Source organism: Lepidochelys olivacea (genome assembly GCF_965140295.1).
Source record: "Lepidochelys olivacea isolate rLepOli2 genome assembly, chromosome: 13".
Classification (NCBI taxonomy): Eukaryota; Metazoa; Chordata; order Testudines; family Cheloniidae; genus Lepidochelys; species Lepidochelys olivacea.
The window spans coordinates 16,000,085-16,063,421 of NC_140423.1; the positions used below are offsets into that span (position 1 = coordinate 16,000,085).

At 40.6% G+C, this 63,337-nt stretch overlaps 2 protein-coding genes across 10 annotated transcripts in view; both read left to right on the top strand.

The window, feature by feature from the left end:
* The window catches only part of DPM1 (dolichyl-phosphate mannosyltransferase subunit 1, catalytic), a 17,752-nt gene extending 15,624 nt beyond the window's left edge, over window positions 1-2,128 (top strand). The window contains exon 9 of one of the 3 annotated variants that reach the window (XM_084646455.1): window positions 480-2,128. In XM_084646455.1, the coding sequence (XP_084502581.1) occupies window positions 480-584 (105 nt within the window). In that variant the 3' untranslated portion in view covers window positions 585-2,128. Of the gene's footprint in view, window positions 433-479 lie in introns of those variants that run through there. The other 2 variants (XM_084646454.1, XM_084646457.1) reach the window with 2 other exon arrangements.
* A 13,375-nt stretch (window positions 2,129-15,503) lies between these two features.
* On the top strand, window positions 15,504-60,335 carry ADNP (activity dependent neuroprotector homeobox). Of its 7 annotated transcripts, none has more exons than XM_084646459.1 (5): window positions 15,504-15,853; window positions 29,671-29,829; window positions 51,975-52,087; window positions 53,592-53,684; window positions 56,187-60,335. In XM_084646459.1, the coding sequence occupies exons 2-5, from the start codon at window positions 29,793-29,795 to the stop codon at window positions 59,325-59,327; spliced, it is 3,384 nt and encodes a 1,127-aa protein (XP_084502585.1). In that variant the 5' UTR covers window positions 15,504-15,853; window positions 29,671-29,792; the 3' UTR covers window positions 59,328-60,335. The 7 variants fall into 7 exon arrangements, with proteins under 7 accessions (XP_084502585.1, XP_084502584.1, XP_084502588.1 ...); XM_084646458.1 differs by having other exon boundaries at window positions 15,504-15,849; XM_084646460.1 differs by lacking the exon at window positions 15,504-15,853 and adding an exon at window positions 28,720-29,192.
* The last annotated feature ends 3,002 nt before the right edge of the window (window positions 60,336-63,337 follow it).

A 63,337-nucleotide genomic window follows, 5' to 3' on the forward strand; every position in this document is an offset into this window, starting at 1 on the left:
AACAAACGACAAATCCACACTAAAGGGGGGAAAAATGGAAGACAAAAAAACAGCACAGTGAGACCAGACAACTATACCTGGCACAGCATTCAGGGACATCAGAAGATGGCATTCATCCACAAATCAATTGCTAGGAGAGGCTTCAACAACAAAAGTTAGGAACCACCAATGCAGATTCTACCCATCTTTGGAGACTTCAGGTGTTGTTGCTAAGTCTCTTGTCAACCTGAGTCTTCTATTCTGGTCTCCGTGTGGAAAAGCACAGTGGCTTTGCTAACACAACCAGCACACTACATATTTAAATCTGTAATAGTTTCACTTTTTAAATGATGATGTGCTGTGTTCTGAACATACTGATTGTGCTAAATGTAATATAAAATGCATAATAGATTTCAAGCTGTGTTTTCTTTATATTAATGAAGTTAAATTCCTAAAATAATTAGAATAAATTGTTCTTGTGGTTTTTGTTTTTTAAACAGGTTCCTATATCATTTGTGGACCGTGTCTATGGTGAATCTAAACTGGGAGGCAATGAAATAGTGTCTTTCTTAAAAGGACTGTTAACTTTGTTTGCAACTACATGATAAGAGCTTACCCTAAGTTAATTCTTATTTAAAATGCAACATTCTCATGAGTTAAATTTAATTTTTAAAATATATTCAATTGTGCAAGCTTGCTGCTTTGCCTAGTGACCAGGAAACCCATCACCTATTTGTGATTAAGTGAACCAACCATAATAAAGCAAATAAACTGTATCACAGAATATTATTTTCAAATTAGATGAACTAGTGTATTTATGAACAATGTATAATAATGAAAACCCACGCAGTACTGTTTTTCGTACGAATAATGAAGTGTTAATAAATTAGACCACACTTCAGTTCTGTGCTGTACATTTTTGTTGAAAAGTGTCATGATACCTCTTCCTATTACGTGCATGAAAATTATAAAGTGTGCAAATTAGCAAGAGCCTGCTGTATACAGAAAGATGCAGTTTTTCTAAATTGTATTCTGACAAAATATTTTTTCTTTATTCCAGACTAATACTGAAAATTTCAGTCAGACATACTGTGTTAAGAATAATACACAAATAAATCCAAATGATCTTTTGCATAAAGCTTGGTTGCATGCTTACATTATTAATTTATCATCTTATTCATGTTGAAGTTAAAGATGGCTTTAAAAGAAGAGGAAAGTAACAACAGAAAAAACAGGATTTATCTTATCTTTGCCTTGTGGTTTGTAGATAATTGGGGTTTTATACATACTTGTACCAATAGCTGTCCCTCTTTTTCCCAACAAAAGTCTACATAGAATGTCAGAAAGACCATTTCTACAAAACTTACAGGGGAGCTGGAGAAAAGTAAGACTATGTAAAATGACACGATATTGAGTTGCTTAGGAATTTCCTAATACAAATGCTTACAGGGACTTGTTTTTTGTAAACATGCTATTAGACAGGAGTGATAGAAAAAGAAGCCTCTTTAAAACAGAAATATGAAGATATACAAATGTGGACTACTCTAGTTTTTTGTGATTATAGATAATTTTTTCTTTAACGATCTGATACTCTTTGAACTTTTATTTTTTAAAAAGAGAGACCCATCCCACCTGAACCCATGGTGACACAGGCCCCAATTCACTTATCTCTGAAATCAATAAAGACCCCTCCTGTTGACTTCATGTGGGAAGGCTCTAGCCAATAGTTCTCCATGCAGAAGTTGTATTTGTTCTAGAAGCTGTTTAATGAATTTGTTGAACCTGTTGAATGAGAGCATAGTTCTATATTTTTTCGATGTTTCACTGATGACTTTTAGGTGGTGGAAACTTCAAAATCCTATTTTGTGGAGTGCAATCAAACATTCATGGGGGAGGAGGAAAGCAGAGGATACTGCTGTTCTAAGAATGTTAAATATAATTAAGACAAGTATGTCTCAGCCTCTGAAAAGAATTGGCTGTAAAGTACAAATACCAAATTATATGTAAAATAGAGTACTATCTAGTTGTGAATTGTAATAGAGTGTATAATTGGTACCAATAAAAAATACATTCATTAGAAAAATTAGAGTGGGGGGAGACAAAGCAGCCAAAGAATGAAATAAAACTTCATTAAATATAATTATTTTTATTTAATTGTTTGCATTTTATCTTGGTAGATATAAACATCTGATCTATGGTTCTAGTTAACAAAATGGAACACCAGAAGGAATGTTAGATTAATTCACACTTGGGATATTTACAATATAAATAATTTCTAAGCAGCATTTTATCACTGGGAAGTCTACCATATATTGGTGTCATAGCCTCCTTAAAGTTGTATATATTCCAAAATTTTACTTAGTTTAAAAGTTTTGTAAGAGTTCAGAGGAAATAATATTAATAATCAGTTATTTAAAAAAAAACCAAACCATTTGTGGTCACAACTTTTTTAATTTAATTGCAGTTGGATTTGACTTAGCCATCCACCTTATAATATCTTGTCTGTTTGTATATCACACTTCTAACAAATTATATCCATATTTATATATTTTCATTTGGTGCACTCTAAGGCCCTGATCCTGCAAAGGTGGGTAAGCCCAATGAAGTCTGAAATGAATAGGGTCCACCTATGGACATTTTATTTGCAGGATCAGGGCCCAAAACATAAAATGTTTGTAACTACTTTTATATTAAATTATAGGTCTTTTTACCTTACACTCCAAAATATTACAGTTGTTTCCATGTCACCGTAAAGCTTTAAAATGAGCTAAAACGTATAATGGGGGTACAGTGAGATCACATTTTTTCTCTAGGTAGTTTTATAGCCCACTGGTGATGAAGGTATGCAATAGGTCCTGAAGGTCACTATTGTCAGTTATTTGTAATACAACTGCAACACAGTGTGGCCTAGATTCTAAATTTGTGTTTAATTGGATTTTTTAAAAATGTGTGCACCTGACTTGTGCATACAGTTACTGCAGTTTGCTTGTGAAAGGTAGGTGTCTAACGTGTCTTTGTCCAGTTTACTTGATTATCAATGCAAGTGTGGTAATTGTGTGTGCAAATTAGGCTCACAGGTGCCTACACGTTTTTGTTTGCAGAGATGTGAAAATTTGGAACAAAATCTCTAATACTGGTGCATAAAAGCAACATTCATCTATATAGAGAACTTTTCTTACTTTGCATATTAAGTGTAAATTAACTTTTCTTAGTCTTTTTACAAAGAGTGGTATTGAATAGCATGAACCAGTAGAAAACCTCAAATGAAAAACTATAATACTTGCCCCATGCTATCAGTGGGTGGGTGGGCAGATAATGACCTTTTTGAAATGACAATAGAACTTCACCAGTGTGAAATTCACCTCTTGGTGAAGGGATGTGCACCAGGGTCCTACACCCCTGAAGTTCCATGCTGTCCCTCAGTGAGGGTCTGGGGGCCCTCTGCACCATCCCTGTGCTAGAGAGGTTGCTTCTTTGCTGAATGTGAACAGGCCCCTCTAAAATGGAGTGTTGGGAGGGACAAGTAGATCCATATTTACATGGATCTAGTGGCCAGGAACCCTGGATCAAGGGGTAGTGGTCCCCATTTAAGTCATGGGCTGAAATAGTGGCTGCAACTATGCACCCTGTTTTCAAATTGGGAAATGAATTCCTTCCACTCCCAACCACAATGGAGTACCCTGTATGAAGCCTGTTTACTCATTCTTTGTGTATTGAGTGAATGTCACCCACTGTTGACCAGAAGACCCAATGCAGATTAGTGAGATTTGTGAACAGACAACTTTTTATTTAAGTAATAAAATCCTTTCAATGCCCTGCTACTAAATTTTTGAGAAGTGAGGAAAGAATACCAGTTTGTGTGAGAGAGCCCCCTTCTGCTATCTCTTAGAGGCAACATGCAAAGCAACGAAAAAATTTCTTCATGTCTTATAACACAGGCCTGAACACTGTTAAAAATAAATATTTTACACTGCTTTTACATTAGCAATATTGATTTTTGTCTAGTATAAAAGTCACTCTGTTAACTCAAAACTTGTCAAATTACAGAATCAAGAGAGTGAAAGTGGAGCAATTGAGGGGGAAAAGTCACTATTCAAAACAATGGTGTGGTGGTTGTGTGTGTTAACACATTTATATAAAACTTCTGTGAATAACAATTTGGAAAGAGAGAATTTTTGTTAATGTTTGGACACCACTGCTCCTCTAAAAGAGCGACAGCTCAGAGTTGTTGTAGCTATCCAGTATGTTCTCCATAAAAAACAGGAATGACCATTGTTGATATTTCTAAGATTCTAAAAAAAACAAGTGGGGGTGGGTGGGAGGGGAATTAGGCAGCAAAAGCTCATTTTGTTGGAAAAAAAAAAAATTAGGTCCCTTTTAACCTGGTCTTAAAAGCCTGCACCTCTGAAGAAGCAGCTCATGTTTGTTCTTGGAGTCTCTCTGGAAGTGGATACATGTGCTAGAGTTGCCAGGCATCTAGTTTTTGACCGGAACACCTGGTCGAAAAGGGACCATGACAGCGGTGCCGACCAGGCCGTTAAAAGTCCAATCAGCAGTACAGCAGGGGGTTGAGGCTAAAGCAGACTCCCTGCCTGCCCTAGCTCCACGCAGTTCCCTGCAGCCCCTAGGTGCATGGACGGCTAGGGAGGCTCTGCATGCTGCTCTGACCCTGAGGGATGGCTCTGCAACTCCCATTGGCTAGGAACTGTGACGTGTGGGGGCAACACCTCCCTGACTGCCCATGCATCTAGGGCAGTGGTTCTCAAACTTTTGTACTGATGACCCCTTTCACACAGCAAGCCTCTGACTGCGACTCCACCCCCATAAATTAAAAACACATTTAAAAATATTTAACACTATTATAAATGCTAGAGGTAAAGCAGCGTTTGGGGGTGGAGGCTGACAGGCTGTGGACCCCCCCCCCGACACATAATAACCTTGTGACCCTCTGAGGGGTCATGATCCCCAGTTTGAGAACCCCTGATCTAGGGGCTGCAGGGACCTGGTGGCCACTTCCCAGGAGCCGCGGTAAGCACCACCAGGACCCTGAACCCTTTTCTGCACCCCAACCTCCTGCCCCAGCCCGGAGTCCCCTCCGGCACCCAAACTCCCTCACGGAGCCCACATGACCCCAACCCCCTGCCAAGGCCTGGAGCCCCCTCCTCCACTCCAAACCCCTCATCCCCAGCCCCACCCCAGAGTCCACACCCCCAGGTGGAGACCACACTCCAAACCCCTTGGCCCCAGCACAAAGCCCCTCCTGCACCCAAAATCCTTGGCCACACCCAAGAGCCTGTACCCCCAGTTGGAGTCCTCACCCCTCCACGCCCCAGCCCAGAGCCCTCTCCTGCACCCTGAACCCCGCATTTCTGGTCCCACCCAGAGCCTACACCCCCAGCCCGGAGCCCATACTCTCCCCACATCCCAACTTCCTGCCCCAGCCTGGAGCCCTCTCCCCCACCCCAGACACCTAATCCCTAGCCCCGCCCCAGAGCCTGCACCCCCAGCCAGAGCCCTCATCCCTCTCCCACACCTCAACCCGTTGCCCCAGCCTGGTGAAAGTAAGTGAGGGTGGGGGAGAGCGAGTGATGGAGGAAGAGGGGATGGAGTGAGTGAGGGCAGGCCTCTGAGAAGGGGCGGAGCCTCAGAGAAGGGGTGGGGCAAGGGTGTTTGACCCTAACACATGGGCTCAACAGAATTGTCTACTGTGAATGTATGCCCAAATCCACGTCCTAGAACTGGCCTAAGAGAGTCTTTGGGAGAACAGCTGCTCACCTTCTCTCTTCCTCTTGGACTGTGGAGCATTTTTTCTCCAATCAGGCTTCTCCAGCTTAGGGGCTAGAGTAGCCTTCACAATTTTAGTATACCCCCTGTTCATGGGACTGAGAGACTTGTACAACAATAGATCCTCTGCTCCTGACCCTCCTTAGCTCACAAACACTGTATTGTGCAGCATAGGAAGCCCCCATGAATACAAGATCTGCAACCAACCCCAAATTCACCATTTTGTGCAGTGAAATACTGGTTGCACTGCTGGGGGATAGGACTAGAAGTGCCACTGATGTGCATGCTAAAGCCAATATGTCAATAATAAATAGCGCAGTGTTGTCATCAGCTGGTCAGAACTTTAATGGACATGCTTTTTAAAAAAAGGCTAATATTTTTCAACTTTAGTGCCATTAATAGTCTTCATTAAGGGCCACTAACAATGTTACAAATTTATTCTGTTTTTGAGGTAGACAGACCAAAATGATAAAGATGTAATTTCTTCTATAATGGGGGAAATGCTCCCCCCACCCCTCCCAAACTTTACATAAGTCATACACTTGAATGGTTTGTCTTTTAACTTTTTAAAAATAAATAATTCTCTTTTGGGTAGAAACCAGTCATTGAAAATTGCAGACAAAAAGGAGATTTTTTAAAAAAAAACTGCATACGTATAAGGGGCTTATAATGTGAACTGCTTTACAGTCATGCATTGACTCCTGCAAAGGCTATTATTTTCAGCGGGGTTTATGTTGAAAATCCTGAGGGAAGATGGGTAAAATTTACTAAAACCTACTGGAAGTGTTGATATCAATGCCTGTTTTATCATAATTTCATACATTTTAGCTTTTCTGGGGAGGGTTATTACATTGCCTATATTTATATACCACAAAGTCATGAACATTATGTTAGAGTAGACGCACTGTGCTGCTCTCAGAAATCCATGTGCCCTGTGAGGATAGCAGGCCATGTTAACTCCTGGTGTAAATTCATTGAAGTCAGGGATGTTACAGTAGGAATGAATTTGGCTCAGCATGCTTAATGGGTAAGAAGGAAAGGAAGTGCCTTGTACTTTGTATCAGTGACGCTCCCCTTCCCCAAACAGCTGATTGGCTAGCTCCAGAAGCAGGCAGGAGGCAGTCAGTCCTTGTGGACTGGGAGCTCATAGGTATAATGCAGGGCCTCTAGATCTGTGCAACTGCAGAATGGAGACGTGTTGACTGTGGGTAGGGGAAATAAATGGATTCTCCTTAGGGCTTTCACAGAAGGCTGTCCTGCAAATCCACTGAACCACTTAAGCATGTGCTTAACTTCAAGCATATGAGTAGTTCTAATGAAATTACAGAAATACTTGTGCCTGAAGTTAACCCACATGCTTAAGTATGTTGCTGGATTGGGGCTGGGTGCTCAGCACCTTGCTGCATTGAGCCCAGTACAACCCTAGCACTGGGGTATTTAGCTCAAATAAGCAAAGTTACATATTTGTGGTAGAATATTTAGCGGTTTGGGGGCTGTCCACTTCCTGAAATTCAAATTCCCTAAATTTTGGTATGAAAATTAGATCTGTTCTTTGAGCAGTTCTTCCACGAGGCCTCATGCCTCTTCCACTGTCCTAAAACAAATCACTTCGCTCCATTACACAACTCCATGATTTGTTTTTTAATCAATGTAACTAAGCTGATGCTTCCTCAAATTTCTAATTCTTTATGTACTGGAAAGTTGTTTGTACATGATTCCAAACAATAATAGCTTACCAATTATGGTTAAATATATAAATAAAGCTTATTGAATTATATAAAATCACAGTACCAAAATTATGGAATAACTATCCAGAACAATTTTTTTCTTGGAATATTTATTGGAATATTTTCTTGGAATAGCATTTGAAAGGAACATAGAAGCAGGTAAAAGTTTGGACCTAAAAATATTAGTTGTATTCATTTTATAGATGTGGAAAATCCTGTGGATTACAAGGTCCTTGTTTTTTGTTTTTTTTTAATAGGTAGGGCACATAATTACACACACAAATTGGCTAAGGTCATTTGCACATACAGCTACCTGATTTGCATGCCTGACTGCATGGGAAATTAGACATACAATTATGTCTTAAAATCAGACCCTAAATCTAAATTATTTTTAAGAAAGTACTATACAAATCTTACTACTTCTAGGTTTTGCAAAAATAAAATGGTCTTTGCTCCCTCTGCTGTCCCTCCAAGTCCTTAAGCTGTGCTGACATTGCTGATGCCATTTTAACAATAAAGGTTTTTTTTTAAAAGTCTTGTTAACTTTACTCCAATTCAAAACACAAAAGGTAACAATCTGTTTAACAAAAAATAAAATTTCTTATTTCAATTCTTCAAATTCCTATGAAAATTAGAATTATTTAATGCCTTACTGCAGCAAAAAGATTCCATGGGAGCATCCCTTTCAGTGGACAGTGTACACAGGTGTGATTAATTCCCTTTCTATTTTGGTTTCCTTTGCATAAGTCTCAAATGCCAAATGTTGACCTTTGTGCATTATACTCTTGCACCTATAATATAACCACATATTAGTAAAAATAGGTGTTTCAGAATAGCTTTAATCTGTGTCTAAAACACACAGACTTCAGACCATATCTAGTTGCCAACATACAGACATTGGCTCGTCCAATGAAGTACCTAGAAAATTCAATGCAAGATTGTACAAATTTTTAAATAACAATACAAAATTAGTCATGCCTGGTCAATAATAGAGTGAAATACTGGTCTGATTGAACTCAATGGCAAAACTCCACCTCCATTTTGTGAATAGCACCTAGTTCCCCTTGTGACTCCAGGTTGAAAAATTGAAGCATGTTGTTTTGGTTAATTTCAATGTTTCCAAAAATCTTTTGTGCTTTTTTTTTCCTGATCAAAGCAATTTGCAAGAAAGGATCCAGATGATAGGTGAAAGAGAAAATCCATTTATGAAAAAAATGATAAATTATGAAATCACTGAAGTTAGGATTTAAATTATACTTTTTAAATTCAAGTTTCTCACTAAGTAAATGTTGTGTTTATGAAAGGTGCTGGATTGACAACAGAGGAAACTTCAGCAGCATATACAGAAGTGATTTATCTCAATTAATGGCTGTACAAGCTTCCCTACTGGTACGCTTTATCTCCAGGTCAGAGATACCTATCTCTAGGAGGACACTTAGATTTCTATGCCCATTTAATCCATGGTCCCTGTTTTGAGACTATGAGTTGTGATGTCCACAAGGAAATGGATGAAGACTGAGGCCACCAAACAGCCATTAGGGGATTTTACTACCATCTTAAGATGAAGTGATCTAGAAATGACTCATTATTCCATTACCAGTCCCATTATTCATCCAATCCCCCAATGACAAAAGGTAAAATTATCAAAAGCACCTAATCAGAGGCTCATTCACCTGCACATCTACCAATGTGATATATGCCATCATGTGCCAGCAATGCCCCTCTGCCATGTACATTGGCCAAACCAGACAGTTTGTACGCAAAAGAATAAATGGACACAAATCAGAAGTCAAGAATTATAACATTCAAAAACCAGTCGGAGAACACTTCAACGTCCCTGGACACTCAGTTACAGACCTAAAAGTTGCAATTATTCAACAACAAAACTTCAAAAACAGACTCCAACGAGAAACTGCAGAACTGGAATTAATTTGCAAACTGGACAGCATTAAATTAGGCTTGAATAAAGACTGGGAGTGGATGAGTCATTACACAAACTAAAAACTATTTCCCCATGCTAATTTTCCCCCTACTGTTACTCACACCTTCTTGTCAACTGTTTGAAATGGGCCAGCCTGATTATCACTACAAAAGTTTTTTTTCTCCTGCTGATAATAGCCCTCCTTAAATCGATAGGCTCTTTAGCGTTGGTATGGCAACCCCCATTTTTTCATGTTCTCTTTATATATATATCTTCCTATAGTATTTTCCACTGCATGCATCTGATGAAGTGGGCTTTAGCCCACGAAAGCTTATGGTCAGATAAATTTGTTAGTCTCTAAGGTGCCACAAGTGCTCCTTGTTCTTTTTGCAAAAGCACCTAAGTGATTTATGTCCCATTTTCAAAAGTGATATAGGCATGTAGGAGCACAAGTCTTCCTGAATTTTACCCCAAGTTCTATAGTGTCAAGCTTGTTTGACCTGGTACATGATGTATTAGTTCCTCACCTAGGAATAATTATTTTCCATTGGTTTAAACGCCATAAAAGTACTGAAGTTTGCCATTTTGGACTTTCAGGTATATCTTTTATGAGGGCTGAGACCTGACCTCTCTTTTTGTCAGTCTACATGAGGCTACACCTAAAAACCACTGAGAGATGAAAACTGGTGCAGAATGCAGCAGCTCACTTACTGAGTGGAGCAACATATTGGAAGTATATGACATTTGTGGTCACTGGTCTGCACTGAATGCTCCTTGGTCTGTGGGTGGAGTTTAAGGTGTTGATTATGACCTGTAAAAGCCCTGAATGGCCTGGGACCAACCCACCTAAGGAATTACCTTTCTTCCTAGGCCATACTGCCACAATTGTGGTCAGCAGAGGCACTTGAGCTGGATCCACCTCGTTATAAAAGAGAGGGGGCTGTTGGCAGGGCATTCTCTTTGTGGGTGCTGAGACTCTGGAATTTGCTTCCCTTGGTCTAAAATAGCCCAAATTTGATGACTTGCTGGGCACACTGGAAAGCCAACTACTTGTTTAGGTTTTTGGAGATGTCTGAATATGCTTCCTAGATGATGAAGGAGGGTCGGTGGCTGGCTGGCTGAGTTCCTGTGGAACTGATGATTAATGCTGCAAAGATTTAATGTAATTGTATGTATTGTGTAATTAATTATTTTGGGGTGCCTAGAACCTTAGATATGCATCCTTATTATTTTAAATCTAAATAAATAAGCATAAATATATGGCACCGATGTTGTTAAAGTGGTGCAACTTTGTATAAGGACACTTATATTGGTTTAACTTGCCCCAGACCAACGTTTGACTAAATCAGTACAACAACATACCTTCAGTTAAACCTATGTATCTTTTGTGTGTAGGCAAGCCATGACTAAACATCCCTTTCCCTCTCAGTTGCTCAACTTTAAGTCTCTTATTTCTTGTGATGCCATAATTTCACTAATTCTCCATGTGCCACAGACTTTCATAGTAGAAAAAAATCTGTATTTCGGATGTAAAGAGCAGACAGGATTTTTTTTTTAAATAAATTTTCCTGCAGTTTTATACACATCACAAAGAAGCAAAATATAGGCACAACATTTCCCCCCAACTTTGCAGGTAACTTTTAACACCAGTATACACCCTGACACCAAGGCATGCAACCTTAGTGTCCTCATTGACTCCTCTTTCCTTGTGCTCTTATGTCTTGCAACTGTTTGACCCAGTGTTATACTATTGAAGCCTATAGTCAAAACCCTCATTGAATTAATAGGAGCAAGAGCAGGCCCTGGATATTGCTGTTGCTTTCTAGACAGCATTGCATAAAATCCATCTATTCCTACTGCCAAAACTTTAGCCCAAGAACTGGTCATAGCCCATGAACTCCCATTCATCCCTGCATTATTCTATGCAAAATGCAGCTGCTAAATTTATCTTCTTCTCCTGTTGTTTAGACTCTGTGTTCCCTGCCTTCACAAATCTCTGCATGGGTTTCCCATCTGGTGCATGGACTGTGAGCTTCCTCTTGCTTTGCTGCTCTGTTCTGCCCATATCTAACTAAGTTTCCTCTCATACCTAATCCCCTTTCCTAAACTCTTCCCAAGTTTTTCTCTACACTGATCCCTTTGGCCCCAGTTCTGGTTTGTGAGCCAGCCGCACAAAGGGACTGGAAAGCAGTCTCCAACCAAGAATTCCGTAGCACAGGTGTTGTGGGCAGGAAGGATGTGCTCAGAGCATTCTGCACTCCAGCTATTCGGGGCTGGCAGAGAGGCCTCTAGATGCCTGTGGGAAGCCACCAAAACTTAGAGCAGGCTCAGAGGCTGCTCTGATGCTGCTAGCTGAGCACAGAACCCGGTGACGCAAACGTGGCTTGAATCCCCCATCACTCCCTCTCCTAAGTGAACGGCTCAGAACTGAGACACCTGCTTCCTTCACATGCCCACATTTTCATGTCACCTTCTATGTGCAGGTTTGTCAAATCTTACCTCTCCTTCAAACTGCTCATCTCTTGTTCTATAATGCCTGGCTTCTCTAAGGATTGCATCTCTCTCCCTGTGTGCTTTTCTACAACAAATATTAATGCCTTCAGACTGAAAAATGACCAAGGAATTTCTTTTTCTTTTTTATTATATATTTTATTTGCTGTAAAAGCTGTGTCCATTGACAGTGCTACATAAATAATAATACTGATTTCTAAGAGACTTTCTGAATATTAGAATTTACAGTACTATCCTCCTTTTGTGCAGTCAATATTTTTACAGTCTGTTTTTTCAAGTGGGAGGAATACTACTCAAAATTCCTGGAAAAATACATTTTAGTATTTGGACTTGACCACTGACTTAAACTGACAAATATAAAAACAGAAATTTCTATGCTACACATCATAAACTCATTCCATAGCTCCTCAGTATAGTGGTAAATAGTTAAGCAATCACTTTACTGATATACTCCTCCTTGCCTTCCACAGCTTCTAAGTACATACAAATACACTTTAGGACTATTTTGCCACCACAAATCTAAATTAATTCTTGGTGACTTCTATTTTACTTATCTGTAACTACTATTCATTTTTCTCAGTTAAGTCTGCACAATGTAAAGCATCTCAGTTATATATGTGTTTCAGCTCAAAACAATTAGCTGCAATAGTGCGGAGGGTACTTTTTTCTTCCATTGGTGTGCTTCCCTCCTTGACGCTAACCTATCAGTGTTCTTCCCTCTCTAGATCATCTTAGTTTGTCCTGTTTTTAATTTCAGCAAAAAGGTTGTGACTAGCAATTCTCTATTAAATGTGTTGCAAATGGCAAGCCACTACTCAGATCATAATTGACTGTAAAAAGAAAAACCAAAATTCTGACCAGATAGAGCCAAGTTTAGGAAATAATAGCATCTGTTATACTGCAATATTAATAAGCAATAGCTAAAAAGAGATAGAGTGGGAAAAAATCAAATCTAGCAAATTTAAAGGTCATAAGGCTTGTTTGGGGGTGTTTTTGTTTTCACATAGAGCCATCAAATTGATTTAATTGGATGTGGAGTACATATTACTATATTTCACTCTGTGGTATAGTCAATTTAGCAGTATCTCAGGAAAGGGTGTCTTTCTCCATGGGCTCTGTAGGGATGCAAACGTTGTAGAATGTTTCTTTTAACTGCTTAGCTTAAGAATATGGTTCCCATTTATCTATGCTTTGCAAATGCTTTCCAGCATTTTTTCCTATATTGCACTATAAAATGAAAATATCTACCCTCGTAAAGCAAATGAAAGTTATATAAGAACTTAAAATAGTTTTTTGCTTTGCTTAAAGTTGCACAATTATTGTCAGGTTTTCTAGAAGGCACATAAAGAACAATTAGATATCACCTTTCTAGAAGTTCCTCTTACAGTAAATAGCACTGGCTAATTTGTTTTTGTTTTTTGTAGGGTTCAATAAGTTTTGTGTATTTCAGTGACATTGTAAATGAAGGATTGTTTTCGTGGCTTACTGTTTCTTATGCCACTAAAGTGAATTTACTGTGAAAATGCATATAGTCATTTGGAATCAAAGAATAAATTCTAAAATCTGAGGAACAAGTAAAAGTCTTAAGCGAGAAAAAAATTGAAAATTCTACAAAATATCACAAAATTCTACCAAAAAAAGGGTGGGTGTGTTTCAGATTAGAGCCATTTGAAAATATGGGATTTAACTTTTGTGAAGTTTAAGTAATGTATTACAAGTTTTCCTTGCTCTTAAACTGCAGGCCATGGTTTGAAAAACTTGTTAGACTTTTGTTTGTTCAGTACTAGTGACCTAACTGTTATACACCTCATCCTTAATCAACAAGTTTTGAAATACTGAGAACTGAATGAATTGAGCTACATTGTATCCATAAAATATCCCAGTATTTTGGTGTAATAAAAGTTCCCAGCCCATCTCATTTAAAGATACTTTGTGCACTGTTATTGAATTAGACCTCGATCCTGCAAAGGGACCTTGCATATCCTTAGTTTACTTTAAGTTTATGCACCATGAGTAGCCCAACTGGGGCCTTAGTTTGTGAGATTACACTTGTTTTAATTCAGAAACTATGGTTTTGAAATATAACCTAAAAATTGTTAAGATACAATTTATTTACTTTTGTGTGTGTAAAAGCTGCTAAGTAATAAATGATATATAATATTACTCTAGTTTCAGAGAACCCTTTCTTTTCTGTATGTTAGATCAAAACCTGCCAAATCTCAATTAGTTTTGGAAAGTGGTGGCAAAAAAAGAGAGCAATATTTAAAGTGTCTCTCTCTTTTAGAATGAAAGATATTGCAATATACGTAGGTAATAAGACATTTACAATTTCCTTAATTTAATTTTAAATCTTCCTAATTCCAGTTGTCCCAGTTTGAACCAGTCTTATGATTTAACCTTAAGTCTTAGGATGAGTCAACCCTGAGCTTTTTCCATGGGGGACAATTTTAAGTAGGGAGGTTTATTATCCAAATATAAAGTATGACCTACTCCTAGAAGTCCAAACTGTGTAAAAGGAAGTTTTGTCAAGGCAAATGAATAGTTTACAAGAAGGTGTTGTTGCTATTTTCGAAAGCCAGATAAAATATGGGTAACTGTTGCAGTACAATAAAAGAAACATCAAAACCACCCAACTCTCTCAAAAGATTTTAGCTACTCATCTTTCTCTATTCTGTACCGTTTAAAGCCAAAGGGTGTGGTCACTACTGCTCTGTGCACAGTGTGATCACTATTGCGCTGTCCATGGTGTGAGGTGTGAATGCTATGGATGTGTATGGTCACTCTTGCACTGTCCATGGTGTGATTGCTACTTCTGTAAGTGGTCACCACAGCTCACTTGTGATAACTACTACTCGGTGTATGCTGTACATTACTGTCCTATGCATGCTGTACAACCTGGCCTCTATTGCTGCTGCTCAGTGCAATGCTTGCTTCAGAACACTATGATGTGCCAGAGATGCAAACAGGAGGCCCATCTCCCTATACCCAAAAGCCATCTCTGGCCTCCCCTGCTTCTGTCTTTGTGGGGCCAACCCCTGTGTCTGATGCTCCCACTCCTGGAGTGTCCCTGGTGCAAGGTGTGCACACCATCGCTAGGGCACGAGGTGGTGTGCTCACTATTATGAGGTCACGTGATGTTGTCACTTCTGTGTCACGTGGGCGTATGCTCCCTATGCTTGTACCCCCGCTCCAGACACAGCGCCTAGGCCCCTCTCCTCCCCTCCGGGCAGGATGTAGTTCCGGCTGGGGGGTGGCGGAAGGATAAGCAGGCGGCGCCAAACCCCGCTGAGGCCCCAGCCGCAGGGCGCGGCGCCTCCTAGCGGGCCCGGGGTAGATCCCGCCGCCGGCTCCCCCTCTCGCGAGAGCCCCCCCCATCGGCAGGGTTATGTAACCTGCTTCCCCTCCCCCTTCCCTTAAAGGACCCGCACCCCGAAGTGGGATGGGGTCTAGGCGAACAGGACCCCATCGGGGCTCAGGCCCCCTCCCCCCCGGGGCGCGGCCCCCTCCCCTCCCGCTGGACAATGAGTCCCGTATGCTAATGAGAGTCTCGCGTCACTTCCGCTCTTTCTCGGCCGCCATCTTGGCCAGGGCAGGTTCTGGGCAGGAGGGACCCGGCTGTATTGTCTGCAGGGCGCCCAGGGAGCCCCCCCCGGCCCGGAGCCTGACACCCCCCCCTCCGGGGACCGAGCGCAGTGGAGCCGCCACCGCCCCCTCCCCCCGGGACCTGCTCACCATAGGCCACCCCCACACACACTCACCCCCCCGCCATCCAGCCCCCTTTGTCTCCCCCGCGCCGCCGCCGGCTCCGCTCCGCCCGCCCGCCCAGGGACCCGGGCGGCGCCAGGGAGGCAGCTCCGCGCACCCCCACCCCCAGCCAGAGGTGCCGGGGGAGCGCCCGCCCTCCTCCGCTGAGGAGAGCCCAGGCAGGTAGGTGAGTCCGCGGGTCCGAGCTGGGAGCGGGCAGCCGCCACCTCCCGATTTGTGCAGCTGCCTTCCACCCGCAAGCATCGGGGCAGAGCCCCGTGCAGCCCTCTCCTCAGCCGCTGGGCAGGAGCCCCATGCCGGCCCCGCACAGTGCAGTGTCCACCGCGATGCCCGCTGCAGGCGGGGGCTGCGGAGTTTGCGGGCAGCTCCCACCCCTCTCCGCAGCTGCACACATGTGGAAAAGACTTGCGTGCACTGAAGAGGCCAGTTCTTCCTCGGTGCTCTGGCCCGTTCTCCCGCCTGCAGGGACCGCTACCGGCTTCCCCTCTCCCTTCCCGGGGCCCGTACGGCAGGCAGATGCAGCCCCAGCCTCCTCCCTCAGTCCCTCCTCACCCCCGGCGGCGGAGGCTGCACATGGATGTGCCTCGAGGGTGGCTTTCATTGCATGGTCTGCGCTGGCGGCGGTGGATGGGAGGTGAAGCGGCTGAGATGGATCAGTGAATGTATGGATCCATCACCTCTAGCATCTCAGAGCTGTCTTTAACATGCCGCCTGCCCGGTGAAGGTCCCTAATGGCAGAGTTGGCGCTGGAGAGTGGCCGGAAAGCAGTGGTGGCTGCGGTGCAATGAATGGAGACCAGAGCAGTCTCCCCCCACTAGCCGGGGTGTCTGTCTGCTGGAAAAGGCGCGATTCATGACTGGTTCCCTGAGCAGAACAGTGGCTACAGGCTGGAGTAACATTCACCCAGCCACTCATCCTCCCCTTGCTCTCTCCATCCCGGGTCATAGCTACTGTAACCCATTTCTCAGACAAAGGCAGGAGAAATTAAGCTCTAAAATGTTGCATTCTGCCTCTGTCGTTTGAAGGTTGCACCCTCCTCACCCACTCCATCATGTTGCTTTTCGTTCGTTTGCAGTCTAAGTGGATTTTTTTAAAAGCACCAACGTGAATGTGACTCCTTTTTTTGTATGCGTTGAGGCTGGATTAAAGCTATATTGTTGCATCTGGTTTATGGCCATGGAAGAAAAATACCAGCTCCCACCCAAAATGCACCGCAGCCAATTCGGTGGAAAGGAGAGATGAGTGTTCAAGTCAGTAGGGGGCGCATTCTCTGCACTGGGTAAGGTTGCTGCAGAGAGGGGGAAGGGCCCCAGATGCATAGAGAGGAGCTGCCACACAGCGCCTTCTACAGACCTGGGAAAATGGGTCTATCACTAAGTGCTCACTTGCTCTTATGAGCTGACAGCAGCATAGTAAAGGATTTAGTGAATAGAGCAGTGATTTAGAGAAGAATCTGATCACTTCAATATGTTTTTTGGAACTACAGTGACCAAATTGTGTTCTTGGCATCAAATTCTCAGTGCCATTCCCGATACTACTACTATGTACTTTCATTCAGTTCATAGGGGTTGATCAACTCTGTGCCACTATAATCATCTGAGATCACTTTTGAAGTTGACAGAATACTTGTATTCAGAGATCATACTGATTAAATGGAAAAATGAGAGAAATAGAGCACTTGGATGACTTCTGTCTCTTTTGCACGGCTGTACATGGACCTCCATGGAGAATGTAGTAATTGTATGAAAACTTGATTGTGGCTTGTGGTGCCATCTGCTTTATAAACTTGCATGGCTTTTTCACACATTCTGAATGCATGGCAGTAGTGATGTAGAAACTTCAGTGTTATGGTGCCTTACTAAAGCATTGAGTGCTTTATCTGTAGACTGAGTTAAGCTGTGCTTTGCTTGGACAACTGGGATTCCTCCATAATTTTGACTCATGATTTTGGTTTTAATGAAAATATTTGACAGGCTTAAGAGCTTTGGTATCTTTTAGAAAAATAGGACAGAGCTTTCCTTAGTTTATGCCATGATGTTTCCACTAACTTTGTTCATATTTGAACACTGATGAGGCGGGAGGACGTGTTTAGATGAAGAAGTATTGTCACTACTTGTGCAGCACAGAATGGCTTACTTAAATACATTCAGATTGAATTGCCTGGCTCCCTGGTAGCAGCAGTGCCATTCAAGTAACGTGGGTTTCAGCTGGACCATCTGGAAAAACTGAACTTTCACTTGGGGAGAATGGTAACTGTAGCAGCTATAAAGATTTACCAATGCTTCATATCACAGTTACCATCCCTCTGGATGTGGAAAATGAACCATCCCCTTAAAATCAGTTGCTTTTAAAACAACACAGATTAATTAATGCCTTGTACTGTTTGTAATATATATTTACAGATGTTGGGTAGCGATTTAGTATCAACCAAATCCAACCAATATCTTCCTTACAATATGTAGTGAAGTTGGAGTATTATACAGAAATGAAAAGAAACATATTCTGTTGCTACTAAAAATTGCCACTTGAGGCTGATTCATTGTAACTTGGTGGTTAAATCTTTGCTGAAGATGCTTCCAGTTTACACAAAGATAAGCCTTAGAATGGAGATGTCTTTTTGACATACAGTTGATAACATGTTCCAACATAGAAATATTTAAGCAGAATATTAAGCTTGTTTATACTTGTGAATTTATTATGCTTTATACAGGTTTTAACTTCTCTTTGCTAAAAGTGATTTTGACCTGTCCACAGTAGTTTTTATTTATTTTATATTTGGCTTTTCAGCACTTAACAGTGATTGGCATATTTAACCTGTTCAAAGTTTGCAGTCAGCTTTAAGAAGCTAATGCAATCTTGCTTTTATGTCTGAAACAGTTAACTGTTTAGTACCCAGTGTTTCAAATACTGGCTTATATTTATAACTCCAAGTCCTGGTGACATGAGAATGAACTATAGAAAACAACTTCATTTTTTCCCCCCATAATGCTTAAATTTGCCTTTAACGCCTAAATGTGTATTGGGTAAAGCTACTAGAGTTTAAAAAAACATTAATGTAAGAGCATTAGTTTTAAATGTTGGGAGGTAAATAGTGTTTTGAATGTGTGTGAGAAAATATGAAAGGTGGCTTGTATTTGCTCTAAGAAAAAGGGCATGTAGGTTAAGAACAGAATGTGGTGGTATTCAATATGTTTGGGGCTGAGAGCCCTATTTCAGAAGAACTTCTAGATTGCTTGTGAAACGCATGCTCTGCAGCATTAAACTGAGAAGCTTTTCATTGTATGCAGGATTGAAGGTACCAATTGTCAGAAGATGCCAACTCTCATATATTATTTTGCATTAACTTACAATGGTGCCTTAAAAAAGCATTTTAATTGAGCATAGAAGTAATTCAGTGATATTATACTGTACTAGGCTCTCCACTTCATTAACTGACTCCTAAATTAGAAGGGGAATGCCAACTAGATTTCTAAATAAGTGCATATACAAGCCCTCTCTGTGCAAGGTAAGTTGTGCTTCCAACATACACCAGCATGAATAAGGGATGGCTATTCCCCCAGCTTTGGTACATGAGAATAACTGCAACCTTTGAAAATGATTATTAAAAATGTTATAAAGCAGCACTTCTGACATGCATGGCTGTATCTCAGTGACATGTGCATTGGCAGAATTAAGACATGTACACAGTCTAAACTGTAAATTTTATATGACTTGTTTTTAATGGGGAAGGTGACATCTAGCTATATTAGTGTAAAGGAAAAAATTGGAATAAATATTTGGGTAAGAGAAAAGACACGAGAACTAAAGACTCTAATTTACTTATTTTGGAGAAGCTCTAAATGAACAAGCTGTAGCAGTCAGATTAGCAATTTATAAAATAGAAAATTATCTTCACTTTAATATTTGTGCACAAAGGTTGAGAGAGAGAGAAAAAAATCAAGATTAGACTACGATCATCCTCATCAGAATCTGAAGTCTTTAGGACGTATATTTTAAATCAAATCCCCAAAAGAGCAATAGTGAATAGCTATTTGATTTAAATTGTTCACCTATTATGTGCTCTACCCAGATATGTCCTTTGGTAGTCACTGGCCCCTTAGGATACTTGTACCCTGTTTTTTTAGCTCAGTCCAGTTGGCTTTTCAGTTGTGTTGAGCCCTCTTAATGCTCGTTAAGATGGAGGCTAATATGTTTGAAGGCATGTTAGTTGGGCTTTCAGCTTTTAGCCTACATCTTAACAAGCATTAGGGCTTTTCAATCATATTAAACTAAGGACTGGTACAGTACAACCCCTAGCGTGGACACAGTTATACCGGTATGTGTATTTATATTGGTATAACTTTTTCCTGTTCAGGAAAGGTTATAAGCTATATGAATATAAGCACGTTTTATACAGGTATATAGCCTGTATGTACTACAGTGGCATAGCCACAGTGCCATAGGTATGCTGCTGTGACCCAGCGGATGTAGGCTACAGTGACAGAAGGGATTTTTCTGCTCCTTTAGGAACTCCACCTTCCTGAGTGACGGTAGGTAGGTTGACAGACGCATTCTTCTGCTGACCTATGTGTGTCAGACTGGCATAACTATGTCAGTCAGGGGAGTGGATGGCCATAGGTGTGTTGACCTAAGTTTTATGAGTGGACAAGGCCTAAGGCATGGTCCACACTTACATTATATCAGCACAGCTATATTGGTCAGGGGTGTGAGAGAACCATGACCTCAATCAACATAATTATGCTTACAAAATCCCCAGCATGGACACAGGTGTGTCAGTGGAAGAGTGCTTCTGTTGATATACCTGATGTTGTCTGCGGAGATGGTGTTCCTACACTAACAGAAAAACTCCTGTCAGTGTATACTGTGTCTGCACTAGGGGACTATACCAACACAGGCTCTGCAGCGTAGACATAACCTAACTGTCCACACTAGCATGGAGGGTTGTACCACTTTAACTATATCAGTAAAGGTAAAGTAGTACAATTTTTGTGTTTAGACAAAGTCTAACTTGACTGGACTAACACGATATAAAAAACACACCCTTTTGGGGGAAATGGAATTGTTCATTCCGGACTTTCAAGAGAATCTTCAGCTTGACATAAAATATCTAAAGATGTACTTGAGATCAGATTAAGGAAACTAGTTTGTTTTATTTACCTGCCCAAAGGCCATATGTTTTAAGAAAAAAATGTATGCTTTTGACACCTTCATTGCAGTTGAGATTGGAAGCCCAAATGTGAGGCCCACATTTGGAGGGCATCACTTTAATCTCACATACATTGGTATTTTTTGAATGTGTGTGACATTTTTTGGTTTTAAATAAGAGTGGAACAAATGCCATATTCGTCTGCAGTGAGTCACTGTCAGTTAAACCATTTATATCCTTAGTTTTAAAAAACTTGGCATTTAAAAATGGTTTGGAAGAAAACTGATGTTGGCTGTTGGGTTCTAAACTTGTGTAATTGTGTCCCAGTGCGCACAACAGACTTACACGTTCTTGATTGAACAGGTCAGCTGGCAAAATATGTATTTGTAAAATAAAATACTACTAAGGTAATGTTTAAAACTTCAATAATTTAAAAAACCCCAACCTCCTCAGCCATTGAAAGTTAACACTCTGGGTGGTTTCAGAGTAGCAGCCGTGTTAGTCTGTATTCGCAAAAAGAAAAGGAGTACTTGTGGCACCTTGGAGACTAACAAATTTATTTGAGCATAAGCTGTAGCTCACGAAAGCTTATGCTCAAATAAATTTGTTAGTCTCTAAGGTGCCACAAGTACTGTGGGTGGATGGTTTTGCCTCATTCAGCCAATCATTTTAACATATGGGGGGGATGCTTTTAGCCAGGGCCTTTCAGTTCTGTCTCAGCTGTTCTCCAGTCCCCTGACTTTCATCTGTTCTCTTGCCTTTACCCAATTTTACCTGTCCTGTTCTGCCTGATTCCTGACATGATTCCAGAGCTAGCAGTTCTTTGTGCTGATGCAGTGGAGCTAAAAAACATTTTTTGGTATTGATGTGGATCAGTGGCAGCGAGAGACAAAAAGTTCCTTAAAACAAGTCTCTTGGTTACTTAGAAAAGAGTTTAAAATACTTTTCTCTAAATTTCTAAGAACTGTGTTGTATGGTTTTTGATTCCCACTGCTCAAACTATGAAGTCTTTTGAATATCAAAGGCCCATGAGCCAGCCCAAAGACAGCAGCTGAGGTGGATTAGTGCTGGAATCTAGTCAGGGAGTTGGAGTGCTTGGGAATTGTCTAGGCAAAAAAGGGAAGGAAGGTAGGAATATGTGGAGAGAGAAGTCTGTATATAAGGTCTTGTCCAACCCCACAGACTAGTTACATTTTTGTTTGGGATACATATGGGGATTGTGGGGGGAGAAAAAGCTGAATGGTCGTTACTTATTTAACTAGTTAAAATGTACATATAGCCTGTTAGTTAAGATCTAGCCAATTGGCTAGTGTTTTATCAATTTAATATATAATACATCCACTATCTGAGGAGTACATCACACATTGGCTGGGGAATTGACTAGATCAGGGATTCTCAAACTTCATTGCATTGTGACCCTCTCCTGACAACAAAAATTACTACATGACCCCAGGATGGGAGGACTGAACCTTGAGTCGGCCGGAGCAAAACCAAAACCTGCCCCGGGCGGAGGGGCCAAAGTCGAAATCCAAGGTCTTCAGCCTCAGGCCCGGGACCTGTAACCTGAGCCCTGCCACGCAGGGCTGAAGCCCTCTGGCTTTGGCCCCAGGCGGTGGAGCTTCAACTTTGAGCCCGGGCCTCAGCAAATCTAATGCCAGCTCTTGTGACCCCATTAAAATGGAGTCATGTCCAGAACTGCTGGAGTAGATTGTAACATGTTCCGGAGTGCATGTCAGTATATGCACACTTTTGCAGAGCTTTGCTACTCATCATTCACCAGCACACCCCAGCAATATGTATTACTGGTTTTGGCACATCAAATCACCTGTATGCAGCTTACATGTTTTGTTTCTGTGTTTTAAATTTAGAAAGACTTAATAAATGTCTCTTGGTAAGAATCTAAAGAGCTTACAAAGTGTCAGAATGCTTCTTGGAATGCTCCAAACAGCAAGTGCGAGTACTTCAGGATTCCACATGATTGGGGCCCTACCAAATTCACAGCGATGAAAAACGTGTCATGGACCATGAAATCTGGTCTTCTGTGTGCTTTTACCCTGTACTATACAGATTTCATGGGGGAGACCAACGTTTCTCAAATTCACGGTTCTGACCCAAAAGGGAGTTGCAGGGGGGTGACAGGGTTATTTTAGGAGGATCATGGTATTGCTACCCTTACTTCTGCGCTGACTTCAGAGCTGGGCATTGATTGATTGGGGATTGATCCTGCTTTGAGCAGGGGATTGGACTAGATGACCTCCTGAGGTCCTTTCCAACCTTGATATTCTATGATTCTGTGAGTGCGGCGGCTGTTGGCCAGGCGCCCAGCTCTGAAGGCAATGCCCCTCCAGCAGCAGCGCAGAAGTAAGCGTGGCAATACCATACCATACAACTCTTAGTTCTGTGCTGCTGCTGGACAGTGGTGATTGCTGACTGAGGGCCCAGCTCTGCCGGCAGCAGCACAGAAGTAAGGGTGGCAATACCATACTATGCCATCCTTCTCTGCGCTGCTCTGTCTTCAGAGCTGGGCTTCTGTCCAGCAGCTGCTGCTCTCCAGCCGCCCAGCTTGGAAGGTAGCGCCAGCACAAGCAGCAGCACAGAAGTAAGGCTACTGCAACTCCCCCTACAATAACCTTGCAACCTCCCACAACTCCTCTTTGGGTCAGGATCCCTACAAATACAAAACTGTGAAATTTCAGATTTAAATATCTGAAATAATGAAATCTATGGTTTGTAAAAAAAAATCCTATGACCATGAAATGGACCAAAATAGACCATGAATTTGGTAGAGCCCTACACATGATTAAGCTTCCAGCAAAAAATTTTGCTTTGGAATTTTTCATATTTAGTTTCATTCCAGAGGAGAATTATTTTTGAAATTTGAGGAATATTCATTTAGCCTTTGTTTCCACTCATTGAACTATATATCATGGTATAAGAAAATCATGACCTCTTTTGAGGCTTTATTACATTCAACACAAAAGTCTTCAAGAAATAGCTATGGACAAGTGAGAATGGCATACTGAGCATGTGCAGTACATATTGATTTCACTGCAGCTATTGGTGTATATGTGTGTGTGTGTGTGTGTATGTATATATATATATATATATAATATATATATATATATATATAACATATCCTTGGCTATTTCAAATGCTTATTTAAAGGAGGTATTAAAGGGGCTACTATGTATGATGGCCTGCCTTCTCGGCCATTGGTGCCTCCAGTTTTAGACTTCCTGTACACTTAATTATATTGTGCCATACAGACGGAACAACTTTTGATATTAGTTTCTAGGGCACATCAGAAAGGTCGATTCCTGCTTTGTGTATTTAAATGTTTGCATGGTCAAATAAATGAGCAACTTTTTTTAAAATCACAAACCTAAATTATTGTGACATCTTAGTTCAGGTTCTAAACTAGGGGTGGGCAAATTTTTTGGCCCGAGGGCCACATTGGGGTTCCAAAACTGTATGGAGGGCCGGGTAGGAAGGCTGTGCCTCCCCAAACAGCCTGGGCCCCGCCCTCTCCCACTTTCTGCCCCCTGACTGCCCCCCTCAGAACCTCCAACCCCCCCTGCTCCTTGTCCCCTAACTTTCCCACACACCCCCCCCGGGACCCCACCTGCTATCCAAACCCCCTTGCTCCCTGCCCCCTGGCTGCCCCGACCCTTATCCACACCCTTGCCCCCTGACAGGCCCCCTGGGACTCCCATGCTTATCCAACCCCCCTTGTTCCCCGTCCTCTGACCCCCATCCAACCACTCCATGCCCCTTATCCAACCCCCCTGGCCCCGCCCCAGCCCCCTTACCATGCAGCTCAGAGCAGCATGTCTGACAGCCACGCTGCCTGGCTGGAGCTAGATGCGCTGCCCTGCATGAGCGCACAGCCCTGCCGCCCAGAGCGCTGCCTGTGTGGCTGCGGGGAGGGGTGTGGGGTTAGCCTCTCGGGCCAGGGGCTCAGGGGCCGGGCAGGCCGGTCCCACTGGCCGGATGTGGCCTGCGGGCCGTAGTTTGCCCACCTCTGTTCTAAACACAATTCAGGAAATTCAAAGTTACAGTTCCCAAATAAATGAAAATTTGGCCATGTTGCACAGTAAATTAAAACAAAAACATTATTAACATTACATATGCTTATTAGCAGTTGGTAAGGAAATAGATAATTCCTGTTCAAACTGTGCAGTTAGTATACACATCCACTAGGTGGAGCTTCTGGTACCAGTGGAAAATTCCAGAAATCAAGAAAGAATGAAAAGTGTGAGTTAGAACAGGGGTTCTCAACCTATTTCTTTCTGAGGCCCCCCCCAACATGCTATAAGAATTCCATGGCCCATCTGTGCCACAACAGCTGTTTTTCTGCATATAAAAGCCAGAGCCAGCATTAGGGGGTAGCAGGCAGGGCAATTGCCCGGGGCCCTGTGAGGCTAAGTTGCTCAGGCTTTGGCTTCAGCCCCAGGCAGTGGGGCTTCGGCTTTCTGCCCTGGGCCCTAGCAAGTCTAATGCCAGCCCTGCTTGGTGGACCCCCTGAAACGTGCTCGTGGCCCCCCAGTGTGCCCTGGACCCCTGATTGAGAACCACTGAGTTAGAATATCCCTGTCTGATGGGCAGGGGATGAGAGAGAGATTTTTAACCTAAAAAGAGGAATGAAGAGGAAGAAATCTCAGCTGTACGGTTGATACTTCTGTCATTAGAACCTTGGCTGCCTTTCATTAGAGTTCTTTATGTATGATGGGAAGCTGGAGACCCTTATGCAAGAACAGCCAACGTGAAGCTGGACTGTAAGCCCAAAGAGATCAGAGACAGTGAACTTCTCGAGCATTGGCTCATTATTGCTGTTCCTGTGGTCTTAGGCAGGGAAATGTAGTATGCATAAGAATTTCCTGCACAGGGATTTTTATAGGTGTGTTGTAAAACCATGCTGTAGATGAACTCTCCATCACTTCTCCTGCCCCCCAGCCCCCCGGGGAATATATACTTGGTTATATAAACAGTTAAAATGGGAAACTGAACAACTTCACATTGGTCAGGGAAGCAGTGCTAACAATCACTTTGTTTAGAGAGCCAGACAACCTGAATTTTTGTGATTAGCTAATTTAAAATATCCAGTTTCTGATACAGCATTTCTTAAATAGTATATTCTGAATATTTAAAAAAAAATTTTTTTTTAGGAGTTGGACTTTCCAGTAGTGGAGAAACTGATTTAGTTGGGTGGGAGGAGGTGGGACTTGACTGTACATAATGAAGTAAACTGTACAAAGTAAACAAACTGAACAAATAAAGAAATAATTGTTTCTTACTTTAAGTTATAGTGATATTGGTATTGAAACTAGCACATATAAAATTTTCAGAAGGTATGTGATGTCTTTTTCAAGTTTTCATCCTATAAAAGCAGCTAGCATAGTCTCAGTCCAACTGTGGACACAACCTATGAGCACATAGGATATGTCTACACTGCATTCGGATTGTGTGGTTAGACATACCATGCTAGCTTTTTGTAGTTTGCAGTTGCCAATAGCAGTGAAGCCATGGCAGCATGGGATTCAGTGAGGCCTACCTGCCCAAGTACAAATCTGGGTATGCACTTGGGAGTCTAGCCCACACTGAAGTCTGTGCTGCGTATTCACTGCTATTGGTGTCAGGGCTAGCTAGATTAAAGGTAGGCAGGTATGTCTGAATGTGCTGCAATTACAACTTTGATTGCACCATAGATATACATGTAGTTAGGACCATCAGACTAATCTCAGGGCTTCACTACGGTGTTAACTCAAGGTATAACTCCAGTCACCCTTAACCTGACTCCCCTCCACACGCCCAAATCTTTAGTTTGAGTTAAGTTGAGCTTTACTGGCTCATCAGGGTTGATACTCAAGTGCTGCTGCTGTTAGAGCTCATAATGCAGTGAGGATGCAGCTACAGGCTACAGCTGGAGTTAGTATAATTCATTATCTGCTAATCCCCTCATTCTGCAAATCTATTTGCTCTGTGTAGTTTGAGTGCAGTGTGGTTCACAGTGTGTCCACTCCTGAGCTAGGTTAGCTTGAGTAGAGTAACTCCTTAACTGTAGCAGTGAAAGCAAGCCCTTGTTTAAGGATCGATCTACCATGAGTGAACTCCTACCAGCTGACAAGCTGAGTACAGTATCTGTTGTTTGTGACAGAGTGGGGGTGAAATAGGTGTTTTTGTTGTCCATAAAGAAATTACCACGAGTGTAATGTGTTTTATATTGAAAACCAATCTCCTTCATAGGTTTATAGCTGTTACTGGAAGAGTGAAACATCAGTGGTGACTCTCTAGAAGTGGTGTGCACCAGTAAATCCCATTGGTTTCACAGGGAGCTGTGGGTGCTCAGCACCTCTGAAAGTCGGCTGGAGCTGTTTTACTACCATGTGAGGAGTAGTCTGACAGAGGGAAAATGAAGTATTTAATGTAAACAAATGGCTGTGTCAGGATTCAAACCATTTATTCCTCTCAGTGCAGGAACAAAGCTATCCAGAAGCCACACTTACCTTTTCAGGGAGGTTTCTGTGTCAGCTTTTCTTTCTCTGCCACTTCTCTCTCTGGCTTTTGTCACTGTTTTTTTTTTTTCTCTGTGATGTCCCTGACCCTGCTGTGTTTTTTCCTTATTTTATCTTGGCTTTCTCTCCCATCTCTCTCTATTCTGTCCCCCAGGCTCTTGGTGCTGTTTCTGCCTGCTGGTCAAATCCGCTTGGCTCAACTGCTGTGGAATGTTCAGGTGCCAGTGTTCCAGCCCCCTCCTGGTAAACAGGCATCTCCCATCATTCACCTTGTGGTGTGCAGAGCACAATAGGATACATGGCTGAATAGTTCATAGGCACAAGGAGGTTGCATTTCTCTTACTGGGGGAGCCATAATTTAATATTTTCAGAATAGTATGTTCAAAAATCTCAACTATAATGTTGTATTAACAGTCTTTTATTCATTCTACTTTCATGGCTGGCTTCTCAGAGCATGCTACTGCATATAATTAACTAAGGGGGTCTTTGGAAATAGACCACATTTAAAATGTACATTGACTAGTGAAGCCAGAGAAAAAAGTGGAGTCTCATAGGAAACTAACATGTTTTACTTCTTTGAATAAGAAGCATGCAGCTGCAGCCAGTTCTGATACATGTATTGTGTTGTACTTTTTATATCTCAACCAATAATTCCCTTTAACTCGTAATAAAGTGTCAGTAAAATGAGACTCTGCTATTGGAGAAAACTTTTCACGATTTTTAAAATTCAGAAAAATGCCAGAGGCTTGATGATCATGATTTGTACCATGTAGAGTAACTAGTTTCAGTCTTTGGGGGTGGACTTGTTTGACCCTGGTACAGAATGAAGTGCCTTGCTTTGCTCAGTGATCACATCTTCAGGTTGATGTAGTAATTGTAACTGATGTGCTCCAAACAGGCCTCAGCCAGGCAGGTAGTTTATATAATTGGTCTTCAGGTGGAAGAGAGGAATATGAAGTGATCGGGACTTGACAGAAATGCAAAGGACTGACTATTCATTCTGTCCAGTCCTCTGTCAGAAAAGTAATCCAGTATGGCAGGGAAATAAATTTATTGTTTATAGTAAAAATATTTTTCAAATAAAATAACTCAGTTCCCCCAATCTTAGTCAATAGCCCAGTTTACTAGTATGTAATGTAAATCTCTTCTTTAGAATGTAAATTCTGAGGTTTTTAAAACAATAGTTACATTTTAAGTCTTTGCTTTAAACTTATGTATTTAATATATTATATTGTGTCATATCAGCCCATTAAAGTTTTATTTCCATAATAAACTTAGTCCACAAATTTCCAGAAACTTAATCCAGTACCTGTAGTGGTGCCAATACTTTATTAGGGTGTGGATGTTGTCAGAAAGTTTTGAAATCCATGAGACTATCACTTGAATCAAACAACTCATGGGGAAAATCTGGTAAACTTTTTCTCCTCTGTCTGAAAAGCTCTAATAAGTTAATGGTCAACTAAAAGATATTTTGGAAGCTTTGATGGATTTGTTCACTCCTGGTTCCCTACACTGAAGTTACCTGTCTTGTTCTGCTTCAAAACCTGCCTAAAATAGAAGTACATTGATTCATTTATTAACATGAATGAGTGAGATGAATTAAAGTGCAGCAAATGGGTTATAGAACATAGTCTAATACATTCCAACACCCAGGATAATCTACTTCACATCTTAGTGCCAGCAGATACGAACCTGAATGAGACTGCTCATCTGAATCTTGCCCTACTGAATATATTTCCTCATGGTTGTGGTTGACAGCTGTATTACCCTGGGCTATATGATCTCCTAAAACCCTAGATTGCAAGATGGGTCTGTATTTGGATGGAAACCCTCCAAGGAGAAAACAGGTACAGTTGGTGACTCAGTAGGTGGCACTTCACCTCTTCATCAGGAATGAATCATGGCTGTAGAGGCACTGTCATGCTGAAGGTGCTGTATTTCAGATGAGATGTAAAACTGGAAGCCATAACTGCTTGTGAGATCAAAAGATGGCATGTGAATAGCAGTGTTAGTTGTGGTATCCTGGTGGAATTCCAGTTTGGGTAATTGAGTTCTGAATATCAAAATATTCTACTATAGTGTCATATAGTGTACTATAGAGGAATTTTTTGCTTAAAATTTAAAACCTGCTAAAATGTTTTGAAACTTTGCCAATGAAGGAAGGCTGCTGGGTTAAACTCTAGCAGTACCTCTATTTCAGTCGTGATACCTGTATGTATGATTCACAATGGGCATTAGTCCTTCATGATGAAACATAATTTATAAATGTAAGACTTACCCTTATTACATTCTTATCTCTTGTCTTTAACACTTTGTTTTGTACAGCAGGATATGAGCCTTCTCCTATGTCCGGGCTTTGGCCTCACACAGTAGGTGTAATATAATCGCTGAGGTGGGCGTTCTGCAAGGAGAATTATTTTTGGAGGCTTTTGCATGAAACTTGCCCAATGAGTCTGAGACACCCAAGCACCATTAATTTTGGAGGTAAATGCCTCATAATATGTACTGAATAAAAATGGGAAGAGTTTGAAGTATGGGCAAAAAAATTGAGGAAATGGGCTGAATGTGTAGAATTTGGCAATTTTACACTTAAAGGAACACCAACTTGAAATCTAGATACATTTTAAAAAAGTAAATTTTCAGGTACCATACCTGTTTGAGTCACCCTGACTGTCTTCTTGGTTTTACAGTTAATTTACTGGCTCTTTACAAAATGTTTTCCCTTCTTCTTATGTATAAAAACACACACAGAAGGGGAAGCTGATTATATGGGTAAATGATGAAACTGATTGTCAAAGTACTGTCATGCACAAAGTAAAAAAACTGGAAGAAATATATTCATCTCAATTGTATAGTAAACTTAGCTGTCACTTGTAATGCGTAGATAAAATAATTCTGAGAAAAATGTGATTGAGTGTCCCTTTAAGTGAAGTTATTCCTTAGTTTTACAAGGTATATGTTACTTTTAAATGACAACTTCATTGTTTATAACTCATTGGAAGCTTGTAAATGAAATGTTTAAAAACAATTTTCAATCATTTCCACATAAATTACTCTGAAAAGTATGCTGAGTAGCTGGGCTCTGTATAATGGGAGGAACGTAGGGGGAAGAGAGAAGGTCACTTATTTAAAAGGGGGAAAAAAATTACTTTCCAAATGGATAGAAGGAAAAAAGTAAAATTTTAACTCTACCAACCTTTACAGCAGCCTTATTCAGTTTCATGTGATATTTAGATTAGTCTAAGGTTTCTTCATAATATCTGTTGGAATAAAATCAAAGTACTGATGAAATGCTAAAGATAAAGTACACTGAAAATTGTATTGAATAAATAAAGTTTGGATTAGTAAACAACAATAATGTAGTGCTGGTTTACAACCAATGGAGAAATTAAATCTGTTTTAAAGATTTGCAATTTGAGAATTGCACCAATGCTTGTCCTGTATGCTGATTGAATCCTGGTTGTGCTGTTAAGTATTTTTTGAGAAATAACTACCTAATAGAGAAACTACTAAAAGGAGAGGGTGCTGCAAAGTGAAATGTAGCACAATCAATTAATAGAAAAATGCACATAATTTGGTAAACAGAGATTACCTCTCTCCACGTCTTGATTGAGTGAAGTTGGAAGTTGTTATATATGTTAACAAGGGCTTGTCTACACTGCGACACTGTCCACAAAACTTTTGTCTTTCACGGATACTTTAAAAAGCCCCCCCAAGAAAGACAAAAGTTTTACCGACGCAAGTGGCAGTGTGAATGTGGCGCTCCTGCCGACAAAGGTAATGCCACTCCTGGGGCTGGAAGTATTTTGTTGGCAAAAGTGCTGACAAAATACCAACAGAGCATTTACACTGTGTCGATACAGTCTTGTTGCTAAAAGCTGCGTAGTGTAGACAAGCCCCAACAAACCAGTTTTTATGTAGATCAGACTTTGTCGGGGTGGGCAAACTTTTTGGTCTGAGGGCCACATCGTGGTTGCAAAACGGTATGGAGGGCCGGGTAGGGAAGGCTGTGCCTCCGCAAACAGCGTGGCCCCCACCCCCTGTCCACCTCCTGACTGCCCCCCTCAGAACCCTCAACCCTTCCAATCCCCCCGCTCCTTGTCCCCTGACTATCCCAACCCCTATCCTCACCCCTGCCCCGAACCTGCGCCCCATCCAACTGTCCCCTGACTGCCCCCCGGGACCTCCTACCCCTTATCCAACCCGTTCCCCCCACCACCTGCCACTCAGAGTGGCAGAACAGGCTTATTTGAAAGCCTGGGAGCTGGGCGGGTGCAAGCCGCGCTGCCGCATAGCTGCAGGGGAGGGGGAACAGCGTGGGAGTGGCCGGGGGCTAGCCTCCCTGGCCGGGAGCTCGGACTGGGCAGGACGGTCCCACGGGCTGTAGTTTGCCTACCTCTGCTTTATGTAGATCATCAAGACAGACATCCTACAAACACAGTAGACTCTATATAGATAGTGTATTGGCTAGTCCATTTCAGTTATGCTTGATTTGTTATGCTAAACCTTTGTCACTAGCATTTTTGATTAACCCCCACCGACTCTGGATTAGTATGTGTCTGCTGTTGTAGAGATGACAGGAAAAGACTACATAATGTGAAATACCTAATATGTGAGAGAGTGGTAGGCTTTTTTCAAATTCACTATAAAAATCTGGAGGTCTTTCCCCTCTAACGTAGATCAGCTGGGGTATATAACCTTTTGAATGTTTGCATTGCAATGGTATAGTCTGCATTGCACTTTGCAGACACAGCAAAAGCTCCTGCCCTGAGTAGTTTACAACTGATTTAACTAAATACAATTCAGTCATCTAGAAGGATAAGTGAAAATGGACTTCAAGTAGAGGGAATATACTTTTGCACAGGAAAAGGGAGGTGTTCCAAGATTAGGGTCTGTGATGAAATAATAGACTGTTGTCAAGTTTTCTCTGTAGGAGTGGTTGTGGAACAAGATGGAACATTGCATGAAACAAATAGTGTCCATGGGCTGCACCTCCATATTAAAGGTGAGGGGTCATAGAGACTATATTTTAAACTGCTTGAGTTGCACTTAGTTTTGGGCCTTAACTTTGGGCATCCAGTGTTGAACCTAATAATTCACCTGTTTTACCTGCTAGAATGTCTTCACTGAGTATTTAGGCCACAGCTGGATTATGGAGCTGAAGAGTTGCAACTAGAAAAGCAAAACTGAGACTTTTTTCAAAATGTGTAAAGATTTAGAGCAAGGTCTTTTTAGTATAGCTGTAGTAGTATAAATTCTCTCTGTGGTCTCTCTTGCTGTTCTGACCTTTTAAAATGCAGGTGTTAAAATATTTGCGAATATGTTAGATGTGAAGCTGGGAGACAAGCTTCCAAATAAAAATCCATCTGTTCAAAAAGTTTGGTTGTAGTGGTGCCTCTTATTGTCAAAAACAGCTTGATGTCATGGTGCATCCCAGGGAAATGTCAGATTTGTTTTTCCTGTGTAACACAGTAACTTGCTTGTAAAAACATGTTTTCTTAGGTAAATAAGATGGGACTTATTCCAACTCCGACTAAGTCGTCTTTACATTAATAGGGTGTACAAGATTGGCTGTTTGAGTGCAGGTGCATACAGATTACGCTTTGCATTATTTCCAAAAAGCGCAGTGGCAGAGACGACTATTAGGGCATACAAGTATTTGCAAACTTGCCCATCTCTTGTGTGTACACAGATCTGACACTTTCTTTTGCAGTTCATCACACTAATCCAAGTCACTGAAGTGCTCAAAAGTTTCCATACTTTTGTACAAGAGTAAAATAGTCACAGCATAGAGAGGAAGGATCACCCAAATATGTTCATGGAAAGAGTCAAAATTATATACATATAATTTGTAATGTCACCCAGAAGCATAGTTATTGGTTTTCCTGTTGCAGCCTCAATTTTGGGGAGGGAAAATAGCATTTTAGGGAAGTTGTCCTTATAAAAATTAGTGTGAAGTTACCAGTGTACACTTTAAAAAATTATCTAACAGGCTCAGTATTTTTAAATGGTGAGTCTAAGAAGTGTTGCAGTGTCTCATAAAATATCCATTTAATTGGTAGAAATAAATAGCAGTGCACAGTAGATAAGCAAGAAATTGCTTCCCTCTTGTTTAAAATCACATTTTTTAAGTCTCATGTGATTTTCCTTTCTATCCAGTATTATAAAAATGACTTGCAACGTTAATAAAATCCCAACTCTGCACTTGTAAGCTGGCAAAGGAATTGAGCTTGAGGAGAATCTGGCCCTCTGGAGTGCTCAGTTTGATACTCAATCAGTTTAAATCCTCTGCTGTTTCAAAATATAGAGCCCTTTGATAAAGGGATGGTATCATGTGTAAGTTGGATGTTTATTTGCTCTCATCTTTACAGCTTTGGATGTTGCTGTGTTTATTCTTGCAGGACTGGTGGGCTTCTGTGCTATCTAGGGGATACTGACAACAGTAAACACTTTTCAGGAGAGCTCATGTTAACGTGTCACCCATGGAACAATACTCCTTCTCAACTGATTGTAAATAGTAACACAGCAGTGATAGTTTGGAAAGACAGGAAGTCAGAAATGAATTAAATTCCATCTCATTATCTACCAGTTTTCTGTCTTCACAGTAATTGACTTAGGGCCGAAGATTTAGGCTCAGATTTTCAAAGCCACTGGCTAGGCATCCAGATTGTCTAGGCAGCTTTGAAAACCTCAGCCCTAATGTCCAAATCAGTGATTGCCTTTAATTTTTATTTGTGCTTTAACATTTGAGATTAAGTCGTAAGTAGGTGAGAAACCCTAGTATTGCTGCTATTATGTTGCATTTTGTGTTTTTCCTTAAATATGGCATCATACTAATTTTAACTTGTACAAAACATTTTATTATAGCATTAGCTATTTCCAGATAAACTAGCTGAGGCCTGGGTGGGCAAACTTTTGGCCTGAGGGCCACATCAGGGAATAGAAATTGTATGGTGGGACATGAAAGCTCACAAAATTGGGGTTGGAGTGTAGGAGGGGGTGAGGGCTCTGGGGTGGGGCTGGGGATGAGAGGTTTGGGGTGCAGGAGGGTGCTCCAGGCTGGGATCAAGGGGTTTGGAGAGTGGGAGGGGGATCAGTGTTGGGGCGTGGGGAGAGGCTCAGGAGTGCAGACTCTGAGCAGCGCTTACCTCAAGCAGCTCCCGGAAGCAGTGGCATGTCCCTTCTCCAGCCCCTACATGTGGAGTGGCCCCCAACCCTAGGTGCAGGGCCATGCAGCTGCTTCCGGGAGCTGTGTGGTGCGGACCCCAACCCGGCGCCAAGCCACATGGTGCGGCTCCTGACCTGGCACCCTGGCTGGATCGCCGAAGCGGGGCAAGCCCCAGACCCCGCTCCCCAGTGAGAGCTTGCGGGCCGGCTTAAAACGGCTTGCAGGCTGTAGTTTGCCCACCCCTGAGCTAAGTTAGAGGGCTTGAATTTTTTTGAGTTGTAGGGGTAGGGTAAGGAAAGTTGCTTGCTGTGACAACTGACTTGAAAAATACTTGTTTCTTTAATTAGTTGGCAGTATTCTGCCCTAACACTACTTTTCTCTGACACCTTGCCAACCCCCACTCTGAAGGCTTTCCCTGCACAACAAATGCACAGCTCTGGGAGCCATCTGCCAGGAAAACTCAGTACCACTATGAATTAACAAATGTACTCAAGCTACATTTATTTTCATGCATTTGCTTTACATTCTGTTGCTTCCCTTTGCTCTCTTTTTATTTCTTTCTCATTCTTCCTTCCTAATTTTGGTTTCTGATGCCAGAAGAGCACTTCCTTGTTATCTTCCTTTTCTTGATTAATTCTGTTTTCCAGTCAGTCTAGTCTGTGCTCCACTGGCAGCTGTGTAGTGAAATTTAGAATTATGGTGCACAGAAATCACAAAGGGATTGAGACAGCCAAAGAGAGGTGCATAAGAAAGGAGTGAAAACTTATCTGTGATTTTGACTTTACATATTATTTATTTATTTATTTATTTTAAAAAGCATGTTTGGTTCTGTACTGGGCAAATACTTCAGTGTCCATTTTAAAAAGCATTGGGGTATCTAACGCTTCGGTATTTCAAAATTTGAGATTTTTAAATAGAAGTAAAATATTCTTAGATTCAATTTTTGTATAGTGCTTTAAAGGACTTTTTGTTTGGAAAAGTGCACTTTCGCGAAGTAGCTCCTTGCAAATTAAGTTCTGGATGTGCAGATAACTTGCTGGAATGTCTAGGTTCATACATGTAGAAGCTTATCTGGCAATTCCAAATATGCTGGTAATTGTAGTCTTCCAAGTGGCATAAACTGACCTCTTATTAATGAGGAGATGGTAAAATTTTGGATTAGTAATGCTTTGATGAAGTGATAAAGTTTCACCATGAGGAAAAGCTTGGGTTATCTTGGTTCCTTTGTGCAGGAATGGTTTCTTGTAAAATTATTCCTTTGTGATTGTTTATAGGTCTTACCACAACATTTCTGAAAAGATCGTGGAATTATGGACACTAATAATTTACTGTGTTTATTGGTATAGAACAGTAGTCATATAAAATGTCTCCTCCTTTAAGGGCAATGAAGCTTGGATCATCAAACCACTATTAAGTTAATCTTCTGAATAACTTTCAAAAATGTCAGTCTCTGATTCTTCTGTTTTTCAGGGACACCTGATTGGGTGACGTTCTCAAGTCAGAGGAAATATTGTCCTCTTTTAAAAAGTGACAAAATTTGCTCAGTGTCAGAAGTGTAGTATTCTCTGAATAGTCACTTTTCAACCTCAAGGGGCAATTTTTCTTATGAAATAGAGAAACTCTGTTCAGTTTGATTATATTCAGAGTCTATAAAGTGACTGTACAGGAGTAACAGAGATGATGGACTCAGAGATTCTTCTCTGTAAAAGGCCTGGTCATTGTAGACTAGCTGGAAAGTGGGGCTTTTCTCATTCTGGAGTAGAAACTAGTTCATTCCGGGATTAAATTAAGAGGGAAGCTTCTTAGCAAGAGGGTATGTGATGAAGCTTCCTCTTTCCTCTTCTCCTTTGTGTGAGAAAGAAGCACCTGTGGCAAGTTGGAGTACATTCCCTGGACACATGCATTCCTGTGGGTTCTTACCTTTCTGGTTGTGAATATTGGTTATTTTTAGAGCCTTGTGACACTCTTTTATTTATTTAGTTTTTTAGTTATTTATCAATAGATATATAGATATAAAATGTCAGGGTGTAATATATGTATATATAAAAGAAAGTGTCATGAGGCTCTGAAAATAGCCTGCCTCTCTCTCTCTCTCTCTCTCTCAGAATTTTGGGAATTTTGTTACTTTCTTTTATTCAAGGGGGGTGGGGGGGAGTGCTGACACCCAAGAGGGTTGGGAGGCCCCGGGGGCTGTTGCAGAGTGAACATGACCCACACTCACTCCATAGCAGCAGCAGTTCTTTGGGGTTGGTCCCTGCTCTGGGTGTTGCAGCCTGACGCATGAATCGCAGCTGTGCTCAGGTTTGGCCCAGCTGTCCCTCTGTCACCAGGTTGCAATGCCAATCACTTAAATTTTGTCTGACTACCCCTTGTCATGACAGAGAGGCAGGCAGCTGGACCAGACCTGAGTACTGCTGTGACCCTGTGCTCCACGTTGCCACACCTTGAGTGGGGAGCCGGACAAAGCCCTGGGGGAAAGAAGCACCAGGAGCTACTGCTGATGGATGAGTTTTTTTCATTTTTGGTTTTGTATGTTTTGTTTTGTTCTGAATTTGTGGAAAATGGGGCTCTAGGTATGAAGCAAGGGACTTTTACCTTCCAAGGAAAACCATTAGCGTTTTCTAATACTGTGTAAAACATTGACTTTTCAGTCCTTGTCTATACTGAGTGTTAACACATAGTGTTAGTTAACATTTTCTAATACTTAGTATTTTTCCTAGTAGTCTTGCAAAAACCCTCTATTTTTCCATTGCTTTGAAGTGATTGTCTGGGTTGCTAACTGTCACATGGTACCTGGTTTGCTAAGGGGATTGGATTACATAGCTACCTTAGTTTGGAGGTGTGAAATTCACAGTTTTATACCATACAGTGAAGGTGATTATTCTTGTTAAAGGCTAACATATGGTTTAAAAGTTACCAGGCAAAGAAAAGTAAATTAACTTAATAGAGGAGGCTGTGCAATCTGCAACAGTTTAGATTGTTTTAAAATGGCCACTACATGTCTGCAGCTGCCTCTTCATCTGGAATTTAAAGAGCCAGGAAGAGGAGCTGAAGGTCACTTGGGGTCTGTTTGCAGAAGAGTGAGTAGATCTAAATACTAGAATACTTAAATGAGGAATTTGAGCTGCCAGTATCATGAAGAGTACAGGACTGGTTTAAAATTCCTCTTATGAGTAAACTCAGTTTGCCTACTAAGAGCTCTTTTTTTATCTTTTTTGCTCTTGTCATGTGTCCGTAGAAAGTGGAGTAACTTTGTGGTCTTCTGCATCTAGGGTATTCATACTGTTAATTCCTCTGGCAATGAAGCAAAATTCTTCCACAATTTTTATAATTCTGTTTTTGTTCAGAGCCCTGGTGTACACACCTCCCTGTGATCCAGAAAGTAATTAAAGATGTTATGCAATATTTTTCACACCATTTTAATAATTTTTCTGATATAGTTTGGTTGACAAGCTTATAAAACTGTAAGAGCAGATAGCTAGGAATTGTACCCCAAATGCTGCATTGTGTGAAATTTATATTTAAGGTCACTTTGCAGTGAAGCAAAAGTAATCCTCCGTTGAGGTCTGTTCAGAGTTACAACAGGTCTGGTCTAAAACCCTTTGAAGGCACTGGAAAGGCTCCCATTGAGGACAACAGGCTTTGTATTAGCCCCAATATCAGTTGACCTTATTGCATTACATTACATTAGCTAAGTACTCAGGAGTTTGGGTGACACCTTCAAAAGGAGAAGTAACTAATTTATAGCTAAACAATTCACCCCATGTCACAGGCTGGCCCAGTTCCCCTTGCTGGACAGACACCAGATTGTTGTGAATAGACTGAGCCACTGGATCACATGTGCTTCTAAGCCCTCAGAATCACTATTCTTAGCTCTAGGTCTCTTATGGGACACTTCCAGGTTCAGACCCTGTCTCTGCCACCCTTCCTTGGGACGTGGGGCTCCCCAGCCCGGCTGCTATAAATTCCAAAACCAGCAACTCCAGTTGATAATACATGCTCTCTGAGTTCCATTTCATTGTAGGCATGCTCAGCTTCTTGATTAACTCCTTCAGGGACAATGTGTCAGGTAAGTAAGGAATACAGGCTTATCAAAGGAATTTATTAGCCATAATCGCTCTTAAAGTACTAGAGAGTTAGTGATCGTTGCAAAATCCCAACTAGCCCTGAGATACTCCTTCCCCTCCCCCCAATAAAAATATGATGTAACCCTTTCTGAGTCCAGTCAGGTCTGCCTAGCCTGAAAGACTGATCATTCTGCATCCTCTTCTCTCTCGAGCCTGGTCTTCCAGCATGTTGTGGTGAATGACCCTCTTGCTCAGGGAGAGCCCTCTCGCTGCAGTAGCCACTGCCCTTTTTTGCCTGTGTGCTCCAGCTGGGAAATTCCAGCCTTCCTCCAGGGTATGTCTACCCTTAAACTGCTACAGATGCACAGTTGCAGCATTCCAGCCACACTGCTGTAGTGCTTCAATGTAGATACTACCTGCACCGAAGGGAGGGGTTTTGCTGTCTGCATAGGCAGTTCACCTCCCCGAGAGGTGGTAGTTAGGTCGACAAAAGAATTATTCCATAAGCTGTAGACACTGTAGGTTAGATCAGCATAGCTACATCTTAGTGTTGTGGATTTTTCACACCCCTGAGAGAGATAGCTATGCTGATGTTAGCTCCCAGTGTAGACCAGCCCTCAGTCAGGCTTCAGTGCAGAGAGTCCATTGTCATATATGACAGGTTTCAGAGTAGCAGCCGTGTTAGTCTGTATTCGCAAAAAGAAAAGGAGAGTACTTGTGGCACCTTAGAGACTAACCAATTTATTTGAGCATAAGAGTGCGTCCGATGAAGTGAGCTGTAGTTCATGAAAACTTATGCTCAAATAAATTGGTTAGTCTCTAAGGTGCCACAAGTAGTCATTGTCATATAGTCTTTCAACTACTAGTGCAAAACCATGAAAGTTGATGGCCCTAGATTGCCCTGTGATGGCTCGTCAGCCATTGTCCCTAATACAAAATGGATGTTCTAATCCAAAATGGAGGGTACATTATTAAATGAAGGTTGGAATAGAAAATGGAGTTCACAGTTTGGTAGACACATCCAATTCTGTCACAGCCTGTTGTTTGACCATGGAAGAGTAACTTGAAAGTTATACTAGCAAAACTGTATAGTAGACCTGTGACCGTTGTATAGGGTTGCCAGCCCTCCAGGATTGGCGTGGAGTCTCCCAGAATCAGCATCGATCTCCCGATGACTGTTGAAAGCAATTTGGGAGATTTTAATCGGATTTTTTATGAAAATGACATTATGTCATGTTGGAAAAAAATAATCCCCCGGAATAGCTTGTCAAAGTTGGCAACCCTGCGTGTTTATGAAACACAATCCAGATCAATATGTGTTTGTCACCAAACCACTTAGTTTCATTAATATTCAGGATTTTGTAGAGATAGGGTTCTCAGGATCTTTTTGGGGGTAATACAGGTTTTACAAAGAGATATAAATAAAGTTACTACCAGAAGGAAAGTAAAATCATACTTCTGTTTAAGCATCCATTTTTTTTTTTCAGTCTGGAGTGTTCTGCACAGCCTTTAAATGTGGATTTTAGTGTAACTTGGTTCCTTCAAGGAAAACTTAGGGGAACTGGAATTCATCACCTTCATTGGATTCAAATTCATTGGATTTCTCAATGTGCTTGTCGGTGGGACAGAAATCTAGAACAGGCAGAGAAAAAAGAAATGGAGGAGCTGGCACAAATTGCAAGTTAAATCATGAATATAAACTTAAATAGGTTGGCCTATGGGCAGATCTAACTGTTGTGGCTGACGACTAGGGATGATAGAAATGTTTAGGGAATCTTTCAGTAGAATTGTTTCAGCAGATTTTTACCGGCTCTCCTGCACCCCACACATTTTGTGTGTGTGCATAAGGGGTACATGGTATTTCAATACAAAGAGGATAGTCACTGAATTAAATATTTACTTACCACATTGTAAATTATTGTGCATGAATAACTAGGATCAGTGTGAAAATATGCAGGAGACTGGCAGAATCTATTCTGTATCCTGCTTGCCACTAAAACAGGATAAAATGAAGAAGCAGTATGGTCTATCAAATGTGGACTAGAGGTTCTGTTCTCAGCTGTTCTGTGACCTTGGGTAAATCACTTCACCTCTCTCTACTTAATTTCCCCATCTTAAAAATGGGAGGAGTAATGTTACTTATCTTTGTAAATCACTTTGAGTTCTACAGATGGGGAGTTCTCTATACAAGCATATTTTATTATTATTATTATTATTTATAACTTATTATTTATTTATTAATCAGATAAATAGTTTTCCTTCTTAACCAGTAGGGATTGGCAATCCAATGAATGTGTAAAGTCTACACTACTTCTATCCCGTCAGCACTCCTCCTTATTTGTCTTCTCAGTCCTGCTCCGCCTTTGCTGACGAGGAAAACAGCAAAGGCAATGTCTCTCATTTTTGGCTTTTCAGTGCAGTTTTTTAATGTTCTTTTTTCCTCCAGTTCTTCTAACTTCTAAAATGATAAGCGGGGACAAGGGGGGGTGTTGCCCAAGTGCAACAGCTGCTGTGGCACAATATGAGCCTTCATTATGGGTATCTTCTGCTCTTACTGGGATAACAGCCCAGAATGTCAAGATACAGTGCTGACTTCTGTTGGCAGATCAAAGTACCAGGCTGCTTCACCATTACCAGTCAATGCGGCCTATAGTAGAGCTTCCTGGTAAGAGTCATTAGATCTAGGATCTACAAGGGCAGTAGAGGACAGTTTCTACCACCCACATCCCAGGTGCAGACAATTTCCAAGACCTTTCCTTTCCAGGAGCTTTAGGTTGGGCTAAAGGAGTATCCAGGTCCTGGAATAATTTCATGCTTAAACAGCTATTTGGTAAGATTCATTCTGAACCCTCACCATTTATGCCTTCTCATCTCAAAGCTGTGCAAGAAGAGCGCGAAGTAATGTAGTGATGTAGTCACTGAAGCTGCTTGAGTACATTTTCTCTGCCATCATGGGCCTTAACAGTATGAGGTTCCTTGTGGCTCTCAGCTAATGTTGGTGATTCAGTGCTCACAAGTTACGCCAACATACAGCCACCACTGTAATTTAATCGCTGTTGCATGTCCACACTATGCTCCTTGTGTTGGTGGAGCGCATCCACAACAGCAGCTCTTGCATCGACCCAGAGAGCAGTGTACTGTGGGTAGCTATCCCACTGTGCACCTGGCTGCAGGGTGTTTTGGGAAGGGTTTGCAATGCCTCATGGGGGCAGGTACAGCATCATGTGATGGTTTCTCAATCCCATCATTCCATGGGTACTAGATTGGCAGCGGCTTTTCAATTGAAGTGGGAGTGAGTGGGGGGAAGGGTGTGTTGGGAGAGTGTCTGTGTGTGTGTTGGGGTTGGAGGTATGTGTATGTGAGAGACACTGTGTGGGGGACGGGGGACAGTGAGTGTGTTGGCACACTGTCTCTTTAAGTTCAAACACCAACTGGAAGCAACCAATCATGTGGCAGAAGCTGGTGCACAGACAACTGGTGTCCCCTTCTCACCCAGCTCAGGGTAGACAGGTACAGCAGCAGGGGGAGGTGGACAGTCTGCCTTCCTCCTTGGCTCTGAACAGAAGTCTCTTCCCCCCACCCCCAAGCAGCAGCCTGCCCTGCCTGCCTGTCGCTGCCTAGTGCCGGGGAGAGCAGGATTCTGCATTAATGTTTTGATTCCGTGATTCCCTCCAAGTTCTCCCACAGTCTCCTCTCCCCACTGACCAAGGAGATCCACCCCCTCCCTTGTAGTCCAGGCAGGAGTGTGTTTGCTGCTGGGAATTGGCATGCTCAGCTGGGCAGTAGCTGTGTGAGTTCTCCATGCTGAGCAGTTTCAGAAATTCCTGGGGCTTTGAAAGGGGAGGGGTGCATGCCCATATAGCTTGATGCAGGGCAGTGGAGTTCAAAACAGCAGGGAGGTCACAGTGGGCATTGTGGGATACCTCCTGAAAGCCGGTTACTACGATGAAACAAATGTGTCTACATTGATGCTTTGTCGATCTAACTTTGCCGCAAAAAGCTCTATACCTCTCGTCAAGGTGGTTTTATTTTGTTGGCAAAGCAGGGCAGTTTTGTCAGCGGGAGGAGCATTGTACTGTGTACACCTTCATTGTTTTGTCGACAAAAGCTGCCTTTTGCTATCAAAACTTTGTAGTGTAGACCAGAGCCAGGAGATTTTTCAATCTGCAGTGGCTTTCCATTTTTAAGGAGGATTTTTTTTTTAAGGATCAGGTGGATTCAGCTTTCTAAGGCAATTCGCTGAGCAAAGCAGGCTTTCTGGCAGAAGAGTTTCTACATCCTTTTCCAAGAGGGGAACGTTTTCCTGGCAAATATGACTATTAACAGATTTTGGTTTTTCAGGTACTAGAGGTGGACTTCTCTGTTTTGGGCACATTTGGTCTTCCTTGTAAAAGGAAGTCAGTTCAGATCTGAGAGACCTGATGAGATTTCTGTATTCTTGGAGATGGGTGGTAGAATTCTGAGAGAACAGGTTTTTTTATATCCACTAGATTTCACTAGTAACCTTGACAGAAAGAGGGTTCAAGTGGTATGAAGATCTCTTAATTGTTCCTCCCACCCATAACTAGTACAAGTTTTCTTTACTTCATGCTCTTGGAGCAGGATATACTTTCTGTTAATTGGCATTCGCAGACTAATTTAGTATAGCTGATCTCCTTAGAAATGAAGCAGTTAACAATGCTTGGCATTCAAATGATTGTAATTAAACTTCAAAATAAATGCCCTATTAACAAATAAAACTTACTCCTTGTTGACGTTTGTCTCGCTGCCTGACAGCAGACTCTACAGCAGTTGTTTTACGGTGTGAAAAAAAAATTCTTTGCAGTCAGGACTAGATCTGCTCTTTAAATGAAATCTTAGATTCTAGAGAATATAACAAAATTTGCAGAAAATTTAATACCCTCAAGCGTCTGCTGTCCTTACAGATGTAACTCAGATACTCATTGATTTTGTTAGAATCACGGTGTAAAGTGACTACTAAGATTTCATCTGTCTGGATTCAAAATTCATTGTCAGTTTTGGTCAGTCAGATTCTACCCATGTCCTACTATATGTTACTTCGTTTAGTCTTTGGTGTGTATGATGCAGACTGTGCAGACATCTAACTGTATGAAGAAGTTGCTGTAAAGTAGATATGTGCACCATATCTAGTGACTCTGTCAAGAACAATATTGCTTTATTTCTTTTGATTCTTTTTATGGGAAAAAGCTGTTGGAGCCATGTGTAATTTCTTGGTCAAATTCGGAGACTGCTCTTTCATCATTTTTTGCCTTAATACAAGTGCAGTTAATGAGAACTCGGGGTACAGAGAGAGAACAATTTCTTCAGTTTAAGTAAAGGATAACTTTGCTTTGCAAATATACATGCATTATAAGAACAATAATCTGTTCTCACTGTTGTATGAAATAGCATTGTAAGTCTGGTCTTCATTTTTTTTTATTGCAGAATATTAGTATTGCAAATCATGTTTTCTGACTTCTTTGGCAGAGTGTGGGAGGGAAAGGAACTTCGGACTTTGTAGAACCCATTTTTTTAGTGCATTCCTGTTCTGAAGGTACAGCTTCTCTTCTCTGTCCCATCCAATTTGACCTCCTCAAAAATGTTAGTGGTGATCTCTCTAGCCATATTTAATTTTTGAAAAATAAATGAAATGCCTCCTTGCATTCCAGCTAATGGTATTTCTTTAGAATCACAAATCTAAGGTCCATTACGAGCCAGGTTATGTGTAAAGGCTTTGCCTATAGGTGTTTCCTAGCAACTCTACCAAGAGAATGCATTGCAAATCAGAGTTTCCATTTCTTTTTAGGAATGTTAGGGTCACTTAATTCACTCAACCAAAGACTAAAAATAAGGGGGGAAATGAAGGTAATTGGGAAATTAGAAATGAGACATGACCCTACTAACCATTGGCTTTAGTCAACCAACTACTTAACTGGTTTTCAACCTGTAGTCTGTGGACCTCTGGGAGTCCACAGATGGTCTAAGATTTCCAAAGGGGTCCGCAAATGAAAAAAGATTGAAAACCACTGATCTAGTTGAAATTCTTGCGTAACGGCAATTTTTCCAAGTGGAAAAAATAAGCTATCAGTCTTAGTCTTCTTTGAAAACAATTACTGTAGAACTTTGCTAATTCTCACACTTTACAGTTCTTAACTGAGTGTCACTTCATTTCTTGGCCCTATTGGTATAAATTAAAAGTCTGCAATTTGAATAGCTCTTGGAAAATATTTATTTTTTAATATATCTGGTTCAAAGCTGAGCCATATTAGGAATTTTGCTTCAATGATGATATAAAAAATATAGTTATTGTCACATTACGTATCTTAAACACCTAGGACTTTTAGTTATGACTTTACTTCTGTTTCATCTGTGGAAGTAATTACATGTAATGCTCTTTTTAATATTAAATATATTGCATGAGTTCTCAAATATGTATACTATTACGATGTTTCATTCACAGAGCTCTACCTAGAGGGCAAATACCTATTTCCACTATGAAACATTTACCATTCTTTTTATGGGTTTATATCTTGGCCTAAGTTGCATAATCTTACAGCACCCAAAAATGTGCTAAGCATTTCACAATACAAATAAGAGGACATAGTCTCTGACCAGAAGAGTTTTAAAAACTGGGACACGATGCTACAAAAAGAGGGCAACCTGTACGTTGGGAGGTGGGTGGGGGGTGGCAGAGATGGGAGACTATCAAAATATTATGTGGCTATTCAGAAAAGCCTAATGCACAGCATAATGGTTCAAGATACTCTTGTATTTTTAAAAATAGCTGAATGTTATGGTTACCTTTCTTGTGTGCGTCTTTGTAGAAGTGGGTCTTAAGGAGGGATCTGAAAGAGGAAAGGGCCTTGTGGACCAACTTGGAATTTACTTTAACAAGTAATAAATCAAGGGTTTGAATGCAGACTTCTGTACAATAACTAGTTAGTTTGAATCAGTCTTGTAAAATAGTAATGAAAATTTACCAGCTGAGGCACAAAATTATTTTCCTCACCTTTACCATAATTAAAAAAAAATTGCAAAAGGGTGAATAGGATTCACTAAGGCTGACTTCAATTATTTGAGCAATTAATTTTTGAATGGTCAGACTCCCTCTTAGTAACAGATACACTTCACTGAAAAAGATTTGTTACTTTAAATTACAAGTAAATTCATTGCTCATGAAAGATGCTGGATTCACAACAGTGGGCAACTGAAATCCCCTGTTCAGAACAGGTACAGTACAGGCAATAATTCAGGATTCTCTCCGGGCTCTCACTCTCCTCTGCCCCTCCTCCCCCGGAGTGTCACAGCACTGTAGTGAAGGACTAGGAAACATGGTCCTCTCAGTCCTTGGCTTCTAATCAAAGATGTCAGTAGCAATGCAGTTATTTTGGTCTGCATCTTGTTCTATGAGAAATGGACTAGGATAATCTAACTGGGTAATTATAATGGGAAAGGTTTTGATTTTAATGGGAGGCAATATTGCCTAGTTGTTATAGGTTGGTTAGGGCACCCGTCTTCCATTCCCAACTTGGTAACTAAATTGTTGAAACCATCGATATGTCACTTAACCTCTTGGTCTCTATTTTCCTCAGTTGTAAAATAGATATACTTCAGGATGCTGTCACTAAATGTTTGTAAAGTGTTTTGAGATCTTAAAATTAAAGTGCTATGTAAGGGTGAAGTTTTAGTGTTGTTTTTTAAAAATAAATGTACCTTCTGAAAAGTAGCTGTGCATACATAAGTACTTTAGTGAAATTGTTTTAGTACTTCAGTCTCATTCAAATTTAAATCTTCTGAAGCTACATCAGTAATCTTAACTTGTATAGCATTCAGTTGATCCACTTGAATTTACACAGTATCTATGTCAAACAAGTCGTGATGTTTGTGGTAGTATTATTACTAGGGTTTTCTTTAAACGTGTTACTTAGAGGACATTAAATACAAAAGTCTATTGAAATATCTTTGAATTTCCTTGTTTGTGGTTTGAAAATAGACCATTAGTATTATGTTTTCATTCTGTCCTTGTCATTCCATTGTTGCTAATACTCTTTACAAGTGAGTTAACTCTGTCATCCCTGAAACACTTTAAACACAGTAGAAATATTTATAGACAGGCAAACATCTTTACACTAAAAGAAAAGGAGGACTTGTGGCACCTTAGAGACTAACAAATTTATTTGAGCATAAGCTTTTGTGAGCTACAGCTCACTTCATCGGATGCATTCAGTGGAAAATACAGTGGGGAGATTTATATACACAGAGAACATGAAACAATGGGTGTTACCATACACACTGTAAGGAGAGTGATCAGGTAAGGTGAGCTATTACCAGCGGGGGGGGATATCAAGGTGGGCCATTTCCAGCAGTTGACGGGGGGGGGGGTGGAATAAACATGGGGAAATAGTTTTACTTTGTGTAATGTCCCATCCACTCCCAGTCTTTATTCAAGCCTAAGTTAATTGTATCCAGTTTGCAAATTAATTCCAATTCAGCATTCTCTCGTTGAAGTCTATTTTTGAAGATTTTTGTTGAAGAATTGCCACTTTTAGGTCTGTAATCGAGTGACCAAAGAGATTAAAGTGTTCTCCGACTGGTTTTTGAATGTTATAATTCTTGATGTCTGATTTGCGACCATTTATTCTTTTATGTAGAGACTGTCCAGTTTGGCCAATGTACATGGCAGAGGGGCATTGCTGGCACATGATGGCATATATCACATTGGTAGATGTGCAGGTGAACGAATCTCTGATAGTGTGGCTGATGTGATTAGGCCCTATGATGGTGTCCCCTGAATAGTTTGTGGACACAGTTTGCAACGGGCTTTGTTGCAAGGATAGGTTCTTCAGACGTTCTTGTCAACTGCTGGAAATGGCCCACCTTGATTATCACTACAAATGTGTGTGTCCCCCCCACCCCCACCCCGCTCTCCTGCTGGTAATAACTCACCTTACCTGATCACTCTCCTTACAGTGTGTATGGTAACACCCATTGTTTCATGTTCTGTGTATATAAATCTCCCCACTGTATTTTCCACTGAATGCATCTGATGAAGTGAGCTGTAGCTCACGAAAGCTTATGCTCAAATAAATTTGTTAGTCTCTAAGGTGCCACAAGTCCTCTTTTTCTTTTTGCAGATACAGACTAACACAGCTGCTACTCTGAAACCTATCTTTACACTAAATGTCCTTGCTTTTTTACCTTTTAATATAGTGGGTTATTTATATTAGTTTTTGAATGAAAATGTTTCCACTTCCCATGGTTTAGACACTTTTGAAATTTTACCATAGATTTTTCTGCAAATTGGGTCTGGTTCCCACATAATCTGTAAATTGTATTAATAGGAAACTTCCATATTGTGACAATCCACAGCTTTTTTTTGGGAGCCATTTTTGAATTAATTAAGAATGAGGCAGTTATTGGCTAGCAGCACTTGCTGCCAGTAATGTTTGCAGCTTGTGAAATTGATTTCAGTGACCTGCACTAGCACTTATATATTTGGAAACCTTGTCTATTCTAGGTTTATTTTCTGAAAAACTTCACACCGTTGCTAATGCCAAATTCAGCTCCACCAGCAGTGTTGTTAACAGTGGGAGCCCTAGTGTAGGCAAGATGCTAGAGGCTGTCTGGACTTTGATTTAACAGCTGGTGCACCAGTGTAAATACCAGGACATTTTTCTGAAAAGGCCAGTATGTAGATAGTCAAAAGAAGCAAACTTTGGAAGGAGTGTGTGGTGAGGGTTTGGGGGGAAGAGGGTTTGTCAGATACCTAACTATAGTTCTGTAATCACAGTCCACACACATTTGTAGTTTACGAAAATGTCATTGTCAGTCTTGTTATAACTTAATAGAAATTGGTACTGATCTTATGATAGAATTAAAAGAGAACCTATTTTTTAAATAGTATTTTTGTAGATGTCTTATTAATAAGGCTGCGATTTCATCACGGAATCCATAACTTCGAAAGATCTCCATGACCTCAGCCAGCACTGGTGGGGAGCTGCAGGGTCCCTGCCACCTGTGGAGGCAGGCAGCTGCCCGGCCTCTGTGGGTGGCAGTGGGGAGCCCCGCAGCTTCCCGATGCTGCTCCCTTGCCGTGCCCCCCCCACACCCCCGGGGGCAGCAGGCAGGACCTGGCAACAGGGGGAATCCCCACTGGTCCCCTGTGGGCAGCAGTGGGAACCCATGCAGTTTGGAACTGCCAGCTGAGGAGGACCTTGGAGCTCCCAGCCCTCCTTCCAGCACATCCCCAGCTGCCCAGGCTACCCATTTTGTCACTGGTATTTTTAGTAAATGTTAGGGACAGGTCACGGACTTCCATGAATTTTTTACTAAAAATATGCATGACAAAAACTTAGCCTTACTTATTAATCATCTCAAATTCCAGAGATGACACTTAAGTAAAGATGAGCAAGAGTTAAAACTGTATCTACAGATGTATCAAAAGCCAAGTGACATGGTTAAAAATGACACTACTTTTTTTTAGTGGAGCTGGGATAGATTTTGGCCCTGTGATGGGGTTATTAGTTTACAAGAGCAGAAATGTGTATCATTCAAACAAAATAATATTTTATTGAATTGTTTTCCACTTAATCACACAGCATATCTAGATAATAGCTACCAACAGTGAAACCTGCTAGCCCTCTAAAGTATTCCAGTCACAACAAACATTACTGTTACAGTTCACTGAAACAAGCTCTTCGCCTCTGATAATTCCTTAGTTCTTAAAAAAAATGAAATTCACTTTTCTTGAAAAAAAGAAAAGGGTGGGGATACACTTCCTTTAATCTCTAGTACCCAGAAAAGGTATCTATAATGTCTGAAGAAAAGAGACATTTTTCAGATTTCTACCACTTGTACCACTACCATCCTCCAGTGCAAATGCCCCATTGTTGTACTTCAGGATATGACTTTATGTGTTGTTCCTATCACTGTAACAGCAAAGGACTGCACAACCATTAACTGAGGATTCCAGTATCCACAAACCTGCTGAGGCTGTGGATCTAACTGTTGCCTTGTGGGTTGGATGAGCTCTTAATTCTGGTTGTTAGGGAATTCAGGAATCTCTGTAGCTTCAAAAGTACCAAATTTAGCCTTTCCTTTACAGTTGATCTGAAAATCAGTTCATAAACTTTCCCAGTCAGTAACAGACAATGGAGTTAGAATTAATTTACAAATAGTTTCTCCCTTATTTACCTGTGACAACCTCAGTGTAGGGTGCTCTGTCTCCCCCTCAGTGTTTGATTGCCTCAAACTACATTACTCTAGGTGATTGGTGATCTCAGCAATTGTTGAAAGAGAAACATAGAACCCTGAAATGGACTCTAAGTAAAGTCTTCAGTGCACATTTTAATGGTAAAGAAGTCTGCTGACTACAGTCTTTACTGATATCTTTAATTGCTTGTCAACCACTCAAATCAAATCAAATCCAGATATATGGAAAATGGAGGTTTCAGAGTAACAGCCGTGTTAGTCTGTATTCGCAAAAAGAAAAGGAGTACTTGTGGCACCTTAGAGACTAACCAATTTATTTGAGCATGAGCTTTCGTGAGCTACAGCTCACTTCATCGGATGCATGCCGTGGAAACTGCAGCAGGCTTTATTTATACACAGAGAATATGAAAAAATACGAAAAAATACTCTATTCAGAAAAACATATCTATTCAGGGGACACCATCACAGGGCCTAATAACATCAGCCACACTATCAGAGGCTCGTATACCTGCACATCCACCAATGTGATATATGCCATCATGTGCCAGCAATGCCCCTCTGCCATGTACATTGGTCAAACTGGACAGTCTCTACGTAAAAGAATAAATGGACACAAATCAGATGTCAAGAATTATAACATTCATAAACCAGTCGGAGAACACTTCAATCTCTCTGGTCACGCAATCACAGACATGAAGGTCGCTGTCTTAAAACAAAAAAACTTCAAATCCAGACTCCAGCGAGAAACTGCTGAATTGGAATTCATTTGCAAATTGGATACTATTAATTTAGGCTTAAATAGAGACTGGGAGTGGCTAAGTCATTATGCAAGGTAGCCTATTTCCTCTTGTTTTTTCCTCCCCCCCCCCCCCCCCCCGATGTTCTGGTTTAACTTGGATTTAAACTTGGAGAGTGGTCAGTTTGGATGAGCTATTACCAGCAGGAGAGTGAGTTTGTGTGTGTATGGGGGTGGGGGGGATATGAGAAAACCTGGATTTGTGCTGGAAATGGCCCACCTTAATTATGCACATTGTAGGGAGAATGGTCACTTTGGATGAGCTATTACCAGCAGGAGAGTGAGTTTGTGTGTGTGGTTTTTGGGAGGGGGGTGAGGGGGTGAGAGAACCTGGATTTGTGCAGGAAATGGCCCAACTTTATTATCATGCACATTGTGTAAAGAGTTGTCACTTTGGATGGGCTATCACCAGCAGGAGAGTGAATTTGTGTGGGGGGGTGGAGGGTGAAAAAACCTGGATTTGTGCTGGAAATGGCCCACCTGATGATCACTTTAGATAAGCTATTACCAGCAGGACAGTGGGGTGAGAGGAGGTATTTTTTCATATTCTCTGTGTATAAATAAAGCCTGCTGCAGTTTCCACGGCATGCATCCGATGAAGTGAGCTGTAGCTCACGAAAGCTCATGCTCAAATAAATTGGTTAGTCTCTAAGGTGCCACAAGTACTCCTTTTCTTTATGGAAAATGGAGTAGCACTGAACCCAATGTGCTCAATGTTCTGTACCAGAAACTTCTCTGTGAGAACAGAGGTTCTTTCCCTGACTCCGTATCACAATGTGGTGGTGATGTGATAGGGTTATTTTAAAAATGTTAAGTGTATCTAAGAGCGCAGCGTGGGCTACCCAAAATCTTGAGCGAAATGTCATTGAACATGTAACCAGTTCACTTTCCTGCTGTTGGATATATAGCTAAGAAACCTGCTATAGGTTGATTTAAAAGAAGTCTCTCAAAAAAACAAAATTCTTTGGAGCCCTGATTTCTCAACTTCCAGATGAGCTAGTATCCATATGCACAAAAGAGTGGACTGAATTTGTAAGAGCTTTGACACAGTAGGTAAATTTTACACTAAATGGAAATATTTTTTAAAGTTGTCCCCAGGTGCTGCTTGGTTCGACTTTTTTCTTTTCAGCAGTCATTGCATCAACTCTTCTGTTGAGTGTTCCCTTTAAAGTTTGACAACATCTAGTTTTCACAGCCCACCTCATTTCAAGAACAAACCGGAGAGAAAATGTACTAGTTTTTCTTAAGAAATGGTGACAGCTCTTTATGTTCCGTGATGTGGGTGAAGTAAGAATATATTACTGAGAATTAAAAATGCAGCTCTTCATGAGACCAAACATATTTTGACTTAAACTTCTTTTCCCCTTATTACTTTCTTTTTCAATAGAAACTATGTTCCAACTTCCTGTCAACAACCTTGGCAGTTTAAGAAAAGCCCGGAAAACTGTGAAAAAAATACTTAGTGATATTGGTTTGGAATACTGTAAAGAACATATAGAAGTAAGTATGACATCTGACTTAGCTTTCTGGTTTGAATTGAGGCACTTGGATTCAATTTTCTGCTGAAATATTTATTATAGAGATTTCATAAAAACATTGTATTAGCTACCACCACATCAGATTTTTTTCGGGGTCCCTATACGTTTCTGATAGACCTTTAAGGACCTTCAGTTTTAGCCCTTCACTTTACCTCAGGGGTTGTGACCTCCAGATGAGAATGAGTTATGTGGGGTTCTGTTACAGAATTACTGCCATCTAGAAGAGTCATTCTTAAATGGTTACTAGGAGTTGCTGCTGAAGCAAGTCACACACTTTTAAGCCTCATCTAAACTGGGATGTAAAGGTGTAGTGTTAGCTAACGTGTTTAGGCTTTAACTGTCTGGTTTGGCATGTGTTGAAGGCAGTGGGCTTTGTCTGTGCTAGACTTTTAAAATGTGTTAGCAGGTGCTAGCTGTTGTAGTAAAATGACACCTTTAAATCCTAGCCTAGACAAGGCCTTAGAGCCTGCTGTCCTAGGGGCCAAGAGATGAACTGAGATTTTTACAGGTATTTCAGTGCAGAACAATGGGTTACCATGTTAAGGACTGCCTTCTATAATGGCTTAAGTTGATATTTAAGAGATATTCTGCTATTCATCTTACTGACAAACTTTAAGATATTGCTTATCAAAAACCTTTTTCCTGAAATGAATACCCTGTATGATCACCTTTCCACTCATCTGCTCTATGGCTCTTCAGCACCCTATAGGTAGTAGCCTTCTGCGTTTTGTTCTAGTTTTAAACTAGCTCCTCTTCTTCATGTTGTTGTTCCAGATAAAATGAGTATTCATCCCTTTTTGTTTGGGGTCAGTTACTTTGAATAAGTATGGGTTGAATAATGGGCTTCAGGGTAAAATTTCCAAAGGAGTTTGAATCCAAATTTCAAAAGTGATTTAGGCCTGAGTCCCATTGGCTTTCAGTCACACTTTGGGATTAAGAGTACCTTAGGTGCTTTCAAAACTTGGGACTTAAGGTGCTTTTAAGAACTTCACCTAAGTCCCTATGCCAAAATTTTTAAAAATAGAAGCGGTTGTCCATCTTTAAACACGCATCTGATTTTAAAAAATACTCAACATTGATCTCAGTGGGAGCTGTCAGGTGCTGAACACTTTTGAAAATCTTGAAAGTCGGACTTGGACTGACTTCAGGATTTTATTTTTGAAAATCTTGGCCCTCGGTTATTTAGTGTCTTTGAGCCTGTACTTTTCAGAATTGCTTATTTGGAACCGCTAATTCTTTGGGAACCCACCTTTTTTGGTCAAGGGAAACTTTAGTTGAAATAAATGTATAAGATGCATTTTTACAATTTTCATGAGGGGAAATTTTCCCTTGGTTAATCTCTTGTACTACTTGTGGGTAGTTCTTGGTGGACACAGGGCTGTGTGGGTGTCTTCATGAGTAATTAATGGGGAGCAATCAGTTTTTGTTTTTGATGTTTCTCTGTCTTCCCATCCACCCTTTTCCAGGATTTTAAGCAGTTTGAACCTAATGACTTTTATTTGAAAAACACTACATGGGAAGATGTAGGATTGTGGGATCCCTCGCTTACAAAAAATCAGGTTAGTAATGGTTCCACAGAATCTCACCTCAGATCCTGAAGGCAGTAACTTTCAAATGGTGTTTTGCACAATTATACCAATTTCTTTTGTTGTATTTTACCAGTTTTAATGGTGGCTTTTATAATCTACTTAAAGGATTATTAGAAGGATGCTTTTGTTGTACAAGTAATAATCCTAGTCTTGATTGGGTTAAACATGCTAAGGGCCAATTATTTGAATGAGGAACTTCACTGTTGAGAAATTTTAAGCACCTGTTCTATTCTTTAGTTTAAGAAGAAGAAGAAAAAAAAGTTGCCATCCTTGTTTTCCAGCTCAGCACAAACTCACCATCCCTCTAGTTAAAAGTATAACTATTTGTACAGACTGTTTCTACAAGATTTGCTTCACCTCTCCCTAATTCAGTTCCGCCATCTGTTTTCATGATGAATTCAGAAAAATATTAAGTAGAATAAATCCAACTGCTGCTTTATCCAGTCATAGCTTTCAGCTGTCTGCTACATCTCTGAGGACTTGGTGATAACCCATCTGTGTCAGAGCCTGTTCAGTTTAGGCACACAGTTAAATACAGCAGAATGGAGTGGCAGTGTTGTTGGATATCTTATTTATTCTTTTCTAGATGTTTCTGAATTGACTGTAAAGCTAAGGAGGTTTGAACTGAGCTAGGAGAAATGGAGGAAAAGAAATGTAACTGTGATAGTGACTTCTGTCTTATTCCACTGACTAAACAAATTTAACAGAAGCCCTTCACTTTGGTTCTATGATAGCCTCTACTTTTAGTATAATATTTAATAAAATAAGCAGTGAAACTGACAGGTGAACATTTCACTTATGAAATCAGGTGGTATAAGTATCAGGTATTGCTCACCTCTGGAAACAGGATGCTTATATTTGATGGATCACTGGTCTGGTATTTGTAAAACCAGACTTCCTTCATTGCTATGCGCCTGATGTGCATCAGTATGTTCTTCCTGCTTCTAATAAATTCAACAAAAAGATTTGTCACATCAAAGCAGACAACTCTTAATTCTGTGGCCTGTTTCCAGCAATGGCCAATATGTGAGGCTTCAGAAGGTGGCCAGAAATACACATAGCTCACTACTCACTTGTACAGAGGGGGAGAATAATTCATTCCTTAACTTCAGGGGATGCACTTGCACCTTGAAGCTTCACTTGCATAACTTCACTTGTATAGCTATGAATGTTGTTCATAGTTATTTCAATTGGTCATGTTTTATATTTAATGTTAAATTATTTTGAAATGCCAGGCTGACTTCAAAGATAGACACGAATCACATACAGTTTAATTTCAGTTTGAAGTGTAACAGTTGACACTGCATCAGAAACCCTTTCAAAGCTGCTACAATTTAGAGGGAGCAAGGGGTCTATGAAAAGCACTATGAAAGAGCTAGGTGGTATTATATAAAAGAGTAGAATTTTTCAAAAGCCTTGTTTTTTTTTCTTTTTTTTTTTTCCCCCTGATCCATGGTGAGTTTTGAAAAATTGACAATTTAGCTTTGGTCAGTAGAAAAAGTTGGTTGCTTGTAGCTCTACTTCTCAAGTATCGCTGATAGGATGATTATATTATCTAAATTAAACATTACAGTTAAATAATGCCTTTTGGGATCTGATTTATGTTTCATGAAGAGTATTCCTTCTGCTTCATTCCAAATTTGCAAAATAACTTCTGCATCATAGTTTGCATGTTCATCCCCCACCGCCTATGTTACATTGTTTCAATTGTGCCCTGATTAATGTTGCTTTAATCTGTGTGGAAGCAACAGGACTGAGGAGCTAAACTGCTCAGTTCTGCTCCATTCTCAAAAGTGAGTAAGATACTATAATACAAAAAGAGGCACTAGGCTTGTGTGGCTATGACACTAGAAGTGGCAGTTAAAAATACCTATTTCAAAATACTGCACCAATTTAGAAAGCTTTTAAGGACAGTATTAAAAGAAAATTGTTAATTGTTGCTAATGACTGGATTAAAGCACATTGAAATATCTAAAAATATCATTTTGTGAAATACTTTGATCTGAAGTGACCTTTTTTGGCCTGAAAGCCTCATTCTGTGAGCTTGCCAACTAATAGTACATTACAGTTTTTAACAGCCAAGCTCACATCTTCTGGCAAAAGATGCTGGTAAAGTCTCTGTTCCATGCAACCTGACAGGCAGCATTGTTTCCATTCCCTTACTAAGAAAGAGTGATATCTTTATGAATTAACCATAAACATGACACACTGGGCTATGATTTCAAAGTGACCTCTAAATTGGCACTTTTCATTTTACATGTGCAGTCTGGTAATTAAACTTCTAATTACCTGATTTATAGGCCAAAAAATGTGAATGCCAAATTAATGGCAGATTTGAAGCTGGTCTGACCCATTGTAATGGTCTCTGAGATGAGCTGAAATTCCACATTGTCCATGTTGCTAGTGCAAAATGTCTTGTTAAAAAAAATGTGTTTTTTGATATCTAGTTTTTGTTTTGTTCTTTGTTTTAAGGACTATCGGACAAAACCCTTTTGCTGCAGTGCATGTCCATTTTCGTCGAAGTTCTTTTCAGCCTATAAAAGTCACTTCCGGAATGTTCATAGTGAAGATTTTGAAAATAGGATTCTTCTTAATTGTCCCTACTGTACTTTCAATGCAGACAAAAAGACTTTGGAAACGCACATTAAAATATTTCATGCTCCAAATGCCAATACACCGAGTGGAGGCATCAGCACTTTTAAAGATAAAAACAAACATGATAGCCTTAAACCTAAGCAGGCTGACAGTGTAGAACAAGCTGTTTATTATTGTAAGAAGTGCACTTACCGAGATCCTCTATATGAAATAGTTAGAAAGCACATTTACAGGGAACATTTTCAGCATGTTGCTGCACCTTACGTAGCAAAGGCAGGTGAAAAGTCACTCAACGGTGCAGTTCCCTTAAGTTCCAGTACCCGAGAGGAGGGTAGTATTCACTGCAAACGATGCCTTTTTATGCCGAAGTCATATGAAGCTTTAGTACAGCATGTTATTGAAGACCATGAACGTATAGGATATCAGGTTACAGCAATGATAGGGCACACTAATGTAGTGGTTCCAAGATCCAAACCTTTGATGCTAATAGCTCCAAAACCACAGGATAAAAAGCCTATGGGACTGCCTCAAAGGATGGGTCCCCTTTCCCCTGGGAATGTCCGATCTCTTCCATCACAGCAGATGATGAATCGACTTACTATACCAAAGCCTACATTAAATTCCGCAGGAGTGAATATGATGTCAAATGTTCACCTACAACAGAACAATTATGGAGTCAAATCAGTACCACCAAGTTACGTTGGACAGCCGGGGGGAAGGCTAAACTTAAGTGGTAATGCACCAGTTTCTATTCCACAACAGTCACAAACAATGAAACAGTTTTCACCTAGTGGAAATGGAAGGCCTTATACCCTTGGAGGGGAGCAGAGATCTCAGACTCCAGCAAGGTACTCTCTTCAGTCTGCCAATTCATCTTCTCTTTCATCAGCCCAGTTGAAACAAACGTCATTATCTCAGTCTCAGGCAGCATCAAGAGTATTAGGTCAGTCTGGCTCAAAGCCTCCTGTGGCTGCTACAGGTCCTTCTGCTGTCAATACTTCATCGACACAAAAATGGAAAATTTGTACAATCTGTAATGAGCTGTTTCCTGAAAACGTGTACAGTGTTCACTTTGAAAAGGAGCACAAGGCTGAAAAGGTGCCTGCAGTAGCTAACTATATAATGAAAATACACAATTTCACTAGCAAATGTTTATACTGTAATCGCTATTTACCCACTGATACGTTGCTTAATCATATGTTAATTCATGGACTGTCTTGTCCATACTGCCGTTCAACTTTCAATGATGTTGAAAAGATGGCTGCTCATATGCGAATGGTTCATGTTGATGAAGAAATGGGACCTAAAACTGATTCCACTTTAACCTTTGATTTGACATTGCAGCAGGGTAGTCACACTAATATACATCTACTTGTAACCACCTACAATCTGAGAGATGCCCCTGCTGAATCTGTAGCTTATCATGCTCAGAATACTCCTCCTGTTCCTCCAAAACCACAGCCGAAAATCCAGGAGAAGGCAGATATACCTGTGAAAAGTTCTCCTCAAGCAGCAGTCCCCTACAAAAAAGATGTGGGTAAAACACTCTGCCCTCTCTGCTTTTCAATCCTAAAAGGACCTATATCTGATGCACTTGCACATCACTTAAGGGAGAGGCATCAAGTTATTCAAACAGTTCATCCAGTTGAGAAAAAGCTAACATATAAATGCATTCATTGTCTTGGTGTGTATACCAGTAATATGACTGCTTCAACTATAACGCTACACCTTGTTCATTGCAGAGGGGTTGGGAAGACCCAAAATGGCCAAGACAAAGCTAATGCGCCATCTCGACTAAATCAGTCTCCAGCTGTAGCACCCGTGAAACGTACTTATGAACACATGGAATTCTCTCTGATGAAGAAAAGAAAAATGGATGATGATGACTCACCATCTGCCTTTGAAGAGAAGCCTGAAGAACCTGTAGTTTTAGCTTTAGACCCTAAAGGTCATGAAGATGATTCTTATGAAGCCAGAAAAACATTTCTTACAAAATATTTCAATAAGCAACCGTATCCCAGTAGGAGAGAAATTGAAAAGTTGGCTGCCAGTTTATGGCTATGGAAATCAGATATTGCTTCACATTTTAGCAACAAAAGAAAGAAATGTGTTAGAGATTGTGAAAAGTACAAGCCTGGTGTGCTACTTGGTTTTAACATGAAAGAATTAAACAAAGTTAAACACGAAATGGATTTTGATGCTGAATGGCTGTTTGAAAATCATGATGAAAAGAATTCCAGAGTCAATGCTAGTAAAACTGTTGATAAAAAAATAAACCTAGAAAAAGATGAGGAAAGTTCTTCAGACAGTTACGAAAATATAGAAGAGGAATCTAATGAAAGCAATAGTCCATTTGGTCAACCAATTTCAGATGTTGGTCGTAAAACCTCTATTGATAGCATAATAGAGAATCCTGAAGACAGCATATCCAAGGAGACAGCTGATGAAAATCCCTTACAGTCTCCAGAGAAATCAGACCAAAAACAGGAGGAAGGCTCAAAATATGAAGAGATTCACTCTGCCAAGGAACCAATTAAACTGGTAGGTGATGCCTCAGATAGTGAAGGTGATCAAGAAGATCAAGATGATGCTGCTGAATGGAAAGATGGAGCTTCGCAGTCTGAAAGTGGACCTGGCTCTCAGCAAGTTTCTGACTTTGAAGACAATACATCAGAGGTGAAACCAGAAGTTTGGACAGATGAATCATCCCAGAGTGAAGATGCTGGTAGTAGTAAACCAGCTGCAGAAATAAAAGGGGTTGCATCTGAAAGTGATGAGGAGCAATCAAAATGGAAGACTAGTTCCTATGGAAAAGTAGAAGAGTTTTGGTCTAAGGACCAGTCACAATGGAAAAATGCATCAGAAATTGAGGAGAGTTTGTCAAATCAGCAGATGGAATGGCAGAATAGCACAATTGACAGCGAAGATGGAGATCAGTTTGACAATGTGACTGATGGTGTAGCAGAACCAATGCATAGCAGCTTAACTGGTGTAGAGTTGAGTAGCCAGCAAGCATAAGCTGCTCAATTCAGAAGCATGAGTAAATATGCTTCAATCTACAACTGTCTAAATACTTTCATTTCAATATGACTGCTGAGCTTAATTCTAACTGGTACTGCCTTTTGAGTGCTAGGTCATCTGGCTAGTGGTTGATGTGGCCACTATTATTCCAGTGGTTATTCCTAAGTATGCTGTTGGCTAAATTTGCTTGAGAATACCTACTGTGATGAGCACAGTAACTTAATGTGAAAACAGATAAGCTGGTGGCTCCAGAATGCACACAAAGAAAAGCAGAGGTTTTCTTTATCTGCATTTTCAACATTTATTTCACTCTTCGATATGTTCAGTTGTATGTCTTTTTAAACATTACCCTTTTTCACATGGTAGTATAGGGCCAACATGAGCTACCAGTTCAATGTGTATAGTAGACTATGGGGAAATTGATTTTTTTTCATGTATCATTCTGAATAGTTGAAATGTATATTTGTACAGTCTTTTAGACCTATTCAAGTGAAGCTTATGAAATTGTTCTTGTGTACCCATCATAGATTTGTTTCTCTTTTTTAGTGTTGCCCTGCTGTGTAATAAATGCTGTATCTAGTTTACCTAGCAAAAGCTTGAAACTGCTATAGTATGAATTTTGACAAACTTAGTTTTTGCACATAACCTTGTACAATCTCAAAACTGAGGCCAGCAACATAAAAAATTATATCTGGACTCTATTGTATTATAGAATTTTCTTGTTCTGAATATCCTTGACATTACAACTGATGACAAATGTATTTCAGAGCCATTTTCTGAAATCTTTTAAGCTAAAAAAGAAAAAATCACATGCAAGAAACAAGTTTGCAGCTACTAATTTTGACACCTTTTAGATCTGTATAAAAGTGTATTGTGTTGAAGCAGCATACAGAAATAAAAATGCTGCATTTTGGATATTTAGTTTTATCTTTAGTTAACACCAACAAGGTGTTGTATTCATTTATACCATCTAATATATGACACACTGTTGTAGTATGTATAATTTTGTGATCTTTATTTCCCTTTGTATTCTTCATTTAAGCATCTAAATAAATTGCTGTATTGTGCTTAATGTAAACATTTGCTTTATTACTAGTGCCATATCGCTGTTTGTTAAATTGTGCTTCATTACATTGACCCCTGTAGAAAGAAGCTCTGGGGATTTGCTATGGCAAGTTTGTGTGGTGCTGTTGTTTCAGATCTACTGATTGCTTATGGGAAAATTTAAAACATTTTCTATTTAAGATCAACTTAACCAGTAAGTTAATAGCTTTCACCTTCCTCCTTTACTTATTACTAGGAACAGGAGCATATAAATAGACTCGTATTGCTTCACTAGTTCCATAAGCTTCAGGATCTAAAGGCACCACCATAGTCATGTTTTTTTCATTTCTTGTTCTTAGTAATCAATTAAGTTAAAGTTCAAGCATACTGGAAGAATCTTTTCTACCTAGAATCTTTCAAGCTTTTTATATATTTGTAAGTGTGGGTAGTGGGGAAGGTACTGACTACTTAAAACACAGATTTTTGTGTCATATGGAATACTCCCTTGGAAAAATGCAATTGTTTAGTTTTTCAGAAACTGAATAAATCCCATATACAAATGGCACAGTTTAGTAGTTAATGTTAGTCATTTTGATTGGTGGGGGTCAAACCAGTCTTCCAGTAGTATGGCAAGAACATACTGTAACAAAGATTTGCCTCTTGTCCTCAGAATGCATTCATGTAATCTTTCCTTGAAAAATCCAGATGTGCTTAGAGCAAGACGTTTGCATATCAGAGCAAATGAAAGCTTGATTTGCTGAAAGTATACATCCTAAAATATTGTGGTTTTGAATTTCTTGTACCTTTTCAGGGTTTTATATGTTAACCCAGAAAGGGTATGATCAGGATATATTGGCAGACTTTACAACCAGTGATAGATAGCAGATGGAAGTTAGTTAGGGTATGATATGATGTGCCTAGGAAACAAAAGTCATCACTGTTTTACTAATAGCTTAACCTATCCACAGTTTTTCTGTGCGGAAGCTTTTCACAGTAGTGTAACTAAAGGAAATATTTTTAAATCCCCATTACGAAATGGATCTGATGTTTGAAACCATCTTGGGCAGAAATTTGAGTATATCTACATAATAAACAGGTAGGTCTAGAAAAGGACTGGTCTAACAAATAAGTGAGCCATGCAAGCCTACGCTGAAATTTATTAATATGGTCTATGTATTGAAAATGTATTATACCCCTTCCCCAATTTTTGGTCACACTGACTTCTTAGGGGATGTCTACACTACAATAAAACACCTGTGGCTAAAATAGGGTCAGCTGACCCAGGCTTGCAGAAGTATACCATTACAGTATAGATGGTTGGGCTGAAGTTTGGCTCTGGGACCTGGTGCCCAGGTGTCTGCACTGCAGTTTTGTAACCCTACAGCCCAAGCACCACAACCCTGAGTCAGCTGTATTTTTATTGCTATGTAGACATCCTCTTAGCTTCACAGAGTGAGCTTTCACATGGATGACTGGTCGATCAATAGAAGTGGAAGTGATGACTGTTTCAAAGCAAAGACTTTTGATTGGATAATGGGTGGTGCAGGTTTTCTCATTTTCTCTTTCCCTTCCAAGGTACCACTGTGCACAAGAGGCTGCTGTTAAGTTTGTTCCCATTGGCTCCAGCAGGAACAAACAGGCAGGATAGATATTTTTAAAGATGATTAGTAGACTGGATATTTTGTTTATTTTTAAACAGGTTGACCGTACCTCTTTTGAGTTTCATATTCTCTTCAGTTGGTTTCAGACAGGTTCTACGATACGTATCTTCTGAACGTATTCACCACACTGAGGGCTTTCTACACTGCCCGCCGCATCAGCGGGCAGCGATCGATCCAGCAGGGGTCAATTTATCGCGTCTCGTATAGATGTGATAAATCGACCGCTGAGCGCTCTCCTGTCAACTTGGGTACTCCACCAGAACGAGGAGTGCAAGCAGAGCCGACGGGAGAGCGTCAGCTGTTCACTTAGCACTGTAAGTAGATCTAAGTATGTCAACTTCAGCTATGCTATTCATGTAGCTGAAGTTGCGTGTCTTAGATTGACGCCACGCGGTAGTGTAGACCAGCCCTGAGTGATGCAGTCACTTTAACTGATTCATCTTTAATGTGTGAGTCTAAGCTGATGTCCATTTAAATAAGAATTTATAGGTAGCAGGCTTGAAGATCGGAGGCAGCCTCCTCATCTGAGTTGCCATTTCTAGCCATCCAAGGGTGACTATAAATATGAAATATTTAGAATGGCTCCATTTGCAATTCTGTAGTATAGCTAACTGTTTGTAGTGATTAGATAAAACCACTTTATTCAAAACTGTATGACTTGACTTATCAAAAGGTATAGTAATGATTTGTTAGCTTTAGCAGAGAGCGGGACATTATGATACTTACCTTTTAATGATTGTCATTCCAATGCTCTGTAAAAAATTGTATTTGTTTGACCGGTCAGAGAGGAGGGGGAAACCTAAAGGCAACTCTTAAGACATTAGGAGACAGTTGAAGCTGATTTCAAGATTTTTGTTCTTTACAAGGTTTTACTCATCTTTGAGAAATCTACAGGCAGGGGGAATGGACCAATAAAATTAATATTAGAGAGCAATGTTCAAAATGGACGTAAGTTAATTCTACTGGAGCTAGCAAATTATATTTAAAAAAAATAAAAAATGCTGTCACAGTGTGGCAGAATGTTACTTACTAACATTACAGCTTTGCTTGCAGAGCAGCCATGTTGGGAGGCTGACACTTGAAAGTGAACTCTGCCGACTGGGATCCCAGGAAGGAAAGGGGAAGAGACAGCTCCGTGACTATCTTAGTACTACCTCAATCTGTCCATGAATCTGCCCAAGCTTTATCCCCACCAGTGGGGTTTGGAAAGATCACTAAGACACTTCTCCAAAGGGTCAACCTAACGATTTCTGGTTTTGATTCTTAAACAGGTTACATTTATTTTTCCCCTAAAACAACTCA

Coding starts and splice junctions, on each gene's coding strand:
- ADNP (XM_084646459.1), top strand. CDS start 29,793: ATGAGTCTGAGACACCCAAGCACCATTAATTTTGGAG. Junction 29,830..51,974: donor AAGCACCATTAATTTTGGAG/GTAAATGCCTCA, acceptor CTTTTTCAATAG/AAACTATGTTCCAACTTCCT. Junction 53,685..56,186: donor CCTCGCTTACAAAAAATCAG/GTTAGTAATGGT, acceptor CTTTGTTTTAAG/GACTATCGGACAAAACCCTT.